Source organism: Nelumbo lutea, chromosome 5, assembly GCF_056320005.1.
Source record: "Nelumbo lutea isolate HS-2025 chromosome 5, American lotus-T2T, whole genome shotgun sequence".
NCBI classification, from domain to species: domain Eukaryota; kingdom Viridiplantae; phylum Streptophyta; class Magnoliopsida; order Proteales; family Nelumbonaceae; genus Nelumbo; species Nelumbo lutea.
Genome location: NC_142688.1, coordinates 31118024 through 31189900, shown reverse-complemented (window position 1 = coordinate 31189900; position 71877 = coordinate 31118024). Strand labels below are relative to the sequence as shown.

The 71877-nt window shown below is 36.9% G+C and overlaps 6 protein-coding genes across 9 annotated transcripts in view; 3 read left to right on the top strand and 3 right to left on the bottom strand.

Moving 5' to 3' along the window:
- Nucleotides 1-2076, top strand: part of LOC148851435 (laccase-15-like) — a 2509-nt gene extending 433 nt beyond the window's left edge. The window contains exons 3-5 of the mRNA XM_088943957.1: nucleotides 51-295; nucleotides 557-685; nucleotides 831-2076. Coding sequence (XP_088800083.1) covers nucleotides 51-295; nucleotides 557-685; nucleotides 831-1939 — 1483 coding nt within the window. The 3' untranslated portion in view covers nucleotides 1940-2076. The remainder of the gene's footprint in view (nucleotides 1-50; nucleotides 296-556; nucleotides 686-830) is intronic.
- Nucleotides 2077-8410: 6334 nt separating this feature from the next.
- Nucleotides 8411-19491, top strand: LOC148851434 (uncharacterized). 4 transcript variants are annotated; one of them, XR_016099077.1, is made up of 11 exons: nucleotides 8411-8659; nucleotides 9544-9639; nucleotides 9822-9896; nucleotides 10378-10446; nucleotides 13034-13110; nucleotides 15230-15318; nucleotides 16247-16376; nucleotides 16783-16873; nucleotides 16956-17021; nucleotides 17260-17429; nucleotides 18492-19144. XR_016099077.1 is itself a non-coding variant. In XM_088943958.1 (10 exons), exons 1-10 carry the CDS (start codon nucleotides 8498-8500, stop codon nucleotides 17377-17379), a joined length of 975 nt encoding a protein of 324 aa, XP_088800084.1. In that variant the 5' UTR covers nucleotides 8411-8497; the 3' UTR covers nucleotides 17380-17684. The 4 variants fall into 4 exon arrangements, 2 of the variants coding, with proteins under 2 accessions (XP_088800084.1, XP_088800085.1); XR_016099078.1 differs by having other exon boundaries at nucleotides 8436-8659; nucleotides 9544-9718; nucleotides 18492-19491; XM_088943958.1 differs by lacking the exon at nucleotides 18492-19144 and having other exon boundaries at nucleotides 17260-17684.
- Nucleotides 19492-23151: 3660 nt separating this feature from the next.
- Nucleotides 23152-38465, bottom strand: DPE1 (disproportionating enzyme). Its single transcript, XM_088944135.1, has 16 exons — nucleotides 37531-38465; nucleotides 37310-37372; nucleotides 35619-35707; nucleotides 34953-35013; nucleotides 33013-33091; nucleotides 31011-31147; nucleotides 30742-30900; nucleotides 30566-30642; nucleotides 29185-29324; nucleotides 29074-29105; nucleotides 28917-28991; nucleotides 28218-28290; nucleotides 28038-28126; nucleotides 24916-24960; nucleotides 24596-24748; nucleotides 23152-23523 (listed from the first exon to the last, which is right to left on the bottom strand). The coding sequence occupies exons 1-16, from the start codon at nucleotides 37933-37935 to the stop codon at nucleotides 23419-23421; spliced, it is 1782 nt and encodes a 593-aa protein (XP_088800261.1). The 5' UTR covers nucleotides 37936-38465; the 3' UTR covers nucleotides 23152-23418.
- A 2879-nt stretch (nucleotides 38466-41344) lies between these two features.
- Nucleotides 41345-47325, bottom strand: SEP2 (stress enhanced protein 2). The gene is made up of 2 exons (XM_088943956.1): nucleotides 46528-47325; nucleotides 41345-41904 (listed from the first exon to the last, which is right to left on the bottom strand). The coding sequence occupies exons 1-2, from the start codon at nucleotides 46819-46821 to the stop codon at nucleotides 41635-41637; spliced, it is 564 nt and encodes a 187-aa protein (XP_088800082.1). The 5' UTR covers nucleotides 46822-47325; the 3' UTR covers nucleotides 41345-41634.
- A 3639-nt stretch (nucleotides 47326-50964) lies between these two features.
- LOC148851431 (MIZU-KUSSEI-like protein (Protein of unknown function, DUF617)) lies at nucleotides 50965-52480 on the bottom strand. Its single transcript, XM_088943955.1, has one exon. The coding sequence runs from the start codon at nucleotides 51710-51712 to the stop codon at nucleotides 50993-50995; it is 720 nt and encodes a 239-aa protein (XP_088800081.1). The 5' UTR covers nucleotides 51713-52480; the 3' UTR covers nucleotides 50965-50992.
- Nucleotides 52481-67079: 14599 nt separating this feature from the next.
- LOC148851430 (uncharacterized) lies at nucleotides 67080-69840 on the top strand. Its single transcript, XM_088947527.1, has 2 exons — nucleotides 67080-67569; nucleotides 69431-69840. Exons 1-2 carry the CDS (start codon nucleotides 67312-67314, stop codon nucleotides 69779-69781), a joined length of 609 nt encoding a protein of 202 aa, XP_088803653.1. The 5' UTR covers nucleotides 67080-67311; the 3' UTR covers nucleotides 69782-69840.
- Nucleotides 69841-71877: the final 2037 nt, after the last annotated feature.

Sequence of the window (71877 nt, the reverse complement as noted above, 5' to 3'; positions counted from 1 at the left end):
ATCTCTGTGTATGAGAGAGAGAGAGAGAGTTAAACAATTGTATGTTGCAGGCATGGAGTGAGGCAACCGAGGAATCCATGGTCGGATGGGCCTGAATATATTACGCAGTGCCCGATTCAACCTGGAGGAATGTTTTCGTACGAGATCATATTTTCCAAAGAGGAAGGGACATTGTGGTGGCACGCTCATACCGATTGGAATCGAGCCACTGTCCACGGCGCCATCGCCATTTATCCCAAGCATGGAACTGCCTACCCTTTCCCCAAGCCTGTTGCAGAACAAGTCCTCATACTAGGCAAGTACAGAAGTACTCTTCCTCGTATATATTCACACACAAATCACTCCTTTGAAGTTCCCATCAGCCGGAGGATTTTATTAGAATTGAAATTTGCCACGTGGATAGATATGCTGACATGTTGGACACGACGTCGACTCAATTCCTCTGATGATGCCACCTAAGCTCTGACTTGAGATATAATTAGATTAACACATGCAAATATATTATGTCTCAAATTAATGTTTGATGTACATTAATTATCAATTATTAATACTGCAGGAGAGTGGTGGAAGAGAGACGTAATGCAGGTGCTACGGCAAGCCCTTAGAACGGGAGGTCAACCCAATATCTCTGATGCTTTCACCATAAACGGACAACCAGGTGATCTCTTTCCATGCTCAAAACCAGGTACCAAACTGCTCATTAATTAGCTCCATCTGTCCTAGTAGCTAGAAGTCCAACTAACTAATTAAAAAAGAATAATTAATTGCTTCTTTAATTAATTCTTCAATGATTCAGCTGATATCTAATTTCTACTCTTGTTTTGATGTAGGAACATTTAAGCTTCCTGTGGAACAAGGAAAGACCTATCTACTCCGAATAGTCAATGCTGCAATGAACGACAATCTCTTCTTCGCCATCGCTCAACATAAACTTACAGTCGTGGGAAGAGACGCTAGCTACAACAAGCCACTAACAAGAGACTACATCTTGATATCCCCAGGCCAGACCATTGATGCCTTGTTAGAGGCCAATCAACCACAAAACCAGTACTACGTCGCTGCCAGAGCTTACTCCAGTGGTCAGGGTGTCAACTTCGATAACACGACCCCCACAGCAATTCTCCAGTACTCTGGCAGTGGCAACTACGCTGCAACGTCGCCCCCATATTCTCTGCCCTTTCTCCCTTTCTACAACGACACAAATGCCGCAGTTGGCTTCACCAACGCTTTGAGGAGCTTAGCAAATGAAGAGCACCCCATCGATGTTCCATTAACTGTGGACACTCGAATCATCACCACAATTTCCGCGAACACCTTACGGTGCCCATACAATTCATGTCAAGGGACAAACGGGACACGACTGGCTGCTAGCATGAACAACATAAGCTTTGTGAACCCACCGATTGACATATTACAGGCTTATTACTATGGAATAAATGGGGATTTTGGTAGTCGTTTTCCTGATAAGCCAACTTTTGTTTTCAACTACACAGCCCAGTTCTTGCCTCAGAGTCTGCAGATGCCCAGAAGGGGTACTGAGGTGAAGTTCCTGGATTATAACTCTGCCGTAGAGATTGTGTTTCAAGGGACTAACTTGGTTGCAGGAGAAGACCATCCAATGCATCTACATGGCTACAGCTTTTATATGGTTGGATGGGGCTTCGGGAATTTTGACAAAAATAAGGACCCCTTGAGGTATAACCTCGTTGATCCTCGTGAATTGAACACCATTTTGGTTCCCAAGAATGGGTGGAGTGCCATTAGACTCCGAGCAGATAATCCTGGTATTTTAACTCTCTCTCTCTCTCTCTCTCTCTGTTCTGGAGAAAAACAAAAACAGAGACCTTGTTCTCTTTTGTTAACTCTTCAAAGACAGATTTATACTGATCAGATAGGGAACGGAGACTTCTTGAGAGCCCTGACCCGAACCGAATCCTAGACGAGGTCAGCGGTGCTTTCGGCATGGGTGTCGTTGTGTCACGTTCTGGGATGATGGCGCGCCCCCGACCCCTTCCTCGCCCCCTACCTCGACCTCGAGCTAGGTTGCTAAGGTAAGAGCAGAACTTAAGAATCTATGGAAATAGCAGCTACTAGGAAATAGCAACTGCTAACTAGTAGAAAATAGCAACTGCTAAAAGAAAATAGAAACTAAAAGAAATAGTAACTCTCTAGCTCGCTACAGCTAGTTATTTTGGACTGGGTTAATAGCTAAGGTAAATTGCTGCATATGACAATCCTTTCCCCGTGGAAACGTCCTTGTCCTCAAGGACACATAAAGTCTGGGAATTTCTCTCGAAGTTTAATCTCATCCTCCCAAGTAGCATCGATTGTTGGAAGCCCCTGCCATTGTATAAGTAATTCATGTTTATTCCCTTTGCCTCGAGAGTTTAGAACTGCTATTGGCTGAGGTTGCAAGTGACATGATGTTTCTGATACTAATGGAAGAGAAGAATCAATTTTATCAGTTGTACCCAGCTGTTTCTTTAAGAGTGACACATGGAAAAGTGGGTGAATCTTACTTCCTGGCGGAAGATCAAGCCGAGAAGCCACCGAACCAATCCATTCCAGCACCCGATATGGCTCATAAAATCGCAGGGATAGTTTATACGATCTTCTCAGTGCCAACGAAGTTTGCCGATAAGGTTGTAATCTCATATATACCCAGTCACCCACCTCAATTTCTCTCTTGACTCTTCCTTGATCATAAGCAGTCTTCATTCTAGCTTGTGCTTGTTGTAATTGGCTTCTTAGGTCTTTCTCCACTTGATCTCTTGCTTGGAGCATGTCATCTACATCCCCGACCTTTGATGTACCCGGAACATAGGAAAGCAAATTGGGGGGCTCTCTTCCATACACCACTTCAAAGGGAGTTTTGCGAGTAGAAGCATGTAGGCTAGTGTTGTAATAGAACTTGGCCCAAGGAACCCATTGGGCCCACTCCTTGGGTCTTGAACTAGTAAAGCAACGCAAGTACATCTCAAGAGTTCGATTTACTGCCTGTTTGGCCATCTGTTTGGGCCACTTTTGGTGCAGTGTATGGGTGAGACATTGGAATAAAGTGTGCGTATTTGGACAGACGATCTACCACGACAAAGAGGACTGCCTTCCCCTTAGATGGGGGAAGGCCATCAATAAAATCCATAGAGATGTCTGCCCATACCTATGTAGGGATAAGCAATGGTTGGAGAAGTCCGGCTAGTTTCTGATGATCTATCTTATGGCGTTGGCATACATCACATTGCTTGATGTAATCCAATACAACTTTCCTCATCTGCCCCCAATAGAATATCGCTTTTACGCGTTGAAGAGTTTTGTAAAGTCCTTCATGTCCGACACCATGGATTTCCTGGAGAATGATTGGGATGAGTTCTGAGTTTGATGGAAGATAGATACGTCCCTTAAAGAACATTATGCCATATCGATTTTCCCATGGCTCAATAGCTTCTCCTTGCTCATATAAGTGATGAATTCGTTGCAGCTCCGGGTGTGACTGGTTCTCGCCCTTGATGGACTCCAGCCATTGAGGAAGAGGGCTAGGGACTGCATTGAACTCCCCATGTGTTTCTCTTCTTGATAGAGCATCTGTTGCCATATTATACTTGCCCTTTTTGTATTCGATGGAGAAGTCATAACCCATTAATTTGAACAATCATTTTTGTTGTGGTTCTGTCATTATTCATTGTTCCCAAAGGAATTTGAGGCTACATTGATCAGTTCGAACCACAAAGTGACATCCAAGCAAGTAAGGTCACCATTTTTTTACTGCGAGAACCAGTGCCATAAGTTCCTTTTCATAAGTGGACAGCAACAGGTGTTTTCCTTTCAAGGCGGTGCTGAAATAAGCAAGAGGCTTTTGTTCTTGCATTAGGACAGCCCCTAATCCATTCCCTGATGGGTCACATTCCACCACAAATGAGAACTTGAAATTCGGCAAGGCTAAAACTAGATCTTGCGTCATGGTTTGCTTCAGTAATTCAAACGCCTCTTCTGCCTTTTGGGACCAAGAAAAGGCATTTTTTTGCAACATGTTGGTCAAGGGGGCTGCAATTCTGCCATAGCCTGCAACAAACTTTCGATAATAGCCCGTTAGTCCTAAAAAACCCCTCAAGGCTTTAATGGTTATTGGTTTTGGCCATTCCACCATTGCCTTTATTTTTTCTAGATCCACCTTCACACCGTCTTGACATACAATATGCCCCAAATATTTGATTTGGGTTTGTCGGAACTGACACTTTTCTTTCTTGACTGCAAGATGATGGGCTCGTAAAATAGAAAAGGTAATTCTAATATGTTACAAATGTTCAACCCATGCGTTGCTATAAATTAGAATATCATCAAAGAATACCAAGATCAATTTCCTTAGGTGAGCCTTAAAAATTTCATTCATGAGTGATTGAAATGTAGATGGGGCATTAGAGAGGCTGAAAGGCATTACCAGAAATTCGAAGTGCCCATGGTGAGTTCGGAAGGCCGTCTTATGCACATCAAGATGATTCATCCGTATTTGGAAGTACCCGGATCTGAGATCCAGTTTGGTGAAGAATTTGGCGCCGTGTAGCTCATCCAATAATTCATCTATAATAGGAATTGGAAACTTATCTTTGACCGTCACCCAGTTTAGTGCTCGGTAGTCTACACAAAACCTCCAACTCCCATCGTGTTTCCGTACTAAAAGTACTGGAGAGGAGAATGGGCTTTGAGTAGGACGAATTATACATTGTGATAGCATCTCCTCCACCAAGCACTCAATCTCTTGTTTCTAAAAGTGCGGGTATCGATACGGACGTACACAAGTTGGTCTTGCTCCTGACTAGAGAGGAATCCTATGATCATGAGAGCGCGGAGGTGGTAGACCGATAGGTGCTTCGAACAGGTCGCTGAACTCAATGAGTAAAGGCCCCATTATTTCAGGCAGTAAATCCTCGCGATCTGTATGCTCTTGCTGGATTGCCCACAGCTGTAAGATAATTCCCCTACCATCACTTTGCCTTAATGTTCTAGGAACAGTTTCACCTTCGAGAGCTCAAAGTTCTGATGATGTTGAACCTTATAGCAGCACCTTTTTCCCAGTTAGAGTGAACTGCATCTACATCCTTCCAAAATCCCATAAAATCGGGCCAAGAGTACCCAGCCACTGTACTCCTAGAACAGCATCACAACCTTCTAAAGGAAGCAAGAAAAAATCTACCTCAATTGGAATGCCTTGCAGGGATAGTTTTACTCCATTACAACGTCCCGGACTTGACAATCTTTCCCCATTAGCAACCACCACGTTAAACAAGCAGCCTCTTTCCGGCTTGAGTCTGCTGATTTTGGCAAATTTATGATGCAAAAAATTGTGAGTGGAACCAGAATCAATTAAAATTGTTAATGGTGTCTTACCAATTTGTGAGTGGACACGCATGGTTTGTGGTGATTGGACCCCGCCAAGGCATGTAAAGAGATAGCCGGTGTCTCTTCTACATATTCTTCTCTTGTGGTTTCTTCATCATCTTCTTCTAATTCAATGAAGAATAGTTTCTTACATTTATGACCCAATGTGTACTTTTCATCACAATTGTAGCACAAACCTTGTTCTTGCCGCTTTTGGAGTTCAGTTGGGGATAATTTATGGATGGGTAAAATCCTTTTTGGAGTGGTGTTTTTATAACCACTCAGGTTTGAATGGTTCCGTTGGTTGTTGGAGTTGCGAACTGAAGAATGAAAGGTTGTATTAGTGGAGCGCCTTACCTCCTGGGCCTTGAGTTCATAGGTACGTGCTAGCCCAATTGCAGCGGATAGACTTTGGGGGTTTTGGACTCTCACATCAGCCCTTAGCCCATCTTGTAGTCCACTAATAAAACACTCAGCTTCTTGTTTGTCTGTCAAGGTACCGGCTTGAGCTAGAAGTCTCTCAAACCGAGTATGGTAATCTGAAACAGTCCCTGTCTGCTTAAGCTTGTATAGGTCTCCAAAGAAATCTTCATATTCGGTTACAGCAAACCTCTTTAGTAATCCCGCCTTCATTCCTTCCCAAGTAACCAAGTGTCCTTGGTTTTTGCATCGCTGGTACCACAACTGAGCATCTTTCTCTAAGTGATATGCTGCTAGTTTAACTTGATCTTCCAATGATGTCCCTTGAAATTTAAAGAACTGTTCTGCACTAATACAAGCTTTGCAAGCTTAGGAGCCACCATTCCACCTGCATTCCTGATACCACCTTGTCCATGTGGTTCCCGATTCCTATTGACGGACCCTTCTTCCGACAATTCTAATCGGGAGTTCACTGTCCCCATTAGTTCTTCCATCTGCTTAAGGAACCTCTCTTGACCTGAGCTCAGGTTCTCCACCTGAATCTCAAGCCGTTGGAGTCGCTGATTGTTAGCCATAACCGGCTCTAATACCAACCTGTCATGTTCTGGGTTGATGGCACTCCCCCGACCCCTTCCTTGCCCCCTACCTCGACCTCGAGCTATGTTGCTAAGATAAGAGTAGAACTTAAGAATCTATGGAACAGAATTCAAGACAAGTCTTTTGAAAGTTTTCATCCCCCATCTTTACTTGAGAACATTGATATTTATAGCTTCCAGGCCCAACAAACTTAGCAACTACAAAAAATAGTAACTACTAAAAGAAAACAGCAACTTGTGGAAAATAGAAAGTAAAAGAAATAGCAATTCTAGAAAATAGCAGCTATGAGAAAATAGTAACTGGTAACTAGTAGAAAATAGCAACTCCTAAAAGAAAATAAAAACTAAAAGAAATAGTAACTCTCTAGCTCGCTACAGCTAGTTATTTTGGGCTGGGTTAATAGCTAAGTTAAATTGCTGCACACGACACGTTGGCAGATCATTCTTCCACATATTCAAAGACATCTACAACTCCCCCAAAAGGCGGGCATCTAACCGGCGGTTCTCAATCCGGTCACATGAACGCTCCCCGCATCGGTGGCAGCTTCACCTACTGGGGCGGTTTTTCTCCATCTTCAGTTGCACCATGGTCTATGTCCAACAAAAGGAAGACCCTTGGAACTCTGTCATCACTGGTGCCACCACCAGCGAGTTCCTCCAGATGTGTCAAGGTTTTGTAAAGCAACGAGGTCTGCGTTGTTTGGTGGGGTGTTGCCTGCTTTGATCTGTGCTGCTCAGAATTTTCCTCCACTGGAGGGAGCCATTACCTAGTGTGTCCCTGTGTATCCTAGTGGAAAGTTTTCGAATCAAAAACCGACACCGACTCCTATTCTTGAAGCTTCAACAGAGGGAGAAAGAGAAAGAAAGAAAAAAAAAGAAAGGGGAGAAAGTTTCAATTTATATACCATACGGTGTCCTCATTTTTCTTGAAACAGATCGAGGGAAAGAAAGGTCAGAGAGTGAGGAAGAGATTGTTTTGAATGAGAAGGGTAATTTTGTCTTAATAGATAAGAATACAATTTATATACCAACGGTAAAGAAACCTCGTATGTCACTGCTCCTAAATGATATTATTCGAAAAAAGTTGCCTTAACGTTGTAATTCTTCCAAAAGTGTTACAGGGCGGCCCAAACACACCTTATATCTAAAGTCTAAGCAACTAATTGATCTGGTCTATGAAAGGCTAAGAAACAATTATTTTGTCTATACAACCCCAATATTATAAATACAAAAATGAAAAAAAGAAACAATATTATCAAGTGGGTAAGACATTAATTCTCCGGGAATGACTCCTACATTATATTGTAGTCAACTGAACTCAACAAAGCCTATGCCCATTTGTCAAGCTTGGGCTATCCACTTGATAGTCATATTGTTATTGTGGTTGGATAATTTTGACCATACAAGTGTCAAGCATCCAGTCTACCCTTCAAGCATCCCTTCCCTTTAATTAGGTCACACACTGAATGTTGAGCTTATCACTTTTCTAACTTTATACATACTTGCACTTGGGAATTCCTAGGAGTTCAAAACTTAGGGGATCTTCTCAATAAAAAATAGAATTGGAGGAATGAAATGGAAAGCCTTTTCATTCACAGCCAATGTTGTCAAAACCAGACTAGGCCCCGAATTAAACAGCTGACCTTTCAAAAGAGTAAAACATTAGGCTGTGTTTGGTTTGAAGGAAAAGGTAGCCTTCAAAACAAACACAGCCTTAAATTAAACATCAGACTAGGCCAGCTTAATGCTTTAGTTCTATCGATTCCTCACTTCAAATATGGTTTGGTGCGTCCTAGGATTAGGAATATTGCTCGGAGGCCCATAATGGGCTGGTGAGAGAGAAATCGGGAAACACTTTACACTTGGGCATATTGGGCTCTACTGGGCTTCAAGTGGGCCGTCCCTCTGAATTCACCTGCTCACGTAAATTACAATTGCATTCCCGCCACGGCAACCGGAACTCACCAACCAACTTACCCAACCGCTCCATGCGTAGGTTAAGAAATCCGTGCACATAAGACTCGCCCAATTCGGCGCCATAAGTCCAGAGAACGACCCAAACGTTATCCTCGATTCTGAGATCAAGTGGCTTGTGAGAAAGCGCAGCGATGTCTATCTCTGCGACCTCGCTTGCCTCTCTATCAAGGCTACGTTCCTTCTCCTTCGAATATAATCACAAGAGCTTCAATACCCAGAAAAGATGGACAATCAGAGCTTCTTCTGCTGCTCCCGGTGTTGATTTGAAGACCCTTGAAGCTGCACTTGCTAAGGTTCTGGCTTCGGTTCCCCAACTTCTTTCTTTACCATTCCAAGTCTGCTTTTCCAGGAAATGCGATTTGTTTCTGATGAGACGTTACCGCAATTTACTTGATTCATTCTTGAACTTTCGCAGTTATGCTGATCTTTTCTACTGCTTTACTTCCCTACTTGGTTCAAAGTTACTTAGGAAGCTTTTTGGACATTCTCTTCTGGGTTATGCTTTGTCAAAGTTCATCACCTGAAGGCTACTCTAAAGTTCTTCACGATTTTTTTTTTTCTGTTTGTTATCCCATCTTAACAGAATTCGTTTTCTCTCCTCTCTACTTATTGGTCAAGTGCTCTGTTTAAGATGTGAAAAGAAACTCTCAGTGATGAGAATGCCGTTTATTCTTTCAAGTTCGTATTGTTATCTACTCCAGATTGAACAGTTCCTTTTGGTCTGTTGAGTTCCCTTTCAGCAAGGATGGTAACTCATGCCTTAAGGAATATGTACCAGTACCGTAAATTGTTTTTTTAGCTTGCGCTGCCTAATGTCAAGGACCTTCACTTCCCAACGCATGGGTTCTAAATTCTAATTTAGAGTCCTAAATTCTTGCGTTGGGTACTTAATTTCGTATAGATTTTCTTTTCTTCACTATTTCCCTATCATTATTTAGTTTGTAACTCAATCCAAACTTGATAATAATGTCTTCTCTTCTCTTTATTATTTCCTGTTCCCGCATGAAACATGTTAACGATTTCACGTTCCACCTATTTCTAATTTAGTCTTGAGGGTTCACAATTTATGAGCATATAGCATGTTGGTGGGTGTTCTACTGTTCTACCCTGTCTTTGTCTAGTGTTTCTTTTCTGCAACTGCTGCTAAAATGATTATCTAAAAAGTATCTTCTTGCAGAAAGATACTGATGCTGTTAAAGAAGCACTTGACCAACTGAGTGAAGTTGGCTGGGCCAAGAAATGGAATTCTCAACCATATGTATCACGCCGTTCGGTCAGTCCTCCATTTCAAGTGTGAAGTTCTGGGAAAGTGCTACTCAAATATTAGCCACATCACAAACTCACTCATACATGTACATGAATCACAAAAATCTGTCTGCTGCAGTCCATATTTATTCAAGTGCCCAGTTAATCAATTATCAAATTAATATCCTAACAGTGGCACCATCTGCACAGACATCTCTTCGGGAGCTGACAACTCTTGGAATTAAAAATGCAGAGAACTTAGCAATCCCAAGTGTGAGAAATGATGTAAGTTCTATTACACTTAAACACTTTGGGCACTTCACAAGACGAGAATTTAAATGCACAAACCAGTCCTGGATTTGGAGTGGAACTCCCCAGCTTTTTTTTTCCCAGTTCAGTTTCTACCTGTAGAATTTCAATAAAAAATTCAAAAGGAAAGGGAAAATGCATGCTTTGGGTGTGTAAACTGTGATATGATGGAAAACTCTCATTTGACCCTTTTACCCCTACGCCTTTGAACCAGATTCCTAGATGCATGATGGTATTTGAATATCAGTATCATAATCTTTCACTTTTGTTTTTGTATTTTCAACTATTCTTGGTCTTTTCTTATTTTTGTATTGCTCTAGACTTCTAGTTGCATTTCTGCTAACCTATGAAGCTCTTTATTGTGTCAGTTTCTTTGTCCTCAAGTTTTGTTGTTTTTATATTATGGGGTTGGCATTAGACCTACTGTTCACAAATTTGATATATTTCAGTGGTGCAGGCAGCTTTTCTTTTCACAGTAGTGGGGACAACAGGATTCCTTGGTGTACTTGCAGGCCAGCTTCCTGGGGTAACTTCCATGATTTTCACTTATTACTGCAATACTGTATAAACAATTAAATATTAGCCATTCTTGTGAGTATGATTCATTACTTGTAGAGGCTTAGCTTGTATTCTGTAATTTCTGTTAACTCTCTTTTTAACTTTTTCCTGGATAGAGAAAAATGTAATTTTAATAATTCAACCAAATCAACATGAGCTTGATTTGGAGAAAATATTCTCTTGATTCTTGAAGAAAATTATTGAGCTGCTCTACTTTACCTGTTCAAATGTTCTCATGTTTAGCAGATAGAATCCTTGTAGGAGAAAGACCATACAACTGGACAGAACCATCTTTAAGGCAAGGCCACTACCCAATAATGACCCCTAATTGACAAAATGATATATTGTATGTATTTATAATTTCATCAAATATACAAGGGTTCAAATCTTGGTGCAACTGGTTGGGTTGATCCATTGCAACCTGGGTGACTAGGGTCTAAATCTTGGAAACAGCCTCTCTGTATGTGCAGGGGTAAGGCTATGTACATCTGTTCCTCGCCAGACCTCACATTGGCAGGAGCCTTGTGCACTGGGTTGCCCTCTTTTATACAAGGCCACTACCCAATAATGTCAGTCCCTGCTATCCACGGTTGGAAGGGGTTGACTAGAATGGACCTAACCTTTAGCACTTTCTTGCACAAAGTGGCCTCTCCCAGACTAAAACCATTGTCCTCATGCTTGTTAGCCCAAGCTTTTACCATTTCACCAAGCAATGACCCTAATTGACAAAATGATATATTGTGCATTTAATACCCGACATATTGGAAACAGCCTCTCTGTATGAAAGTGCATGAAATTACGTTGCATCCGCCCTACTCAAATTTGTCATTCTGTTTCTTCCAAATGTAAGTTTACTCATCACTTCCACTCAATGAAAAATGAGAGTATTCTGCCTTAGATACTTCTCAAGTTATCTGGATACAAAAGCAAGCATTAATATTTTGGAAAAGATGGTTAAAATCTATGGATTATTATATGTAGAAAAAGCAAGTTTATCTGGATGTAATCATATAATGTTGATGTCTGCCGGGTCTTCTCTCTAGTGTTTTTTCAGATCTACTCTGATATCTCCAGGACTAGAATGACTTATGGGACTAAGTTGACTAGATGAATGTATGATACTGACTACTGAGTGATTCCCAACTCCCCTTAAAATAGTTTTTTTATTAGCTGCTAGATGTGATAAAATGTCCTTTACATGACCTTATTTAGTTATTATTCTCCAACTGGGAGATCAGTTAGTTTGAAGACTGCAATTCAAATGGTATTAGTGGATTCTCCATTAGACCTTCCTGAACTCAAATTTAAAAAGGCGCCTAACTCAATTCCATAAGAAATTTCATTGTGCCAAAAAAAGTACCTAGTGCTTATTTTGGAATGACATGAAAATTTTCAATCTGAGGAAAATGCGAGGTAAATTAAAGAATTTTATAGTTTGACCAAGGTGCTAGACACATATTTTCCCCTGCTATTTGTCCTAAGAGATAATGAGTGAATTGCTGATTAGTGAATTGTAAGATGTCAAGTGTACAAACATTTTTTCAGTATATATTGGCTTGTCCATATTATATACTTGAATGTGTTATGGATCTGCTTTATGTCCTCTTTTAGCATTAACGATGTGGTTCTGCAAAGAGGTTGGGTACAAGCAGCATTATGCTGCATATGCGAGTCTTGTGTTAGTTAGAGGGGACATTTGAAGATAGGTTTCAGTTCATGCAGATCCTTTTTGACGAAAACTAAAATCATGGATGACTCTCTAGATCGTGAATGTGAGAATTTCAAAGTCAAATATATTCAGTTGATATGATCATTAGAGATTGCTTTCAATTCTTTTCTCGTTGCTAGCATCTTACCAACATCATTTTAGAGTGGCATCACCCACATCAAGAAGTTATAACCTATAAAGATAAATTTTGACAATACTCAGTAGGGAACCCACTCTTTGTCCTGAATGGATGGAAAAATTAACCAGCCCATTCCATCCTTGAAATCACTGAAAATTCCAGTTCATTTTGATCCGTTGCTAGTTGCAGTTCTACCATGTAGTGTGTGCAGTGTTCCTTGACAAAGAGACTGGAGGTAGTCACATCATGTTCAATGGCAAAGCAGAGAGGTTAACCAGATCGTTTCTTAACTTGAAATGAAACAAATCTGAAGCACATTTATATTTAAAGGTCAGCAAAATATTTTACCTACTTTTGTAATAATGGTGCAGAACCCAAATAAGGAATGAATAAGGAATTTGAGCCTATCAAGGATAATGATAGTGAATTAAACTGTTTTCTTATTTTATACCCATAATAGTGCAACAAGAATCCAAAGGCCAATGGCTGAAAAAGCAACAACTGTTTCAGTGGGTAATTTGATTTGATCTTCTCCTTGGATTTATTTTTCTCTAGTCCATCTAGTTTATGAAATTCCCACAGGGTAAAATTTTCAATTTAAGTTATATGCTATGATAGAACCGCTTTTATATGTTCTGTTTGAGCTGTGAGAATGATTCATTTTGAACACTTGCTGATATTTTATGTTTCCTATTTGCATCACTGCAGGATTGGGGGTTTTTTGTGCCATATTTGATTGGGAGCATCTCTTTGATAGTTTTGGCAATTGGAAGCATTAGCCCAGGGTAAGGCTATGGGGAACAACATTTTTCAATATTCTTTCTGGATTAATAATATGAAATTTCTAGGAGCAATGTGCCAACCAGCTGGTTGGTAAGGTCTCCTGCTGGTCATAGCAGAGACTTGGGATCGAATCCCACCTGCACCTCCTGGGTTGGGGGATGGGCTACCCCCCGGTCGTGTAGCCCTTTAAAAAGATATAAATAAATAAATATATATATATATATATGAAATGGCTAGGAAGAAGAAATAATGTCTGGAAAAGCAAGGAATGCATGTACCTCAATAGAAAATCAAGTGCTTTTTACAACTGCCTTACTATCATCCAATTAAGAAACAAACTCTCCATTATACAATGTAAAACAATTCATAAAATTATTCGATGTAAAAGGGTAGATCCAACTCCAACTCCCCTCATTGCTCAATGCCTCTATCCGGACCTAGAGAAACCAGAAGCTGATGGAGGTGGCCCCAGATGAGAGGACAAAAGATGCACAACTAGGTGATATGGAAAGTTAACACAACCCAAAGGTGATACTTTTTCAACTTTTTTTTTTTGAGGTCCTTATTTGGCTTATAGTTGTATAGCATCTCATTGTACAGAGGACCATATACTTTTTGGTTTTAATACAACGTAGTTTACCTTTCTTCAAAAAAGAATAAAAAAAAAAAAATCTGTTTGATCTAGGGAGTGCAGGAGTCTTATAGGCCAAAGGCATTGGCTTCTTTCAGCTTCTGGTTACACTATAGAAGGGCCATTACCCAATGTTGGTCCTGGCTATCTGAAGTAACCCAATAAATTTGAATTTTATTTGATTTCTTACTGTCACTCCACTAAAATAAATGCATTCTAATTTTAGACTAGAAAGTTTCCAAATTAATGTTTGTCCTTTTGGAGGATTTGATTATTTATAAGTGTGGACTTTAGAGGTTGAGATCTTAAGAAGGTATCTTCATCCCATCAGTTGATAAACAACAGTGAAGCCATCTGATATGCTGAGCAACTCAAGCTTCAAGGTTGAGAATGGGAGACATATATCAGAATTGACATTAGAAATAATGGAATTGATTGGTTGATTTTATCCACTAAAATAAATGCATTCTAATTTTAGACTTACTAGAAAGTTTCCAAATTCACATTTGTCATTTTGGAGTACTTGATTACTCACAAATATGGCTTTTAGAGGTTGAGATCTTAAAAAGGTACTTCATCCCATCAGTTGATAAAGAACTACGAAGCCATGTAATATGCTGAGCACCTCAAGCTTGAAGGCTGAGACTGGAAGACATATTATCAGAATTGGCATTAGAAATAATGGAATTGATTGGTTGATTTTATCCAAGGAATCATGATTTATCAAAATGTCTTGACAAGATGTCATCTGAAATCTTGTGGATCTCATTTGACCTATTGGTGCATAATGTGCAGATAAAGGGAATAAAATGTGAATAAGCTATTTATTGATTGTGATTTGCAAAGGGTAACCAAATTTTGGATATTCTCCCTTGCACTATTCATGGTAATGTGCTTGAACTATTTTGGGATGTCACAATATATGTGTCATGATCTTGTTTTTCCTCTAGGTTGCAGGATCAAATCCTCTTGAACATGATCTCGTTTGTACTCTGTTGGAAGCTTTGGAAGGATTGAAATAGTCTTCTTCATTGTATAGGGTCATCCCTTTTCCAGAATTTTCACAAACATTAAATCTTTCTTTCTAATTTCTTTTTTCTGGGGAAGAGGATCAGTGGTCAGTTTTAGAAGGTCAATCTTGGTTTGAACAAGCTTTATAATACACCAACCACATCCTTTAAAGGCTTTAAAAATATAATCAATTGCCTTTCAAGAGGGCTTTTTTGTCAATTGCAGGAGATAGGCATCTTGCGTATTAAGATCCATGAGGATGCTCCATTTACAGTTTTATAATTGACTTAAATTCCTGAATGGTTCGTGAATAGGATCTTCTTCAAATTTTATTTTTAGAAAGAAAAAGGGTTTTCAAGTTTCCATGTTAGAAAGAAAAATCCCTCAAGTATTGAAGGTTTTGAAGCTTTAAGAAATTCATATGCTGCAATGGCAGTCATACAAATCACCTCAAACCATTATTCTACTTACTTTTGTAGGCTTCTTCAGGCTGCTATTGGTGGATTTTCATCTTTTTTTCCTGATTATCAGGAAAGAGTTGCAAGACATGAAGCAGCCCATTTTTTAGGTAATCTTTATTAAGAAGAATTTATATAGAAAGCATCTCATCCTGATATAAAACAATCAGTAGTCAAAGATGTCTTATTATAAAATGATGCAAGTGAAATAAATATATCTTGTGGTAAAACTGTTAACTTGAGGCTTAAGAGACATTGTAAGGGGTACATATACTGTTATGCTAACAAAATATGATATAAAGAGTGTTTTGCACAAGTGAAGACACAGAAAACCATGAATCTGCATGCCTGCATGCATGCTTATTTGTCTCTGTGTGCACTAAGTACATTATGTGCATGAGGTTGGTGCATTTCCCTGCTCCTAGGAACATCTATACAATTGTGTTTTTTATAAGAACGGGAATTTTATGACTGGAAAAGGTCCCATTCTACTTCCAATCTTGTCATCCCCCTAAAGCACAAAGCAAGGTGGAAAAAACATTTTAACTCCCTGTTATACATTTCCCTTGGGCTCTTTCCTATAGCCCTCAAAATAACACAAAAGAGATTTTTTTTTTTTCTCTGAGAGATTTCAGTTATATTTCTTCCCATTTTACACCAAGACCTCGTTTTTCTGCCTCTTCTACCTAAAATAAAAATGTCTTATTGAAACATTAAACACCATGAAAATTTAATCCAGTAAGGTTACCATCCATTCAACTAATAGCTTTCTATCTCACTATGATGTTTTTTGGCATTCAAAACTTAGTGATATATTAGATTGTTGGCATCATCAAATTGGTCATTACAATTTGTGTCTTTTCTTGGTCAGTATTCTACATCCACCAGCATCTGATATTAGTTACGAATGATGCTCTACCATTGATGTGGCTTGGATTTTCCAATTAGTATTTATTGATATCTTTTTTCATTTCGCAGTTACATTTCTTCCTCTGTAAGACAGAAATCTGATGAAATCAAATTTCTTTTGAGTCTCAGTTGCTTACTTGATTGGCCTTCCTATTCTGGGGTATTCACTGGATATTGGAAAAGAGCATGTCAATCTGGTTGATGAAAGGCTGCAGAAGCTGATATACAGTGGGCAGCTTGATGCGAAGGAACTAGACAGGTATCAGTTTGATTAGGTATAACTATTGGAAATCCAAATTTAATTAATATCTTCTATTTCTATAAATTGAACTAAAGAGATTGTGTAAATAGTTGCAACAATCCTCCACTAACTTTCAGTTCAAGATGTAGGGATCTGACAAAATCCATTTGTGTTCTTCTCTCTTTCTAAGTTGAAAAATTACAAGTCATGCAAAAGCCCTCTCTGATGAACCTCCTACTTTTATTTTCTTAATTGTTATGAGCTTTATCCCCTAATACACATGTATGTTTCTTCCTGCCTTTTGTTTTAACAAAGTTCAAGTGTTCAACTGATTATTTAGAACAGGAAAGAAGAGTATGGAAAAAGATGTAATTGAGGGACTCTAAAAGGAAAAATTAACTTTGGAAACTGACTATCTCATCAGGCTGGCAGTGGTATCAATGGCTGGGCTGGCAGCAGAAGGCTTAAAATATGATAAAGTGGTTGGTCAATCTGCTGATCTATTCACTCTTCAGGTTTGTTAAATTCCATTCCATTTCCATGCTTCCTAGAGCTCTTAAAACTTCATCTAACCAATTCCATTTATGCTCTCCATAGAGATTTATAAACAGGAGCAAGCCACAGATAAGCAAAGAACAGCAACAGAATCTTACCAGATGGGCTGTGAGTTCTTCACTCCTTATATGCATGTCTTCTCAAATTTCGTAGCCAAAATTTTGAAACGGGATAGCAAAAATTGACTCCTACTATCTACAACTTCATCCGGATTGTCTCATTTGTGCATAAAGTTGTTAGAGGTTCAGTTATGTCAGCATTGCTTTTGCATATTGTTGTCAGCGCACATGGAGCATGCTTCTTATGATGTGCTGATCATTCTAAGGAAAAACAAAAAACCATGCAGGTTTTGTTTTCTGGATCCCTCTTGAAAAACAACAAGGTTGCTCATGAAGCATTAATGTCAGCAATGTCAAACAAGGCAACAGTGTTGGAATGCATCGAAGCAATTGAGAAAGCCGCATAATTCCACTTCTACCACTAAAGGCTTCATGGATCACAAATTCGGTTCATCTGGTTAACCATATTTAGATGTTGATTAAATGTTGAACCAGTTTTATTTTTATGTTCCTTGTTTTTATTTTACCAAAATAGCCACATGAAGCAGGACCACTCAAGACTCAAAGAGATAATTGAAATTAGATGTGCAACTCCGTACTGTTACCAGATGTATGGCAACTGTCTGTGTTTATTTGTGACTTGGGGGTGTGTTAGCCCATATTACCCATCTTGTTTCTAGCAAAGATAAAGGATGCTATTCAATGTGGCTAATTGGACAGATTAGGATCTTGAGATTGACATATTAGACCAGTAGATGACTAGATGCTAAACATGATGCCATGCATGCCATTCAAATAAGAGGTTTGCAACCTGTTGGTGCATATTTTGACAGAAGCAAGCTCAAAATGGTCCACATCTGGAGTGACCCTGCTTCATGTGGCAATTTTTTTCTCAAACAGTTTCTCCCTCCCTCGTGCCATAAAATTCTTTTCCCTTTCGTTGGAGGGAACTTTGGGCAACCGTTCACAAGGTAAAAAACTGCAAAGTCTGCAATGCAATGTGATGCAAATACAATTGAATGCAGACATCAACGCCTGGTCCTAGCAACGATTTAATGAGCGCCCTCTTATTTCAGTCATTAGCCTTTATTACGAAATCAAGAAGACGTGCCAATTGGCTTTTCCAGCTGGTGCCCTCTTGATCTTGATTTTGATTTCTTGTCTCTTTTTTTTTTCGCTTCATGGGGCTACACAAACAGGGGGTAGCCCATCCCCTTTCCCTTAACACCCCCCCCCTCCCCCCTCCCCAACCCCTAGTGGCAACGGGATTTGATCACAGGTGTCTCTACTCCGATGAGTCAGAGAACCTACCAACCGAGCCACCATCGGTTGGCTGATTTTTTGTCTCTTGCTCGGCAAGTTGTTGGGCATCAAATTGTATTTATAAGTACATTGTGTACCACTAACAAATAATAAGAAAGTTTCATTTTCTCATTTCACCTTTTGTTTTCTCATCGCAAGTTGCCCTGAGCCTGCATCTTTGCTCATCATAACTTTGCATTTTTTGTCATGGTATCAGAGCTTACAGTTTGATCGACCACTGCATCTTGATCTCCGCAGCAACGTCAGCGACTCTATTCTTCATCAGAACACGAGAAAATGGTAGCTAGTAGTAATGGGTGACAAGAAAACGTTGGCGACTCTATTCTTCATCAGATCATGAGAAAACGCCGGCTACTATAATTCTGTATCTCCATACTATCTTGGCACTCTACTAAACGGTGACAACTATCTGACTTGGAAAGAGCAATGATGTATACTCTTTGGGCAAAGAACAAGATTGGTTTTGTTGATGGAACAATTTTGAAACTGGATTAGACAAAACCAGCAGAGCTCTTTGCTTGGAAGAAATGTAATTTGATAGTCATTTCCTGGATTTACAATGCATTGACCAGAGATTTACATGATAGTGTTGCTTACATGGATGATTCTCAAGCAATCTAGTTGGATCTTGAAGAAAGATTTTCACAAGGAAATGCTACCCACGTCTTCCACTTGAAACAGGAATTAGTTTTACTCAGACAAGGCAACCTCTCTATTTTAATGTATTACACGAAGATGAAGGCAATATGGGATGAACTCTCAACTTATATTCCAGCGCCAGTCTGTACTTGTACAAGTAGTGTGATGAAAGATCTAGTAGCAGAACACGAAAAATATCGCATTTACCAATTTCTCATGGATCTTAATGACCGCTTCAGTACTATTCACTCCAACATTCTTGGAATGGATCAACTTCCATCTATGAGCAAGGCATATGCCTTAATTACACAAGAGGATAAACTTCAGTTAATTGCTAGACAATGGAGTCCTATGATTGAAGCAACAACCTTCTATATAACTGATCAGGCCAAAGGTGGTTTCAAGAATGCCAAAGATCGACCAAAGCTCCGCTGTGATCACTATAAGATCGCTTCTACGAACTCATTGGTTATCCTTCTAGTTGGGATGTAAAGGAAAAATCTGGCATGAAAAAACCCATTATCAAGAAAAGAATAATACTAGCAGCTTTTGAATCTTCTCAAGTCTGATAACCCAGTGATTTCCTCAAATTTTGTTGGTAAGGCTTCTAGTTTACATTGGTTATTTGATTTAGGACCTTGGTTACTGGATAGTGGTGCATCAGACCACATGGCACCCTCAACCATGAGTCCATATAATCACATTATCTCTGCACCCAACAAGCCAATCCACTTGCCAAACAGATCTGTAATGCCAGTACAATCACAGGCCAATTTGGCACTTTCCCCAGATTTGTTACTATGGGATGTTTTATTCGTGCCAGAGTTCAAATGCAAGTTATTATCCATCAACAAATTAATATCACAGTTTAATTGTGTCGTCTTGTTTTTTTCCAAATTTTTGTGTGATACAAGACCTGATCTCCAAAAAGGTGATTGGATTCGGTCTAATGCATGATGGTCTGTATTATCTTCTGCCTAGTCCTCCATCCATGGCTCTTCATGTTGTTCATGATGCTGACTCGAGACTGTGGCATTCAAGATTTGGACATGCTTCTTATCAAAATAGTGCTTTGATTTCTGATTTACATATCATTGTACCTAATAATATTTGTTGCGACATTTGTATGAAGGCAAAGCAGGCTCGACATTGTTTTCCCATTAGTAAGACCCATGCTACAAAATGCTTTGATTTGATGCATATAGATATCTGTGGTGGATACCGTACACCTTCACTTACAGGGGCTAAATATTTCCTTACTATTGTGGATGATTATTCAAAAGCTACATGGGTTTCTTTTATGCAATGCAAATCTAATGCTTATTGTTACTTGCTTATGTTCTTTGCTATGGTTCAAACTCAATTTGGCACACGGGTAAAATGTGTCAAATCCGATAATGAGTTGGAATTTCTGTCTGGTCCTATGCAGACATACTTCATTGAGAATGGCATACTACATCAACATACGTGTGTTGAAACTCCACAACAAAATAAAGTGGTGGAATGGAAACACCATCACATTCTTGAGATGGCTAGAGCCCTACAATTCCAAGTAGGTATGCTAATTCAGTTTTGGGGGGAGTGTGTTCTTACAGCTACATATCTAATCAACTATTTACCCACTCCTAACCTATTTGGTAAAACCCCATATGAAATGTTGTTTCAAAGATCACATGCCTATGATAATCTTCGCACATTTGGGTGTCTCTACTATGCCATAACACCTCATAAACGTGGTATGGATAAATTCAGCCCACATTCACAACAATGCATATTCATTGGGTATCCTCATGGCTAGAAAGGTTACCTTGATTTTAATCTTGAAATGAAGCAAATATTAGTCTCTTTGGATGTGATATTTTGTGAAGATCAATTTCCATTCAAGATTGTCAATCTCAACAATGTTGATGCATCCACTATTGTAGTGGTCCCTATTCCAATCATAGATGATGTCATCTCCCCATTGGAAATGATTAATGATGATGCCCACCCAATAGCTAATGATGTCAGTGTGGATTCATCTCAAAGCCCACTTCATCAAGATGATGATACGAGCCCGATCCCATCACAAGAACTGTGTGCAACTTCCAATCCAACTCTAGGCCCATCAGAATGCGTCAAGCACCCATCAAACTGAAGGATTTCATTTGCCCCACCATCAAACGTGGACCACAAGCTACCAATTCAGCATGTAGCACAAGTCACCCAATTTGCAACTTTCTCACCAGCCTCGATTCGAGCTCCACTCCATCTGGCTTGCCCTTGAACCCACCACCTATCAACAAGCCAACCAACACTAGTTTTGGTGTAATGCCATGGTAGATTAACTTAAAGCTCTTGAAACTACCAAAACTTGGTCTCTAACAAATCTTCCTCTTAAAAAAAGTCCATTGACTATAAATGGGTCTACAAAATTAAGACCAATCTTGATGGTGGTATAGAGCACTATAAAGCGCGTCTTGTAGCCAAGGGCTACACCCAAATTGAAAGCATGGACTACACAGAAACCTATGCACCATATGTTAAATTTGTCACTATTCATTGTCTAATAGCTTTAGCGGCTGTATGGGATTGGCATTTACATCAGATGGATGTGAACAATGCTTTCTTTCATGGTACTCTACATGAAAAAGTATATATGCAGCCCCCTTCGTGCCTCCTTCCTCCAGGTGACAACCGTGCTTATTAACTGAACAAGTCAATTTATGGGCTGAAGCAAGTATCTAGAAACTGGTTTGAAACTCTAACCCATGCACTCAAGCAAAGAGGGTTCTCCCAATCTTCTGTAGATTACATTCTATTCATTCTTTACAAAATTGTAGGGACTTTGATTGTGCTAGCTTATGTGGATGATTTAATTATTGTCGGGGATGATCCAATTAGCATTAACTCACTCAAAAAATACCTCAGTCACTGCTTTCCCATCAAAGACTTGGGTCCACTCCGATCTTTTCTGGGCATTGAGATCTCTCAGTCTCCTTCTAGCATCTTCCTAAACCAGCGAAAATACACACTCAACATTCTCAAAGAAACGGGAATGCTTGAATGTCATTCAAGTCCTTTTTCCTATGGAGCAACAACACCATCTTGGCCCATATTTTGGTCCTCCCATATCACACCCAAATCAATATAGACGTTTAATTGGGTGTCTAATATACCTCACCATCACTAGACCAAAAATCACCTATGCAGTACATATCCTCAATCAATTCATGAGCGATCCACGGCAACACACTTAGATGTTGCTATGCATGTCCTACGGTATTTCAAGTCTTCACTGAGCATAGGGTGTTTTTTTTTTCTTCTAAATCTGATCTCCTCATACAAGGATATTGTGATTCAGATCGGGCAAGTTGGCCATCAATAAGACGGTTAACAACTAGTTACCTTACTACTTTGGGATCCTCCCCTTTCTCATGGAAATCCAAGAAACAACCAACTGTCTCTCACTCTTCTGCCAAAGCCAAATGCAGATCAATGGCGGAAACTACAAGTGAATTGCTCTGGTTTCAACACTTGTTTGTTGATCTTGGACTGCAACATCCACAGCCCATGCAGCTCTTCTATCATAACCAAGATGCTTTACACATTGCCGTCAATCCAGTTTTTCATGAATGAACAAAACACATACAGATTGATTGTCATTTTGTCCGCTCTCATCTTCAAGCCCACACCATTGCGACAAGTCACATTCCCTCTAAGTCACAACCAACTGATTTGTTTCCCAAAGCCTTGAGGCGTAATCAATTTAGTTTTCTCTTATCCAAGTTAAGCGTTCAATCTCCTACTCCAATTTGAAGGGGAGTATTACAACATCAAGAACATGTGCCAATTGATTTCTCCAACTGGCACTCCAATTGGCGCCTTCTTGATCTTGATTTCTTGGCACTTGCTCGGCAAGCTGTTGGGCATCAAATTGTATTTATAAATACATTGTGTACCACTAACAAATAATAAGAAAGTTTCGTTTTCTCATTTCAAGTTGCGCTAAACCTTCTGTTTTCTCATCGCAGGTTGGGCTGAGCGTGCATCTTTGCTCATCGCAACCCTTCTCTCATCAACTTGTCAGCCTTAAATTTTAGAGAACCAAAATATTGAAAATTTGCATTTTCGAGCCAACGTGTGATACAAACGTAGGTTGTAACCGACAAAGGTACCCGACTTAGTGAGTCCTTACGAGGCATTTACAGATTTACTTACGTATTGAAATTGAAATGTTTAAAAAGAAAGGAGAAAAACCAATACTTCCAAAATTTCCCCACTGCTAAAAGTACATTCAAATCGTTAATATTTGTGCACTTACAAAATTTTTAAATACAGTTCAGCCTTTTGCGATGAAAGCCAACGAGCTCCAATTCTTATTCAACATGCATGTGTATAGAGAGTCGAGGGCTGCATGGGATTTTCAACCGGCCTAGGATCAAGGTGGTATTCATGGTCTCATGGAGGATGGGTGATAGTGAACATCTTACTTCTACCCCATATCACAGCCTCCCATACATTGAGAGAATACTCTTCAGTTTCTTCGCTTCTGGCTTCAAGGCATCGAAACTCACCGAGCTTGGTATCCTCCAACTCCAATTTCCAAACTACGTTGAAGAGAAAGGGGCAAAGAAAAAGAGGTACTGTCAGAGAAGCTTATTATTAAGCAAATCTAAAGGAAAATTAGTTGCATGTGTCAGTTGACAGTGAAAAACCAAAGGCCACTGTCAGTATCTCATGTTGTATTTGCACCTGTACCTGTGGAAGTGGAAATGCAGGGTAGAAGTAGAACTGAAGAATCAGTAGAAAATAAAATTAGTCAACCCCCCCCCCGGCAAAAAAAAAAAAAAAATCCAAAACCCGATCCAACATCCAATCCAGTTATTTCAAATTTTAATAATCCATTTATACGATTGGATTAGATTCAATTTAACCCCATCCAATCTGATTAAAACCCAAATTTGATTAGTATTGTATTATATTAAGTATTTTATATCTAAATAAATTTATGGGTTCAACTATTATACTGAAAAAAAAAACTGTAACCAATGAAACGATATCATAAAAGTGGTAACCAATCAGTTAGTATTTATCAAAATTCACGCCGGGGGTATTCATTGGTCAAAGCCATTCCAGTATCACGTCTTTCTTTTTCTTTGGTCCAGCATGGTGTCGTTCTAGCAGCATAAGTTTAAAAGTGGTTAACATTTTCTAAATAATTTTTTAGTTTTTGGTTTTAAAAACATAAAGCAAACTTGGATCAAATAATCTGGATCCAATCCAAATTCAATAGGCTCCAAATCCAATCTGAGATCCCTAGATCCAATCATATTTGGATGTTGCTGGATCTGATCCAAATCCAACCAATTACAGCCCCACTAGCCAACACTTTCCCGTTTCCACCAGGCTCTTTTTTGGAACCAAGTGGCAAAATATTGAAAGTGGTGGATTAGCAAATCCTTCATCCCACTTTTCCTTCCAAATCTAAACACAGCACAAGAGTATTCCTAGTTCAGTACTACATATCAATAAATTTGTCAATAAAGCAGAACGCGACATTATGGGTCCAACAAGCAAGGGTAAATGGGTAATTATGTGGTTCTGGTTTAGTTGGAAATTGGAATGAACAGGAAATTTGAAGTGTAATCTGTAACTTGTCACACAGCATCTGTGACTTACCTGTGTTGCTGGAATGTTCATCCTAGCAGAATTTCCCAAACCAAGAACATCTTGCATGGGTATGATGGCAATACGGGCCACTGAAGACATTACAGCTTGAATCAAAGTCCATGAAATATCATCTTCTTCACTAATTGAAAGGTATTTCATGACCTGCCACAGAAGTTGCAATTATTTGATAAATGATAAGTTGCAATTAAATTGAATATACAGCTAGATGTAAAATCAAATTGAACCTGCTAACTAGTGAAATTCTAAGATGATAACATGATCCAGAAAACATGTTTGTTATACTTCATACTCTTACACAAGATACTCACATTGGACTTCTCTTCCTGCTTCAAGTTTTCCCACCAACCTCGAACCTGAAAACCATGCAAATATGTGTTAGAAGTTATTCCTATAAATAAAATAACCCTAACATCATTACTTCAGGACAGAAACAAACTGTACGTGTACTTCCTACATTAAGCATTCTTGTGGGATATGGAAAGCAATGACAGCATGCAGATTTTGATGATCCTGCCTAGATCCCCTGGACCACAAGTTAATCCAATTCTGTCATTCTAGATCTCCATGTACTGTCATCTCTTTTCTGATCATCCAGAGGATCTAGTGGATAAAATAAGCTTCCACCTAAAAGATCTTCTATGTGACCCACTGAACTACCATCTGGATCCTTGTAGGTGTCACATGTACCATAGGGAGTATAGTTCTTTTCACTTGCATGTTCTACTAAAGTGGAAATGATATACGTAAGAGCAGTCTATTTGAACAATAGTCACCCAAAGAATTAGAGCAGGTTGGGAAAAATGGAGGGGTGCACCTGAACTTTTGTGTGATAGATGAATACCACTTAGATTAAGGCCCCATTCGTTTTTCAGGAAGATACTTATCCATGTTCTTTTATTTCCCAAGTAAATAAGATGATGACTGTTTTAGCCATAAAAATCCATTATTAAAAGGGGCAATTTTGTCCCATCCATGTGTTGGCAATATTCCCCCCAGGTGGGAAAGTTACTTACCCACCGAGGGGATAAGTATCACTTGCCCAGGTAAGTGATACCCAGAGAAAATGAATTTTCCATGGACCCCACATAAATCTGAAAAAAGAATGGGCATCTTGGTCAATGGAAACCAAAATCCCATTGACCGACTTTCCCCCCTCCTAAAATCTGAAAAACAAATGGGCCCTAAAAGGAAAATTCTATTAAACAGTTGTACACCAGCTGTGTTGTATGGAGCAGACTGTTGGGCAGTTAAGAAACAACATATCCAGGATAAGTGGAAAAACTAGAAATGATAGGATCAAGAATGAAGTCATCCACAGGAACCTAGGAGTAGCTCCAATAGGTGATAAAATGAGAGAGAGAGAGAGAGAGAGAGATATATATATACTTGTGATGAGCTCAAAAAGCCACCCAGGACTTGCGATGAGCATGAAATGCCTCCGGAGACCTGCGATGAGCAATGAGTATTGCCTGAGACTCATGCCAGACAAAAAATTATATCGCCAACCTAAGCTGAGATAAACCCAATACATTACTAGCACCCTGCGATGGACACAAAATGGTAGCCCATACTGTAACGAACAGTAAATACACCCCAACACCAGCAACACCCGTATGCGGGTGATTGACACCCTTTCCAGTCACAACGAGCTGTGACGAGCATAGTTGTCAAGGCAACACCTAGGCGACTAGGCGATTTTTAGAAGTCACCTCGCCCAACGCTGTGTTTTTTGTATTAGTCGCTCACATATACGCATTATTTCATTCTTGAATGCCTTTATATATATTGTATCATTTTATTGGTTGTTTTTATTTTATTAGAATACATCCTATTGTATGTTACAACTTTTTTTATAAAGATAAATCATCTTTTACTAAAGCTACGAAAGTTTCTTTGGGTTTGCATTTTGAACCGAGACTGAGAAGAGAAGCCAAAGACTCGGTCCAAGTCATCCAAGACCTCCTGGTAAGTTTCTTCTTTGCCTCTTCAATCTCCTCCTCCCTCCTTCCTCAAATTAACCTGGTACTCCAGTAATTTATTTTCTATTTAAAAAAAAAAACTTTTGGAAACAAAACAGGAGCTCCACCCCCTTCTTCTTCTTCTTAAACAGGGGCTGCGCCCCAACTTTCTAAAACTTTCCTGTATTTTTTTTGCATTATTTTTTAATAATGCTTTTTTTGGACCAAACAGGGGCTCTGTCCCTTCATTTTTCTCTCCTTTTTTAGCAGCATTCTCCCTTTTTTGCTCTATGTCCTCTAACTCCTATGTTTCTTTTTTCTTTTTTAAGAAATATTTTTTGGGAACAAAACAGGGTCTCTGTCCCCTTATTTTTCTCTTTTTTTTTTTGCTACATTCCTTCTTTTTTGTTGGCCTGAAACAGGTATGATGTATATGATGGAATTTTACGTTTTATTTGAATGAATTTACTGTTAATAACCAGTATACGGTATATTGGTCAGTATAAAAATCAAACAGTAGCTTAGAACATTTAGGGATCTTTATTTTATACTTTCAAATTCCATTGCCTAGGTACCTAGGCACCTGGGCAACTGGGCACCCAGTGGTCGCCTGGGCGCGTCGACAACTATGGTGATGAGGCACCTCAGAAATAACCAAGCAGAACCTGAGCGCGCTAGATAGACCCAAAACCTCATCCCCTGCCACGTGGCCATGAGGAAACCCATAATGGGATGTAGCTTGCACGTGCTAGGCAAGAATCCTCAAGGTAAAGGGAACTTTGTTCTCAGAGAATCTCATTGCACACATGGTGAAACCCCAGTGGCGTTCCCTTGATAACCGACATAAAGACGAGGATCCCCTTTCCTAATAGAAATCAAACCCTTTTTGGAATCCTTCTCCTTAAAGTATCGGGATCTCCCTTATAAAAAGAGGTTGTACTTCACGACCAGGGGACATTCTCTCTGACCACCTTACTACCCAACTCTACTAAGATTTTCCAGAAGCAAAAGCCTATCCATTATTTCCCCCATGGCCTTCGACCCTAATCCTTCTTCATCCTTCAAAGAGACCACCCTATCTAGCCTCACCACCATACTTACACCACCAACAGCTCCAATTAGAAGAAGCGATTTGTTACAAGTGGAAGGGGCTAGAAGATTTAGGGGTAGACCAAAAAGGACACGGTAAAAGTCGTAAGAAATTATTTAAGCACTAATGATTATACAATGAATATGGCTTTAAATAGATTGGTTTGGCAAAACAGAATTCGTGTAGCTGACCTCATATAGTTAGGATTCATAATGATGATGATGATGATGACACAAATAAATCTCAAACAAAAATTTTTGAAGATGTCAGGAATTACTCCATGTCAAGTAATGTGACATTCCAATAACTTCTTGATAAATAAATAGTCAATTTTTCAAGTTCATAGGAAGGAGGAATAAAATTAAAAATAGGGGACACTTACCGTATCGTTATCATGAGTTCCAGTATACACTACTTGATTAGGCTCATGATTATGAGGCAGATGAGGATTATCTGAGCCACTTCCAAATGCTGTACCAAGAAAATATCACCAAAAGCAAGTTCAAAAGAATTTCTGAGGATAAATATTTGGAAAACACTAGCACCTGTGGAAACTAATTACCAAACTGGAGAACAGCCATTCCAGGTGCTCCAATTGCTTTCCTTAGCTGAACTACATCCTCCGTGATTACTCCCTTTATGATAAATAGTGAAAAGAAGAGAAATGACAATATTAGAGGCATATCATTTATCAAAAAGCCACAGGCCCACAGATTTTTGGAAGTAGAAACAGACAAATACAAATACAATAATAATTTGATACATATTGATATATCATCCAATAAATGCTGCCAATTGGTCCTAAATTCATGTAATTTTCTAAAGTCTGTGGAGATTCACAATTGCATCAAAGTGTTATTAAAGTCTTAAAAGTTTCCTTTATTACATTGTTATTAGATAGGCAACTGCATACTAGACAAGAACCACTACAAATCTCACAATGACACCTTGGATGGTTGGGAATAGACTTATATTTTCCATGTGCATTGGGCACATGGAAAGGAGAATTGGACAAAAGAAAGATCATGGAAGAAAATTTGGTAGGCTGCTGGTATTTATTAGTGTCCCATCCCACCGGCTTCAGAACCAGTGGTAAGGGGCCACAAGAATGCCAGTCATATGTGTAGAGGTTCTTACCCTAAGATTATATAAGCAGTAATCATACCATCCTAATATAATACCACCAGGCTTTGACAATCAACATCACAAACTGAAATCAAATAAAAATATGGTTGGAAGGCTGGTATACAACAAACCATACCAAGTCTTCTGCTATTATGTTGATCTTTCCAACAGCTTTGAATATGGCATCAAATAATGCCTTCCTTGGTCCAGCCTACAGTCAACGAGGGGAAAAGGCATTTAGTTTCGATTGTTAGGTTAAAAAGAAACAAGAAATAAATGCTCATAGGTCTGACCTTCCATTGGCCAACCATTGCAATCTTTGCTTCTGCAAAATCATGCAATTAGGATTACTATAATATACATAGCAAACAGAAATTCAAGCTATATAACACAAATGGTCTCACCAGAAGGAACAGCCCAAAATCCAGCAAATCCTCGAAAATGGTCTATCCTGAACTCATCATACAGATTATATGCACGCTTTATTCTCTGTATCCACCAAGCAAATCCATCATCTTCCATTGCTTTCCAATCATATAGAGGACTTCAAGTACAAAAGGCAACATTGAAGTGATTAGAAAGGCCAAGTTAGGTAATATTACCTACTACGGATAAGTGAAAACTTTAATACTGCAGTAATATCATTCAATAAGAATGGAAAAGGATTAGAAAATTTTAGTGCTAAACAAATAAACTTTTCTTAATAGATGTCATATGTTAGCTGAACAAGTTTTTACGGTTTAGGTCTCATATAAACTTTCTGAACAGGACATAAAGACAAATTATAGCATCGTTTTTAATAAACAGTTTTAGCTTTAAGATATTACTATGAAGTCCTGGGGTCCAGCTGAGAGAATGAGTATACTGGTATGTCTACTTGTTCTGTTCCATCAGCTCTGAGTCAGCTGTATGCTGTTTACATATCCCCTCCCTGGAGACATCCTCAAGTTTGGGCAGTTTCTTTTTAATATTTTACATCATTAATAAAGCTTATCTGACTGTGCTTCTAATCCAAATTTAACATATTATACATAAGATATATCTCAAATACCAATCCCTCTCTTTCTATTTACCTTTTGTAGCCCTTTCTGTTTTTTGGTTCTTACTCTTTAATCCTACCTTCAATCTACATGTCCAGCCCCTCTAATAAATACCTAGGGTCATCCAGTCATGTCAGTTTATGGCAAAGCATATCTACCAAGTGGAACCAATAATTAGTGGTACAGCTTCTGAACATGACCAACATCAGGTAGACTAGGAAAATTACATAAGAATCAAATATAAGTATACAGAAATTCTGTCAGACTTGGACAGAACAGAAAATAAGAATGCTCACCGGTCAAAGTTTTACCAGTTAACCAGCCAGTTAGCCCACGCAATCCATGAAAACCATCATTTAACTGGGAATCTAACTGGATCACTGGTCATGGTTCAACCATCCAGTCCAAGTCTGACATCACTGATATATAAGAATTGTGAAATAAATTGTATGCAATCAAGATAAATTGATTTTACTTAGGTCCATCTAACCAAGTCAATTTCCAAAGCAGCACATCTATGAGTGGAACAAATTTAATAGTGGGTTCCCTACACATGCATTGATGCACCAAATCCACATCAACCAGTATTGTGTTAGTCTTCTTATAGTAATCTGTATGGGGATCACAGACAAAGTCTTCATTACGCAATGCTCTATTTGACTAAAAACTTGTAAGATTTTCACTATCAAAGTGTCTAAAAACTAAAAAGTTAAATATACTTGGTGATATCCAGTATAATAGCAACCTGCCCCAAAGCTGGCCAGTTTCACTGAAGGCATCTGGGGGAACACCACTGACTAGGGAAGGAAAACCACTCCTGCTCTGCAGAGAAAGAGAGAGAGAGAGAGAGAGCATTAGGCTTAGAAGTTCATGAAAATAAGGTGATTTATATCTGTCACAACCCTATCAAGAAATACTAACCAAAAGAAATCGTTTCCTATTTGCCCAGACATCTGCACTGTGATACCCAACATATATGGGCATATCTCCCATTATGTTGATTCCTTTCATATATGCATAGTTGCGAACTTTCTTCCATTGCCTTTGGAATAAGAACTGTTGCGCAATAAATATGTTTATCTGCATTCATAAAAGAATGAACAAGTCTCCTTAAGGAATAGAAATATCAAGTAGAATATCCAGGACACCACTGTCTCACAGATGTATTCAGATTGTAAACCAGCACTCACAAAGTCCTTTTGGCTTTGGTATATTTCCTCCAAGGCCACAAGATGGCGGTTTTTTAAAGGTGCAGGCCACTCATTCCAAGTGAAAGTATTTAGAGCATTGTCAATAGCTGCAAAATAAGCTGCATCTTCTAGCCATCCTAAAAAGAAAGTAAACAGAATTTGCAATATCATATGAGAAAAAGACAACTTAGAAATTGAGTAGTACAAGGCCATAAAGAGAAAAAAAAAATGGTATCAAAAGATTATGATATCCATGTATTTTTGTTTGAAATTTTAACACGCTATATGCAAATCTTAAATACAAAGTGCATAACTAGACTCATCATCATCTAACCTTTATCCCAACTATAGGGGGTCGGCTACATGAATTCTGTTCACCATTCCTTGTTTAATGTCATATCCATTGTTAAATTCATCATCATCATCATGCAACCCTTATCCCAACTATAATGGGATCGGCTACATGAATCCTGTTTCTCCAGTCTGGTTCTGTTTAATGACATATCCAATGTTAAATTATTGGCACGTAAATCATTTCTTACTACTTCTACCCATGTCCTTTCTGGTATACCCCTTGCCCTTCTAGCCCCTTTCAACTTGTAACAAACCAATTCTTACTATGGGCACTGTTGATAGTCTTCTATGCAGTATGCACATGACCAAACCATCTTAGGCTATTTTCATTTTTATCACCTATTGGAGCTACTCCTAAGGTCCTACCAATGACTTCATTCTGCCACACCCATTTTCTGGACATGTTTCCTTTTAATCTAAGTGGTATTCACCTATCACTTACAACTCCAGATGCACCCCTCCATTTTGCCCTCCTACTCTAATTCTATGGGCAACATCCTCCTCAGTCTCTCCATTATTATAAATTGCCGAACCAAAGCACTAAAAAAGGTCACATTGATTTATCTCTTGGTCTCCAATCCTAAGTGTACCCTGATTTGCACTCCCATCGTCATTAAATTTACATGCCATATATTCTGTTTTAGAGCTACTTACTTTTAAACCTCTTGTTTCTAACGAATTTATCCATAACCTTAATTTTGCATTTAATCCTCCATTAGTTTCATCAATTTAAATGATGTCACCAGCAAACAACATGCACCATGTGAACTCCTCTTGAAAATGTTTAGTCAGTTCATCCATGATCAGTGCAAACAAATAGAGATAGGATTAGCTGAACACTTTAGCTGTTCAGCAGGCTGTGGAACCAATGACAAGACTCCACACCAGTCTTAAAAGTACATGAGGCCCACAATCATTCAACCTCTCAGTGTGGGCCCCATGTATTTTAAGACTGGTGTCAGGGTGTGGAGTCTTATCATTGATTCCACAGCCTGCTGAACAGCTAAATCGTTCAGCTAATCCAAATTCAAATAAATAAGAATAAAGTGTTGAACCTTGGAGAAGGTCCATTGTAACTGTAAAAATCTGATGTCTCTCCCACAAGTGACAATTGTTCTAACATTGGTTGTTGCACCACCATACATATCCTTAATTAGGTCTATATACAAAACAAAGATAGCTTCCATGGTTGATCTCCCTAGATGATGAAAATATAAAAGCTAACTATTATTTATTAATATAAAATGTAACACCACATAAACATAGCTTGTAAAGACTTAAATTGTGACATGACTTCTAAAGTCAACTACATAACTCCCAAGTCAGAAAGCTATAACTTCCTATGGAAAAGGTTCTTGTGTTCTTATTATCCAACCCTTCTTATGAGAATAGAGCTCACGTCAAATTCGATGACTGTTTCTTATATCAATTTAAGGGAAAAACAATATCGAGGAGAATATCAATAATAGGAAAACAAATGCTGCTCAATATTTCATTTCCTCAACTATTTCCAAATCAAACATTTATTTCTTTTGGTAGAATGTTTGTACTAGAACATTTCACTACAATAAGCCATGAAAGATCCATGAGTAAACAAGTCTAAAAGCTTTTTTTTTTCATCAATAATAAGTCTAAAAGCTTTAATTACCTAATATTTGAGGGTCTCTATGAAATTGTTCAAACTGACTTTTCAGCTCCCCTTCACTTAAAAGGACCCTCTCTGCAGCCTAAAGATGAAGTAGATATTATAAACATATTAATATGATAACATCAAAAAGGAGAAACATAGATTTGAAGTTGAGCAAAAACATTTCCATGCTACACAAAACCCATATTAAGTAGTAAGAAGGTGATGCAGATGCAAAAGCAAGGAAAGAATTTATGGGGAAACAAACCAATTCTCCAATTACTATACCAATTTCAGAATTTTTGGGTTATAGGATATTGGTACTTCTTTAGTTTTTTTTTTTTTTCAAGTTGTTGGTGTCTTAATAACTATTTTTTAGAATTTTGTTGTTGTTTTGAAATTACTAGTTGTGGTAACTCTTGGACTTACTATTTATAGTAATTCTCGTAATTTCCATTTTTAGTAAATCTTTGGTTAACTATTTTAGTGATTTTTCTGATGTATTTAAATTAAAATACTATTTTAGGAATTCAACAAGACCCCCCCCCCTTCAGATAGTGTCATGCATTTTCATTCTTCTTAATACAAGAAACCTTTTTTTATCAATAATTCTTAATACAAGACATCTTTCATAAAACATTGCAGTAAAACTTTATGTTACTGATAAAAAAGGTTCTGAACTACACCTCACGCCTCCTGGCAATGGAACGCCTCGTGTCATGTCTCCACATTTTAAAACATTGCAGTAAAACTTTATGTTACTGATAAAAAAGGTTTGGATCTGCTCTACCTAACAATATTGGCTCCAAATATCATGGAAGTGTTTAAATATTAACAATAATCAAAATACACCTTAAAGGTTAGGCATGGCACAGATTTAGGTAATCTGTTGTGGTTAAAAAGTGGTAAAATACAAAAGAGAGGTACACACTCTTGTGTACCTCTCCTTTCTTCAATAAAATTGTTAACTTTTCTCAAAAAAAAAAGTGGTAAAATAAATTTGGTGATTTCATGATTATTTGACTTGCTTGACTTCAAATTTTTTTAGGGCAGCTAGATCCACATGCTACTTAAATTGTCCAAGGATAATTTATCAAAAAAAATGTCCAAGGGATGATACTGGATACCCATAAATTGACATATATGAATGTCTCAGACTAATTCCAACTTAAGCAACCTACTTCTTGAAAGTTCATTAAGAATGAAGTTGCTTGGGGTTCATTTAAATGAGAGCCTGCAAAAATAGATTTATTCCCTTGCTGTTCCCAAGTTTTGCTTGTAAAAGCACCAAGAGATGAAAGATGGATTCTCCAGGAAAAAAAGGAAAGAAAAATTTACTGTGGTTAGAATGGAAAACACCTAGATATCTCCTATTTTTCCATTTCCTGGTGTTATGCACTTAGGCTGATGGGTGTAACTAACTCCAAGAAAGGTTATGTTAGAATCAAGTTGTTATCTTAGAATGTAGCTATTCATCAAGTTCCTAGCTTGTGGTGTAACTACTTAAAGAAGAGAACAATGTTTATAATCAACAGAAAAAGTACAAATATTTCTGAAGATGCCCTAACATGTTAAAAAGAACAAAAATCATAAACAAGGTGTGATAATGTAGCAACGCCCTGAGCATTCTATAAGGTTCCTATTTTAGTTTTTAGAGTGTATGTGTGTTTGTGCCTCTGACAATCAGTTATACATGCATACATATATATTATGCATAGTAGGACAAAATCAGGCATGCTTTTTGAGGAAGCTATTATAGTTAGCATTTACACATTAAAATCATTTAAGGAGCACAACTGCACAAGTAATAACATATAAAGAATGCAGCATTGCCACTGAAGCAAATATGGAACAAGTGACGCCATCTTCAGTAAGGCAGTCACTTCATACATTATATCATATATAACCTATACTAGAAAGTGCAAGAAGAGTTAAATATGATGCTTCTCCACATATTTTACCTTTGCTATCAAAGGGTCTTTTATGCTAGCAACAGTTGTGAAATTCACACGATCAGCAATCCTAAACACATAACGCAGCATAATATTAATAAGAAAAACACATACGTGAAAAGTGAAAACAAAAAATTAAGGGTGTGTTTAGTTTATGGTTGTTTTCATGTTTCATGACATGACAGAAATGAGTAATTTGTATGAAGTTGCAGGTTCTGGTTCTGGAACCAGCGTTACATGGTTCCAGGGCCAGCATAATAAGCATTTTTTAAACACAACTCTTAATAGCCTTCTCAACCAAGCAACGTGGTTCACTGATTTAAGCATGACTTAGCAGTTATATAGTGCGTCTCACACACCAATATAACTCATATCATAATGTTTCTGCTCAATAATGACCATACGATCAAAAGTAATCAAAGGTAATAATGAAAGTACACATACACATGAGTCACACAATCAATACTAACATATCATGGTTCAATAATTGAACCACAAATAGAACAGCCTCTTATATTGTCTGGTTCAAAAAAAAAAAGCAGCCATTTTCCAAAAAAAAATGGTATGGTTCTAGAATCATACCATCATTTTTCAGAACACCATGTAAGTTTGTCAAACACATACATCAAGCAATTATTTAAAAAAAAAAAAGATAAAGGATAAAAAAAAACTTACATTGGTTTTGGAAGTTCATGCTTCATCAACAAACCATCCTTAACTAACTCATCAAGAGAAATCAAAAGGGTGTTACCACAATTTGCATCCTGCAGATGATCATCAAAATATCTTTAAATTCCTTGATATACATGGGTAAGAGTTGGGCAAAATTCCAAAACAGTTTTCCCACAAACTGCGCATGAGATGAGACACATAAAGAAGGGTTGGTACCAACTGCAGGAAGATGCCAAGAAGATTAATTGTGTTATAGTCAATGAAACTGAATCTGAATTTGGACAAATTAGCATCTTTTTCTTCTTTCCAAAATGTCAACAGCAAGGAGTACATCAAATGGTTAGCATCACTTAATCATATAATTTCCAATGTAGCACCCATCGTGTAGATTATGATGTGATTTTATACCTAGGAAATCTAGGTAGCACTTATTAAATGGTATGTTCTAAACCCACCTCGTACAAAATGGATACTATAAAATAATTATAGTAACCACAGGATCATGTGCGAATCGCTTGTCTACAACCATGAGCTCTTTTGTCTTCACAGAAATTTCCTTTTATGGTGAAAAGCTAACCATGCAGTTGATTTTTTGCCTCCTAAAGTACTCCTTACAATGAAATATCCTTTATCCTCCTGATTTCCAACTTCCAAAATTTAGTACACAATGATTTGAGAAAAATGCTATGGAGATGCCTTTGCCTCTAGCATGCAGTCATTTGTTTTATGCCTTGTAGAGGGAACCATATCAACATAAACAAAGCCATTATCGATTCTAGTCCCTGCAATCTGGGATTTTGGAACTGGCACATTGGATACAGACCTAACCACTGGCATTTTTTGCAGAAGCAATGGCCTCCTGGAAACTAGAAAAGACATGGCAGATGCAAAGAACTTAACGAGCAAGAAATATGGATTCTGCTTTATATGCAACATAATCCAAAAAATGGACCCACCATTTACAAAAAACAAACAAAAAAATAGAACAATATACCACGCAAACCACCTGACCCCCTTTAAGCCTGTCAAAACACCAGTGAGAAAAGAAATCAAGCAAGAAGATTGACCTTATCATATAAACCTGGAAACGTTAATTACAAACCATAGTGGTTCCTGGACGTACTAACACATTATGTGGGAGGTTTAGAACTTGGCATAGAAGCTGAATACAAACTTCTTTTGGTTTCCCAGGGAGCAAATATGAGGGGTGTGAGGCATGCATAGAGGGGAGGCAAGCAGGGGCTAAGGCAATATGAGGGGTGTGAGGCATGCATATTTTAGTATATCATTCTTTCTATTCATAATTAATAACAGTGATCTTCGTTACCAATCAAAGAACCATTCATTACAAAATACAAACCACACAAACATCAAAAACAAAAGTAAAACCCCAGAAAACATCACCACCGCCAATGTATAGGAGCCCTGGAATATAAAACTCCTCTAGATGTTTAAGTGATCAGAGTTCCTACTCGACCCCTCTTCTTCCTCTGATGTCTGGACTCTGGTATCTTTTCCCCTGCTCCCTTCAAGCTTTCATTTTTACAGTTTCCCTTTCCAAAAAAAATGCATATCCTGACCACGCACCCCCCATAATGATCGCCACTCTTCACAAATTTATCTAAGTAAAGCATTCTAGTGCAACAATGTTTAAGTTACTAGTGAAACGGTCTAGTAAAGAAGATAAAGTTCACCTGGCCAGAGTAAGGGGATCCTTCTTCATTAGCCTTCCTCCCAGGAGGGACAAGAGGGAGAACCTGCAGGTATGCAGCCACTCTGAATTAAATCCAACTTCCTATAAGTGATGTAAGATATCCTCATAAAATCCAGGAAAAATCATATTATTAAAATCGAAAAGAGAAAAGAATAAAGCATTACAGAATTTAAAATGTAATAACCAAAAGTAGAAGCGGACCTGCCAAATGGAGCAACCAGCTTCGTGAAGCCAATCCAAGAAGCGAAAGGCCTCTTCACCAAAATCTCCAATACCATATGGTCCTGGCAATGATGTCGGATGAAGCAGAACACCAGCTCTTCTCCGATCTTTCGGATCCACCTTAGGGAACCATTCTCCATAGTCATCCGGCAAATCCTCTCCGACGCTGACGAGATCAGCAGTAACAGTCTCGCTCGAAAATCGTCGCTCAAACACTCTTCTCTTGGTTTCGGGCTTCAAACCATTGAAACAGCAAGCATTGTTCCTTATGGCGCTGGCAGTGAACGAAGGAGATGAAAAATTGCAAAATTTGAGAGGGAAGAGCTGGCTTGAAGAATAATATACAGAGGAAGGACGAATAGAAATAGAAGTGCAAATCTCCATTAAAAGGAAACTAGAAAAGTTCTCTAGAACCCAACCACCAAAACGTAGAGAGTAAGGAATGGCACGAGGAGCGAAAAGAGAATGAGAATTTCAGGGCGCTAATTTGGACAGCAGTTGCAGCCATTCGTTTGGATCCACCATCGTCGATAAAATATCGAGAGAGCAAAGAACGCGAGCGAAACAGAGAGAAATCGACAAATGGACACTTGTCTGGGTATCTGAATCCTGACCCATTGTCCCCCTCCACTTGAGGAGAGAGGGTTTCAACTCCCAAAGTGCAAACTTCGAGGTTCGAGCCAACGGTTCAGGCTGCTTACACTTCACCCGCTGAGGGGCCAGGGGAATGATTTCTATTCAACGAAGAGAGTAATGCTCTCTACAACTCTTGGATTCTTCGCCCAAGATACAACGAAGAAAGCCAAGAGTAGCATAAATTCCTTTGCTAGCGAGGTGATTGATGTAAAAGTTTACCATCATTATGTCTTCAAATTTATTAAGCACAAGAGCTTTATTTGTAAACGTAGAAGAGTGCAGTGTTACTCTATTTTAGCTTATACTTATTAGCATTGGCATGGTTTTGTCTATCAAATGATCAAAGAATTGATTTAAAGAAATTGATTGTTGTCTTATTTTTTCAAAAAGAGGGATTGAATAACTGTACCAGACAGGATTCATAATTCTCAGAATTCATTCTTTTCTGAAAGGATTCTGAGAATTAATGCCAAACGAGGCCTTAACATCCCCATTTGGTATCAAAATATCTCAACGATTCTTCTCAGTTGCTTTTGTCCTTATATCTTAATATCCATACATACATAACCTTTCCCTTATAATAATTATATAAAGTTGTAAGAGGTGTTGTCTATATTCATCCAAACATTTATCAATAAAAACATCAAACATCAATCAAATATCTATTCTAGTGAAATAACAATGCCGCCTCCTTTTTAAAGACTTAATAAAAGGTTGTTTCCCTTTTTATTAATTCAATATGACTGTGCTCTTTTAATATCTTATGAAGAGGTCACTCTGCCTGCTTGGAAAAAAACAGCTGTTTTAGGAGCCTTGGTGTAAATACTATTTTACCCGCACTCATTCACAATAGTTTTTCAAAACAATCCAAACTGCTTTTTACAAACAGCCAAGGTCTTTTCAATTTTGAATGGAATTTATGTTTTTTTTAATAAATAGTTATTTTACTCTTATCATCACCCAACAGAACCTTTTAGGGTCTGTTTGGTTCACAATCTGAACCGGAATTGAAATCCTTTGAAATCGGAATCGGAATAGTCTATTCCCATAGTATGTTTGGTTCAGAAAGGAATGGAAATGAAAATTGGAATCATCAAGGAATGAAATTTCATTCCCAAGGGAGGGGCAGGGAATTGCTATTCCCTCAAATGGGGGTAGGGTGGCCACAAGCCGAACTTCTCACAAGCTATTCAAGCTCGGCTTGTGAAAAGCTCAGGTCAATTTAAATTGAGCATCGAGCCAAACTCGAGCTTGATATATAGGCTTGTTTGCTAATCAAGCCGAGCTCAAGCCCAATGAAGATTGGCTCGTAAGGCTTGCGAGCCTAGTATAATAAATAAATATTTTTTTATTACATACATGCAAACATATACATATATAAATATATATAATAAATAATTTTTATTATATAATAATATTTTATATATAATATATATATTTTTTTATGTACAATGGTAAATAATTTTTATAATTCTTATTTTTTTGTATGTAAAATAAAACCATTATTTATATGTATATTTTTTATTTTTATATGTATAACAATAAATGATTTTTATAATTGTTAATTTTTTATATGTAAAATAAGAAAAATATTTTTATATGTATACTTTTTATTTTTTAGAAAAAGAAAAAACTTGACTTGCAATCGAGATTGAACCTAACACAATTTCAACGAATCGAACTCGAATAGCCAAATATTTGGCTTAGCTCGAATCCATCCCTAAATGGGAAAATGTCATTCCAGCAGGAATGAGAATAAGATTCCGATTCTTCCCAACCAAACAGTTGAAACCAGAATAGCCCATTCCGATTCCAATTCCATATCCCTATTCCTACAAACCAAACGAGGCCTTAATTTTTTTTAATGGTTATAAGTGGGAGAATGTTTGATACTGTGGTGTGGGATTTTTCACATTTCAGTGCCCATTCAGAATAACCTTTAGAAATGCTCATTTACCCATAGAAAAATGTATTTGATCATTAGCTTTGGTTTGAAATGGGAAATACTATACAGATTATCTTTTGGTACATGTTATGCGACTTTGGTGAGACAGGATTCATGCATGTAGCCGATCTCATCTAGTTAGGATAAAGCTTCGATGATAATGCTTTGGTCCTTACAGGGGGAGTTCGGATTTTCTCTAACAGGTACATCCACTTCACACTACAGTCACATATCATAAATATCTATTTATAAAAAAATTCTAAATGCACGATTGCAATTGCTGTGAGGTGGATGTGATAACCAAAGGAAATCCGGATTCCTCGTAGGGCAAGTCTTAAAGGCTATACTCAGAAATTAGCTAGCTGGATTAGGACTGTGGGTTGATAATTAGAGATGACAACAGGTCGATCGGGTCTCTCATAGGGTGTAATTGGTCCCAACCCAATTATATGAGGACACAAAACCCAAAACCAGGATGGAAACCAATTATATATTAATCAGGATAATTGGCTCCCAAATTATACTTAATATCTATAATATGAAAACTACAGACATCATGTTTGATGATGATATATATGACCTTAATAAAGTTGCAAATAAATAATAAACTATTTATGTGTTGACAAACAAGCGTTTTTAACTAAAAGTATCTTATTTATCGTATGAATTTTCCTATTTAGACATAAACTATAACAAAAACAGTATTACAAGAAAGCCATAAGACCTTTATATATTAATATAAAACTCAGAACAGTATTACAAGAAACCGAATTATTATAAGCAGGATACAAAACTCAGAACCAGAAACCAGTATAATCAATTCAGTTCACTTCTACTGAAAAGACCTGACCCATTGACAATTCTGTCTATGCCATGTTTGGTTTGAAAGAAAATTAGGCTGTGTTTGGTTTAAAGAAAAAAATAAGGAAAGGTAGAAAAATTTTTACAAACCTTTGATATATATATATCCCTATCTTTCCCTTCCTTTCCATACTTTCTCTTTCAAACCAAACATAACCTTAGGGAAAGGAGGAAAGAGGCATGCTAAAACCTATACAAGGTGCCTTAATGATGACAGAGAAGCATACATGGGCCCATTGGCATTCACAACACTAATATAATTGATCGTATTAGTGTTTTACACATCGATGTGTTTATGTTAACCAAAAGAATTTATCAAAAAAACATGGAAGGTACGAAAGTTGCAAGATATGTTCTAAATTTACATCTATTAATAGTGACAACTTATTTACAGAATTTATGTTTAACCACGGGCGATGGTCATTCCCAAGAAATTTACCTAGAATATTAGCAATTTAATTCTTCCAGCACCTAGGCTCTTAGTATCATCTGCTGATATACAGGAGTTTTCTTGAATATATACACAGTAACACAAATATATATATATATAACTATCAAACTCTGCAGATTGAAACACTCTAACTATCCGAATATAGTGCCCTCTCTCCCAGCAGAGAAATGGGTGATCAGTAGTAATTGGTTTAAATGTCATCAGACCAGTCACTGAGCTCGGTTTCATAGAACAAACCATCGACGAGATTGTCAATCAGTGAATCGATGAATGTGTTACAACTAACAGTGAAAATTCGGCCGACTCTGGTTCGAGCACTCGAAAACCAAGCAAAAATAGCAGCACAAACTACAGCACCCAAACAAACCCCTGCGGCTTCCTCAATGCCTTGTAGATCCATCTTTTGAAACAACGAGTTTCCTGTTATTACTTCCTTTGTTACCGTAGCAGCAAACACCATCTACCAAAAGAAATTTGAAGGAAGTTATGACTATATACACCAGTGTTAAAAATTAAAAAAAAAAAAAAAGCGTAATGAAACAAATAATTGTGGCATGGCATGGAAATTAAGGTAGGCTATGCTTTAAAAGGCCGCTTTTGCTTTTAATCCATCGTTTTACTATTCTATACTTTTGGTATGGGAATGGATCTAGAGTATTTTTGGACTTTTACTAAACTGAAGCATCCCTACTTCTAAATTTGACCTCTCTCTAGTCTATATTTTGAGGGCAGAAGATATAATTTGAATTATTATTTTTGGGTTCATCTATTCTCTCTCACCGGTTCCTAACATAAAAAACTCTCATTCTCTTTCACTAATTCCTATGTTTAATTCGTTATTATTTCTTACATTAAATTCCACTAATTATTTATGTACCCCACAATGTGAATGGTATAAAAACCAATATTTTTGTTTTCCACCATTTTAAAATCAATCCACTTCACTAAAAAAGAAAGCTAAAAGTTAAACTATTTTCCCATATGAGCGGTGAGTTATTGGTTTAACCATCCAAGTAAAATTGATCAACTTTATGATATCATTATCAAATAATAACAATTTAAAAGTAGATGGAATATAAAAAATATGTAGAAAATTTTGGAAACATCTTTAATATTATAATCAATATATTAAACAAAAATACATGTTGCAACAAAAATTATTTTATTAATAGTAGAAATAGAATACAAAAATTAGAAGAAAAAGAAAATTAAGATTTAACCAAAGGGCCCTACTAACTAGGTCTAGTCATTAGAAGAGTTTTGACCAATCAACTCTCCAAGTAAATTTTGATGCATACCACCTTATTGGTTTGGTACTTTGGTTACTACTATGATAGTTTTTATTTTATTTTTTTTGAAAGCCCTAGGGAAAATTCCATTCAACAAACATCTATTACATTGTTTAGTCCCAATAGACAAATAATTGATGATAGGAACAATTATCCACATAAAGACATGAGATCTAAGAGAACTCTATTTAGCCAACTTCTGTGCAACAGTGTTGCATGGTCGTAGACAAAAAAGATACTGAGGAATGTTCTAAAGTTTCCAATGGAACTTGTGCAATCTAATGAACCAGTACCTAGGGGTGTTAATGGACCAGCTTTGGGTTGGACTTCGTCCAAATCAAAATCCATTTGGATGGACTAATAAGACATATTGAATTTGGATGGATTGGACAGACCAATATGACATATTGGATTGAACCTAGTCTATCCATAATGAATTTATATTGGATTAAGCCAGTATCCAGTCCATTGATAGAAGATAAGAACATAGGTGTCAATGGACCAGGTTTGAGTTGAAACCAATCTAAATTAACAGGAATTTGAACAGATTGGACAGTTTCTGAACCAGTCCAAAATGGTCCAAAATATTCATTGGATTGGACCTTATTGGACCAAATCCAATCCAATTAACACCCCTACCAGTATCTACTTCTATCATAGTTGATTGGTTACAAGGTTTTTCAATACCATGTATTTTGATATCATAGTTGGACCCTCAAGTTTTACATTTTTAATAAAAAAAGTTGTAAGTTTAGAGCCATTTTTAGTTATAGCCTTTGCACTTTGGACATGATTCGAGTCCTATTCAGATTCAATAGTTCAGACTAGGTCTCAAACATCTAAGCGTCATATTAATGTACTAACCGGAATGAATTCAGATCTAGATGCATCAATCCGGATTGAACTCAGATCTAGATGCATCAATCCAAACCGTGGCATCCAACCCGAAAAAAGTCGGGTTATGCTGGGACAGGTTAGAGTTAGGGTTGAAAAGTATGAAGTCTTAATTTTGGGTTGGGTTAAGATTGAAGTCTTCGCCAACCTGAACCAGATATAACTATTTACAAATATTATATTATATTATATATATATATATATATATATTTGTGTACATACAACTCTAGATTATATATTTATGTATTTATATACATATGCAATATATATATATATATATATATATATATATGTTAGAATTTTAAATTTAAAGGCAATATAATCAATAATATAATATTATAACTGAACAATTCCATCACCAGAAAATATAAAAACTTCAATACTTAAATAAAAAAAGATTTGACGGAAAGCAAAGAAATTGGGCCAACCTGATTGCAACCCAACCAAACCCAAAAACCTCGGTTGCCATAGGGAGTGTTGAGGGTTCAACAGCTCAGATTGAGTTATCGCTGAACTAAACCTGACTGAATCTGGGTCTAATTTGCACATTTCGTGTGATGCAACAACTTTTGAGTCTGTAGTCCGTAGAGTTTCAGTGGGACGTGCGGGGTAAGATGGTGGTGGGCCTCACATGCATCCTGCTCTCTAGTCCGTATCACTCAGTCCATTCGTACATTAAAAAGGAAAAGTTATAGATCAGTACATTTTCCTTTGGCAATTTGGTCTCAAACTTTAAAAATGCAACAATTTACTTTTAAATGTGACAATCTAATACCTATTGTTAATCAATCATTAAGTAATATGTGAAAAGACACAAATGCCTTTCAAATATCATCTAGTTTTCTTTATTGAAAATGATCTGTTAAGAGAGAGGGAGGGTAGAGAGAGAGTATAGACTGAAACAGTATAATTGCCTAGAAAATAATTCCCATTGTTAGGAAATAAGGGATATAAAGAGAAGAAAACGATGGAGAGAGAGAGAGAAGTTAGGTGAAAGGGAGAGGGTGGTATGAAGCTCACAGCTAGCCTGACTACTTGGTGGTAGCCTTCTTTATGTTAGTGGTTACCAATCTTCCCAGCTCTGTGGCTCTACCCAAAACTCACAGGTACTAGATTAACATTCCATTAACAGTAGGTACTAAAGTCTAAGTATTGAATTGTTGCATTTTAAAGTTTGGAGACCAAATTGTCACTTGAACCAAAGTATAGGATACCAATAAAAAATTTTCCCTCAAAAAATAACTTAAAAAAATACTATTATTGGGGTGATCACGACCATCCATATCCTTTTTTTAGCCCCTTGACTTGGAAGCCTAAACAACTCTATATCGGATTGGGTTTTGGGTGGAGACAAAATCACATGTGGCGGTATTGACAACCTATCACGACTTAACACACTAGTGTGGGTACAATGCACTATTGACAAGATACAATGTCCATAGGCTCATCATAGACTTATGAACATCCCGCTCCTATGAAATTGGGGCAAGCAATCATGCGTCATTTAGTTCCTAAACTTCAAAACATGTCTATGCAGAATCCTGAACTTTTAAAATGTGTCTAACAAGTCCTTGCTTTAATTTTGAAAATATCAAAAATACTCGTAATGTGTCATCTAATTTTCTTTATCTTCGCTCAGTTCTCATTTCGCCATTTTTTATTTCCCTATCAAATAGGAGAACCCCTGATATCTCAACCAAAAAGTCTTAGTTCAGGTATCACCATACCATTGTCCCGAAAAATCACTATTTTTTTCTTAAAACCCGAATTGATTTTTCCATTTTCTCATCCACATATCAAGCATCAAACAACAAGCCGAAAGTCGAAAGAAGCAAGAAACTTCTACTTTCCAACTAAATGGGAGATAAAGACCCAGATCAAGGATGTTGTTGATTTCGTCGGTGATCTTTCCAACAGGATTACACGGATTAAAGAGGTTAGCTATGAATAATTTAATAATAAAATTAAATATCTAAGGTTAGCTATGACGTCCAACACTGAATACACATTATTTGGAGCTTCTTCCATGGCCAGGCACTATTGTGTACCAATATGTTCTGTCAGTAGCATCCCGAAAAATGTGACAAATAAAGAGAGAGAGGATAGTTTTTTGAGTGATCGTTGCTCTTATTTAACTTAAATGAACAGTATTTTTTTTAAAGGTAAAAGATAATAAATAATGTCATTCTTTCGAAAGATAGTTTTGACATTTTAAAGGAAGAATGGCGATTCAGCCAAGGTTAAAATTCATAGGTTGAGTAAGTGCCAAATCGGGATTGATGCCAATTCACGGGGCGGGTATAAATGTATAGAGTATAATTTTTTTAAATTTTTGAATGTTTATAAATTTGCAACCAAAATCAGCCTATCATGACGTAATACAAATAAGTGACGAAGTTAACGAATATATCAAACACATTCTGAAAATTCGGGTCACTGTTAGACACGTTTTGAAATTGGGGGATTGACAGAACACAACCCTTACTGCATAGACACAGACACATTTTGAAGTTGAAGAATTGACAGGAGACAACAGGGTTATAATAAGGTATTTTCCCTTATTTGTAAGGAGTCAGGATCCCCGTTACGTGGATCCTACCCACCGCCGGTACCTCAAAGCAGAACGCAAGGGCGATTGCAGCAAGTTCACAAACACCCCGCGGTCGGGACTCATACTCCGTCTATGTGGAAGGTGCGTTAATTTTTCAAACCCGTATTTCTCTTAACTTAAGGTTTTGAGGGAAAATGTAGGAAAAAGAAGGGAAAGGGAGAGAACCTTTAGAACCCTTGTATTGGTTTCTTTGTCTTTCCCTTCTTCCTTTTGTTATCTTTTCCTTCAAATCAAACATAGCTTAAATGTACAAAAAGGATAAATATAGAAAAAATAAAGAATGTATTACCATAGCGACTCTGCCGGAGATGATCTCGAAGTCCTGGCTTTTCTTTGAATTTTCTATGTACTCCGAGAGCGAAGCAAAGAAAGGAGACAGTTGGGCATCTTCCCGTGTTTTAATCACTCCGGTGCGATCTGAACCATAAGACCTCAGAGTGCAAACACGAGGCTGAAGAACGATTTTCGCATTATCGGGCGACGAATCGCCGAGCTTCAGCTTCGGAATCGCCACTTCTCTCTTCGGTACGATCGATTTCTGAGTCTGCAACTCGCAGAAGATCGGCCGGGCGGCCGCAGCCATGGGGACGAGAATCAGAAATGCCCGATACTACACGACACGAGAAGGAAAATGGGGCGATACTGGAATCTGGATTTCCGTTTTATTGGGAGAGTTCGCGGTGTCTCAGGGTTCCACGTCTTCGGAAAATTTGTGAGGTCAGTCGATGATGACCGAATGTCTTCGTGGCGTCTAATCCTTCGCTGACATACCCTTTTCCAATTACATGTGTGAGCTGGTGACGCGTGTGCACCTTATTCTTTTGTGGGAAAAAGATGTCGATGTCACGACTCACGAGATGATATGCACTAACTTCTAGAGGAAAGTCATCTGACCGACTGAGTATGGGCCAATACCAATAGCAGCCTTAGCCTTTTAAGGACGATTAGAATCAAGAGATTGGGCCCATAGCCATCTGAGTTCCATAATGTTTTGTTCACAAAGAGCAAATTATCTAAGGCCCATTACTTTCTACATTTCAGAAGACCTGTTATTCGTGGTCGTGGACCATGGTCACAAATCACATTTTCTTTTCTTTGGGTTCAAAGTTCAAACTCTGTCCTACAAAGGAAATTCGAATTAGCATTAGGCGTAGGCCCCTATTTCTTTGCAAGTTATGGGCCCAAACAAGGTTTTAAATTTCGGAAAATTAACACATCGAAATTTTCTGGGTTTCGTTTTGGCTACCATAATTACCAAAAGAATTTCCCAAAACTTCACGGATATTAAAAATCCCACTCTTGACTCTTTTTTTTTTTTTTTATAGATAAGGCATCGACCCAATCTTGACTCTTGATATCTCTTTTCAGCCACCGGGCCTATTTCACCGGTACTAAAAAATCCCAATCTTTGCTCTTGACATCACTTTTCAGCCACCAGGTCTATCGTGATCCGGATCGAAATCACATACTCTCTATTCTTGGTATAGAAAATTTTCTGTGGAAAATCGCTATTGATGTGCTCTCGACCGGATCTGCTACCCAAAAAAGCCTACAGCCACACATCTAGATCATCTCTCATACTTGAGTGTTGTCATTTATGGGAAGATGTTGCAGATTTGCGATTGTAGTGTCTTGTGGTGGCAGAAACAGATGTGCTTAGCACCTAAGCGAGGTCAACATCTAACTGACTAGCAGAGAGAAGGGGGAGGGGGAGGGTTATGAGAGCTTTTGTGTATAAGAGATTAATTGTTTAGCTCAAGAACTGTTCCTAATAATATTTGCTTGTAGTGCAGAACCGACGAAGAGAATTTTACCAAAAGAACAAGAGAAAATTCATTATTTGTTTCCAATTTGTTCATTTTTATATTTTTGCTTCTAGTCGGGGTATGTGAGTAAGGCTTAGTTTGTTTGCCATGCAAATCCAAACCAAATATAAATTTTGCATCTAGTTCAGTTTTGCATTTGCATCTATAATTTGCACTGTTAGCTGATATAAAATTTGAACTTGTTTTCCATCATTTCAACTCACTAGAAATGCAAGTTTTGCATTCCAATACTGAAGCAATATTTGCACCACCTTCCTCCTATGTCAATTCCCTCTCATCTAAAATAGGGGTGTATCATCTTGCTTAATTGTAATAGATGCTAATTTGGTAATATCAAATTTATGGTACTAGAAGAGCTTTGTTCAATCAAACCCCACTGAATTTTGATGAATATCATCTAAATTGGTTGTCATTTTTATGATACCAGTTGCGATTTTTTTCGGTATCACAATTGAACCCTTACATATTTTAAAAATATCATATTTGGTTTTATTAATTGGCTGAAGAAGAGTGTTGATGAACTGGACCAACAAATGAATTCTGCTTAATATGACTAGTTTTTTTTTTTTTTTGCTAAAGTCTAGTAAATTATCTGTTATATTGTGCTGATTGATTAGAAACTGCTATATAACCATGAATTTCCTTTACTTTGATATTTTGCATATTAGATGAGAGAGAGATACTGTATGTTCAACTAAACATCCGATCCAAAATCCAATAGAAATCTCAAATTGGATTTGGATCTTACGATTTTTTCAGATTTAATACAAATTAAATTCACTATTTTTAAAATAAAGAAATGTCTAAAAATTATAAATAAATTAATGGCTCTTTGACTTATACACAAGAAGGCTATCGTGACCGGATCTTCTCCTCACACCTGGCGCCTCACATGCACATCCTACCATGCATTAAGAATATCTCATATACTTATTAGTTATTGTTCACGGGAGATATTCCCAATGCACAGTGGATGTGCCTGTGAGGTGCCCATTTGTGAGGAGCAGATCCTGCTTCCAAGGCTATCACCCAGTTGGGTCTAGGGAGGTGTAAACTGGATGTAGTTCTATCTAGGCTTCTAGCGTTTGGCATTTCTTCTTCAAAGTGGTTAAGTGGCTACTTTCGAACTAAAACCTGCATTACAATGCTGGCCAAAAACTGAAACAAAATTTGCACTACCTTCTTATTGCATCAAATTTTCTCTCACGTATAAAGTGGGGACTGGGGATAAGATCATTTTGCTTATTACCTTACTCTCAAACCAATAACCCTCCTAGCCTACCTCCTTTATCTTTGGTACAAGGTGGATACCACAATTTTACTTTTCATAGACAAATAAGACAAAGTCAAATATAAGAAAAAGTAAAATAGCAATTACGTTCAGCTTCAGCTTATTGCAGGCCAATATATTACATTGCATTACAAACTAAGACTTACAGTTTCAACCTTGCTAGTGAAAATACGTAGCATTCTCTCCAGACAAACTAGAGGTGTAAAGTGGGCTGTGCTGGCTCTGCATTGTAGCTGGCTGTGCCTGTCAGGCCCGGAACCCCTCAAAGGATAGGCCCAGCAAGACTTGTAGCATGAGACCAAGTGGGCCCATGCCGAGTTGGGGCAGCGCATATTTTTAGAAAAAAATAAAAATATATATATAATGAAAAGTTAAAATAAATTAACAGTATAAATAGATAGACAATAAGTTGAAAAAAAATCTTAAAATTTTATTCTATATAAATTTTGATGTATACAATTTATTTATATATGAAATAATAAAATGAAAACAAAAACAAATTACAATGAAATTAGAATAAAATAATATAATAAAACTAAAAATAAAAATTTATATTCATATAAATATATCTGGGCCATGCCAGTACGGCCCACGTTATCATGCCGTGCCAACTCATGGGCCTCAAAACCCAAGCCCAGTGTGAAGGGCCTTGCCTGGCACGGCCCATATCGTGCATCCCACATTACAGCAATAAGAAAAACATACAGAGCGCAATCAGACATTCAATTTACAACAACAAATTTATGTCATTCCACAAGGCAGAAGTATGAGCTCAACAGATTAGTTTGTGGTATAATCAGTCTTCAGTCATTACATATGTAATTGTTTCGAAATATTCTATTTAATTTTTGACATTTTTTTAGAAGTTACCTTACTTCAAACTTCAAGCCTATTTGGGATTTGTTGGTGTGTAAACTTAATTGAAGTCCAAGCTTATGAGCATTCGATTAATGGATTTTGGATACAGATCTCAGGAATTGTGTTGGATACAATTCTTGGGAATCATCTTGGACGCTCTCATTGAGTGGGTGACTGTGGCAATGAATATGATGTAACTATGATAAGAAAACTGATATTGAGGGACAAGATACATGATGACATGTGGAGATTATTGATTAAATACAAAGTGTAACAGAAATAAGAGAGTCCTTTCTTTCTAATAAGTTTGCAATCTGTTAATTTGCAGAGAAACTAGGGTTAATACAGTCTGAATAGAACTTATCTTGATTGAATTTGTGCTGGTTATGCAGATGTATGGTCTGGTCTGTAATGGGATCTTCCTTTTATTATGGGTATGATCAAGGGTTCTCTACTCGTCTACTGATAAATGCATCAAACCTATTACTGCTAAAAGGTTGGCCATGTTGGTATCTCTAACCTAATACCCAGAAACCCTGAGCTGTGAAAGGAAGAATCACTGATCGATCGATGTCTACTCTATGTGCTACTGTTTTAGATTAGTAAACCTGATTGGATGTCCTAAGCCTAAGCCATTAGCTAGACTGATTAATTCCTATATATTTTCCTCTTCCTTCAATTCTACATATATCCGTCGCAAACTCTACTTACCTTTGGCTCGATTATCTCCTACATTGGAGACAAGAAATCGTTTGCAAACGATAATCAATCTCTTATTATCAAATCCTTACAAAAAACATACTGAGCTCGGGCCCATTATTACCTTCTGGGCTTATCATGTACAGGGTCTCAGAATCTTTAGAACCTACAACACGCTCAAAATGGGCCCGCATGTAGGCCAGTTCGCCGTCCGGTCCCTCTGCTTCTGAACTTCCGGGGAGGACCCCTGCACCCATCGACACGTGGTGGAGGAGCTCCATGACGTGCAGATCCTCCTTCGACGCATCCCTCTTTGTGCTGAAGCCGGTCTTCTTTCCATTGCAGAACATTGACCAGATGGGTTCCTCGAGCAGCTTGGTCTTGTCTTTCTCTGGTCTCTTCTCGCACTCGAGTGCAATTCGGACCATGCCGGAGCTCATCTCCCTCTGCAACACGTTGGTTTGCATGGCTAGCTCCAGCACAACCGTCGGGAGACACCGGGGGTTCTCTTGCAGGGACAACGTCACCTTTCCTTTACGGTATCCGAACAACGTGCCCGTTACACGAGTACCTCCATGGCCATGGCCATCCGGTATTAATCCACCTGGGAGAGATTGAAGCTTGCAGGCAGGCGTTAAGATTGGAAAAGTTCGGAAAACAGCTCGGACGCGGCGAAATACAGACTTCTTCTTCTTATGGGTGGGTTCGACAAGCGACAGAGGCGGGCGGGGCGGTGCTGGGGGTGGTGGTGCCGGCTCTTCCGAGGAGGAGGCCGTGGCATGTTCCGTTGGCTCCCCCATGACTGGTCCCTCAGTACCAACACTGGGAAGAAGCCATGACAGAGGAGGAAGGAGAGAACGAGATGGTTAAGTTAGGCAATGTTTTGGGGTCACGGATGGGTCTCCAGACCCTGAAGTCTAGAACCAATTTTTGTCATTCGTCCTAAACCACGAGCCTTTCCGATTGACTCTCTCGTCTGTATCCTATATGAAAAGATGTGATTATTTTGGGTAAAGGCTTCTACTTCTAGACCCAACTCACTTAAGCAATCGGTTCAATTTGCTCTTCTCTCCTCTCTCTCTCTCTCTCTCTCTCTCTCTCTCTCTCTCTCTCTCTCTCTCTCTCTCGATCTATTGGACCTTCTGTATTTCGCTGTTGCAATCACAGACACGTTAACTCTCATGCATATGAACGTGACAAGATTTAAGATGTGAGGTTGATTGGAAGAGGGAAAATTTTTCGCTCCTTCAATGAATGATGCAAGTCGGAAGGAAGCTTGCGTCCTTCATTGAAGGAGCGAAGGCAAGTTCGAAGAATAGAAAGGTGTGAAGGGATGGAGGGGTCTGGGTGGTGGAAATTCAAGCAGGAGAGAGAATCATGACAGAGACTGCTAAATAGCTGTGTCCCTGAATGATCAAACTGAACAAATATAAGGATAGTTTGAGCAAGAACCTTGGATCTCAAAACCCATTTATTTCTCTTCTTTTCCTCGTGCCCAAAACCAATGGAATGCCGCCAATGATCAGGTCGTTCAACTCTTTAGGTCCGAAACAGCTTACTTCCTATGGGTTTTTTTCCTAAATTTTGCATGTTAGAAATAGAAATAGTAATGTAGGATAGAGCTAAGCTAGGTTTGTCTGTTTTGAAATTTTCTTTTTTAAAATTTGTCTGTTAAATTTAGGATTTTCAACCATGATTACTTGAATTGGGTATTTCTTATTTTGGTGAATTATTGTTTTGTTGGGCAGAGCAGATTGGCTAAAAGAGGATTTGTTAGCCAACCCAAAATATAACAATTTGTTGAGAGTTGAGAGCTTCCTTTTCGTTTTGGGCTTTGTACATCACTACTTCTCCAAGTTTTTTATTTCTGATCCTGATAATTCTAACCTAAAGATGTCTTCTCTATGAATAGAGCTTATATCCTTCAACTTTTTGTTTTTCTGTTCGATTTGGGATTTAAATTCATGATTCTTAAATTTTCAAAATGTATTATAAAAATTACAATTGAAAGGGTGCAAGTGAGGTTGAACCCTGTAATGTCAATCGGGTTGGGTTAAAGAATTGCATCCTACCGAGACAAATTGGATCAGGGTCAGAGAGCAACATGAGAGTGTAGGGTTTGTGTTGAAGCAAACCAATGCCGAACCTGACCCGTTGACATAAGAAAAGTAAATTGAGAAATTTGGAAAAATTAGGGTTTTATAGGCAACACTGCTGATGCATGGCTACAGCTACATACCTAGATAATTGTAATCCAAGAGGAAGGCCGAAAATTGTCTTTTGCAATTTGAACAATAAACCATATGCTCTTAGAAATTGTGCTATAAGAGTTTTCTCCTATAAAATAAACTCTGAAAGAATTCGAACTGCTGGCTAGGTAACCATCAAAAAAAAGGAAGAAAGAAAATAAGAACTGCTGGCCAAGTGGCTGCTACCCATTTATTTGATGTGTTGATATAATTAATTTTGACATTTAGGAATGGGTTTGTATCCATTAGAGAAATAATAAAAACATATTTAGGGGTCTCACTTAATAGCTTAATCTTTTAGATTAATTAGTATGTGTGTGTTGCATGTGATAATTTCAATAATAGTTCATTGTCTAAAACCATTCTAAAAAGAAAAATTAAGTAATCAAAGCATACTGATTTATGGATTTAAATTATGTATTTTCATTTTCTTTGTTAATAAAAACACTACTTATTTAAGAAGTCTATCTTCATTTAATATGATAAATGTATGATATTAGATGTTTACATAAATTTTGACAATTTTTTGCATTTTTTATATTTTTTTGTTTTTATCAATTTTTAGTGTTTTTATTACATAACTATGACACAATTTGTTGACCATTTAACTTGAAAAAAAATATGATATAACTATTGGGTAGCTTTAAGTTTTCTCTTCCATTTTCATAATTTATTTACAAAAATAACTATTTTTATCAAACTAATCTTTGCTTAATATGATAAATTTATGATACTTGAGATATATTAACTTTTTCTATGTTTCTTATTTTTATTTTTTAATTCTATATTTTAGTAGTTATTATTTAATTATGACATCTTTGGTTTATCCATTTTATCCAAGTAGTTGAATCATTAGGGTTGCAAGTTGTAGGGGTGCAAAATGAATCAAATCATGATTCGATTTGAATTTGAATATGCATGATAAAATAAAAAATGGGATCTGTTAAAAATAGGACTGAGTTTGAATCTCTCTCTCTCTCTCTCTCATGCACACACACAACACATGTATTGCATTTTTGTAATTTGATTTTTTATATTTTTTATGTTATTTATAGAAAGACATGTATATATAATAAAAATGGTTGAAATAAATATTTGTGTTTTTTTTTCTTTTTTTTGTATAGACTGTTTCATTTCTTTTCTTTCCTGTTAATATTTTGTCAAATCTAACAGACCTATGAATAATCTAATCAAATCAAATTGAATAAGGTTCAAATATTCAACATCCTTAGCAAGTTGGGCAGGTTAGGCTTAATTTAAGCTTAACCCAAGCCCAACCCTAGGAATTGGGTCTAAGACTCAATCCCAAGCCTAATATGTCCATTCCAAGTCTAACCACATTGGAAATTGGTGCATTTGGATTGGGCTCAAGCTAGAAGTCAGGGGTTATGTTGCTAAATCAGTCTAGACCAAGGTTCAAAGTATCTACAATGGGTGTATTGGGGTTCTAACCGGTACCGATATTGCCTGAGACACCCCTATCAGCATATTGATATTTAGAACCTTGGTCTAGAAAAAATTTTAATGCACTTGAACCTAAGGGCTAGGTTCAAGCCAAACCAAAAAAAATATATATATAGAAAAGGCCAAACTTTTGGGCCCACCCAACCCAAGGATTGAAAATCCAACCCTAGGTTGTCTTAAATCACAATTTAAGTTAATCCAGGCTTGAGTTGGGCTCTCCCAAGTAGACCCCTATGAACCATTGACCACTATTTAGATAGAATGTAGTTTTCCTTAATTTATTCAAAATTCATATATTTTTTAGTAATTCTATGCCTTTATATCTTTTAAATTTTGTATTTTATCCGTTTGACATAAAAGGTTGAACAATTAATCCACCACTTGAATAGGAAAATGGTTTTGTTTTTTGGGCAGTTTTTAAATTTTGCATTTCATTTCGATCATTAATAAATAATTCTTCTTATTTCACTTCTTTGTATATTTTATAATTTTATTTGTTTTTAATTTTTTATTAGCTATGACAACATGGGTTGGCCCATTTAATCCAATGATTTAACTATTACATGCCATATATATTGAAGGATGGTTTTGTTTTCATGTCAATTTTGAATATATAGGTTTTGTATTTTTAAAATGATTAGTATAATTTAATAGTGAGAAATCAAAGTGCCTCAAATAAAGGATATGATCTTTGAGAATGAGAGTTAACACCTTGAACATAGGACTTAATGAGAGAGAATTGAATGAAGTTAAAAGTAGTAGTTAAAATTACATTTATTGTCTTCATAGTTGAAGAGTGACTAAATTCAAAAGTAGGGGTGTTTTAGTGAGGAGAAAGTCAATAAAGCTTTTTTTTTTTTTTGTTTAGAATGAATTAATAAAAGTAGTAGTTCAAATTATATCTTTACCCTCATAATAAGGAATGGCCAATTTAAATAGAACTGACTGGCAAAAGAGGATTGCCGAACGGATTGACTATGATGCTGTAAAGACATGATAGTGGAACATCATAAAAAGTGGTAACCAACCAATTGGGTTTTATCAAAATTCACATCATAGATTTTTCCTTCCCACTTTTAAAAGTAGTGTAGATAGAAGGTGAAAAGAGTTGGTTAACAAAAACTTTGTTTTTGATAATTAAAAAACCAATTAATATAAATAACAAAAACAAAAACTTTGTCTTTGTTTGGCTAATATCGGACCTTCTCTATGTGTCACAAATTCAAATGGACTGGGAAAATCCCTTATGAATTCCAATTGCATTGGACCGAAACTACTTTTTAATAGCACTTATATTTCAATTCAACAGAGACAATTTAAAAAGGGGTGGCATGTTTCAGTAAACTTTCTCAAAAAAAATAAATGCTATAATGATGTGTAACTGATCAGATTGAGATTTGATTCCTTTGGTCATTAATTCATATCATATATTTATAATTATTTTTTTCTGTTTGCAAACTTTGCTCCCTTTGATTTGGTGATGAATTTTAATGAAGGATGAGATAGCGTCTACTCACATGCATGATTTTTACAGTTTAACAATGATTCTTACGGTATAGACTATTTCAAATAATATTAAAACTTGTTTGACTTAATAAGCTAATGTTCCATTCTCGTCACCTATTATAATTAATTATATTTCGATACAAAATATACTTGCCCGTAGTTATTATTTAATAAGAAACCTCATCTAACAGCTTAAACTTTGTGAAAGTCTCTAAATTTCGAAGTATAACATTTTATTTCTCTTTTTCTTATTTTGGCGGTTGATTTTTTTTTTTTCTGGTACAACTCAGTTGAGTCTCGAACTTTTAACTCCTGGGTCACCAAGACTTTGTCCTGATATTCATAATTTTATTAATTATTTTGGCAGTGTGTCATTATATTGATCAAGGTTTTTAAAACTAGACCGGACAGAGAATCATTTTGGGTCCGGTTTCTGGGTCGAACATTGCGATCGTCCAATCGGAATGGATAGTCCGCTCTGATAGAAAAATACAAAAAATTAAAAACCCCTAAAATGGCCAAAAATCGTTTCCGGGTTGAATGATTTGATAGCCCAACCACCCAGGTCAACGATTCACTAACCAAATCAGCGTTTTTGGCCAAAAAGCAGTTTTGGGGTTAAACAGAACCTGGTTTTTCCGGTCCAATTTTGAAAACATCTAATATATATATAAGGAATGATTTCAAGCTAAAGCCCTCTACAGTTAGACATGTGGTCCATCTACATTCAGACATCATTCATTCCAAAGATTTAAACAAAATAGATACGTTATTAGTGATAGTTCAAGAACAGAGCCCACTAGACATGTGTCAAATTCTGATTAGTGTTAGTTCGAGAAAAGAGCCCACTAATATGCAGTGGAGCCCACCACCATGTAAAGTTGTGAGAAGTGGGAAGCTCCCACTTTCAATCATTTCCTAAAAAAAGGAAGTCGTGCTATTAATTACTGTTAATTACTAAACTAATTAATTAATTTCAGCTATTGATTACTAATAATAATTATTGTTAACTACTTCTAATTAATTAAATACAGCTTAATTATTAATAATAATTATTGTTAACTACTTGTAATTAATTAATTCTAGCTATTAATTACTAATAATAATTACTTACAAATAATAATTAATTTCTTATAATAATTACTGCTATTACTTAATTGCTGATAATAATTAATTAGTGATAATATTGCTCATAATTAATTCGGAAAATAATTTCTTATAATAATTACTGCTAATACTTAATTACTGATAATTTATTACTGACAATATTGCTCATTATTAATTCGAAATGACAATTAATAAATATTTTTAAAATGGTAATTAATAAATCAGAAATAATCATTTTGTATTTATATTAAATCATATTAATCATTTTGAAAATAAATATTTAATGTTAATTATTTATATTATAATTATTATCAAAAATTATAATTCATACAATTATATGAAATAATTAATTATATTATTATAATTAATTATAATTAATAATATTATATTAATTAATATAATTATATTATTATTATCAATAATTATAATTAATTATTACTAATACTAATGATGATAATTATTACTTCGGAATGTTAATTAATTAATGATAATTAATAAGCAGTTTAATAATGTTAATTATTAATTGGGATATAATCATTTTATATTAATATTATTTCATAGTAAATATTTTATAAATATATAATTAGTGTTACTTATTTACATTATTATTATTACAAGTAATTATATACTATTATTATTCTCCAATAAATACTTCATTTAGTGAAAGTTAAATTATAAAACTTTCAATTATTGTTAAACTTAAAGAATTATAAAAGCAAATATTATTTTATGAATTAACTAAAAATCGTAATTATAACAATTTAATTACTTAAAAAATAAAATTAAAATAATAACAATAATAATAATAATAATAACATACTTATTATTATTACTGATTTCATAATTATTAATCTATTAATAATAATGATTATTATTAAAAAATATTAATAGAAAATTTTAATTACTTCAAATTATTTGCTGAAATTGCCTGTTTTAATTCAGATAGATAATTAATTATTCATTTTAATTTCTTAAAATTATGATTTACTGAATCATTTTAATTACTCTTTGATTTAACGAACTTATTTTTGAATAATTGGTTTTTTATAGATAAATAATTATTAATTTTAATTTCTTAAAATTATGATTTACTGAATAATTTTAATTACTCTTTGATTTAACGACTTATTTTTGAATAATTGCTTTTTTATGTTCAATAATTTTTTTGAAAAATTCTAAATAATTTTTCATTTGCAATGCTAACAATTTTATTTTTCTCTTATTCAGTTTTCTAAAAGATAAAAAAATAAATTAATGATATTTACCCATTTTTATCAAAATATGTATTTATCAAGTTGTTGTCATTGATGATGACAATGATGATGAGTCAACTTTTTCAAAAAGAGGGGTACTAATAATAATTACTAACTTCTAATTAATTAATTTCAGCTATTGATTACTAATAATAATAACTCATTGATAATAATTTCTTATAATAATTACTATTAATACTTAATTACTAATATTAACTAATTACTGATAATTTTTCTCATTATTAATTCGGAATGATAATTAATAATGATTTTCATAATGGTAATTAATAATTCAGAAATAATCATTTTATATTTATATTAACTCATGTTAATTATTTTGAAAATAAATATTGAATGTTAATTATTTATATTAAAATTATTATAAGAAATTATAATTCATACATTTATATGAAATCATTAATTATATTATTTTTATAAATAGTTATAATTAATACTTATATTAATTAATATAATTATATTATTATTATCAATAATTATAATTAATTATTATTAAAACAATGATTTCTGATAAAAATTAATTACTCATTATAATTACTTACTGATCATTAATTCCTTAATTATAACAATGATAATTATTACTTTGGAATGTTAATTAATTAATGATAATTAATAAGTATTTTAATAATGTTAATTATTAATTGGGATATAATCATTTTATGTTTACATTAATTCATATTATTTATTTTATAAATATATAATTAGTGTTACTTATTTATATTATTATTATTATTATTATTATTATTATTATTATTATTATTATTATTATTATTATTATTATTATTATTATTATTATTATTATTATTATTATTCTCCAATAAATATTTCATTTAGTGAAAGTTAAATTATAAACTTTCAATTATTCATTATTGTTAAACTAAAAGAACTGTAAAAGCAATTACTATTTCAAGAATTAACAAAAGATCATAATTATAACAAATTAATTACTTCTTAATAAAAATAATAAATAATAATAATAATAATTTAATATTACTTATTTCGAAACCAATACACACAAAATAAGAATATAATATTAGTAAATAATAGTAATAATAATATACTTATTATTATTACTGATTTTATAATTATTAATATATTATTAATCTATATTACTCAATAAAGACATGGAATAAAAAAATTTTCAAATTACCACTAATGAATGAACTAAAAATCTATGAGTATTCTAATTGACTTGAATTTGACACATCAACATGCCCAAAATTATAATTGCAACCTACATTTCCTATTTCTATTTCCCAATTCTCATAATTCAAACGTACCATTAGGTTATGTACATGTTTCCCTACCTTTTTCCTAAAGATAAATTCTAGCCAGTATACGTGCACCGTGGGGAGCATAGACTTAAAATCCATAACCATGATTGACCAAAATAAGTGTTGCCACCTAAAGATAAATTCCGCCTTCCCTTTGTCAAAAGAAGGCCTTCTTCAACCCAAAACCGCCTAGTCTTCCCTTCACGAGCAGCTATCAATAGGCTTTGAGCAATGGGGTCCATCTGGAGTCCTTCCTTGATGTGCTTAATGAGGTCCAGTTTGATTTGGCTTTTAGAGGGACTTTCACTTGTGGATAGTGTTGTAAACTCAGCCTTCCTGCTAAGTGCATCAACAACCCTGTTCATCGGCCCTGGCTTGTACTCTAGAGTCATGTCAAACTCCGCTAAGAAATCTTGCCATCGAGCTTGCTTAGGGCTCAACTTCTTCTGTGACTAAAAGTAACTAGTAGCTATGTTGTCAGTCTTGACCACGAACTTGGAGCCAAGCAGGTAGTGTCGCCATATGTGGAGGCAGTGGACGATGGTTGTCATCTCCCTCTCTTGCACAGTGTACCTCCTCTCTGTATCATTCAATTTATGGCTTTCAAAGGCGATGGGATGTCCTTCTTGCATCAAGACCCCACCAATGGCAAAGTCAAAAGCATCTGTGTGTAGCTCATACGGCTTGCTTGGATCAGGCAAGTTGAGAACAGGTTCTGCTGAGACAGCTCTCTTCAAATCATCAAAAGTTGTTTGGCAACAATCACTCCAGGTTCACATACTAGTCTTCTTCAGTAAGTTGGTGAGGGCAGTGGCTCGTGCTGAGAATCCAAAAATGAATCTTCAATAGTAGTTCACGAGGCCAAGGAAGGAGCGAAGTTCGGTGACCCTGGTGGGAGGTGCCCAATCTTGAATAGCCTTGACTTTAGCTAGATCCATGCTAATTGTGTCTACTCGAATTACATGGCCGAGAAATGCCACCTCTTTTATGGCAAAAGAACATTTCTCCGTCTTAACAAACAGGTTGTTGTCCCGCGAGACCTGAAAAACAGTATGGAAGTGATTAACATGTTCCTCCAAGGTTCTACTGTAAATTACAATATCATCAATATACACAACAACAAATTGGTCTAGGTAGGGATGAAATATTTTATTCATCAATGTACAAAAGGTGTCTAGAGCATTGGTGAGCCCAAAAGGCATGACAAGAAATTCAAAGGACCCATATCAGGTAACATAAGCTGTTTTGTGTTCATCTCCTTCGGCTATACGCACTTGATAATACCCCGACCTCAGGTCTAGCTTGGTGAAGTACTTGGCCCTGTTGAGCTGGTCAAAGAGGTCGGCCACCAAAGGTATGGGATAGTTGTTCTTGATGGTGAGACTGTTGAGAGCTCGGTAGTCAATACAGAGCCGAAGAGATCCATCATGCTTCTTTTGAAACAGGACTGGTGCTCCAAAAGGGACCTTAGAAGGCTGAATCAATCCAGCATCCAACAACTCATTCAATTGCTTTCGTAGCTCGGCCAGCTCAGGAGGAGACAAACTGTAAGGCGGGCATGCTGGTGGTTTGATTCCAGGCTCCAACTCAATCTTGTGATCAACTTCTCTCCTTGGGGGAAGCTTCTTCGGCAATGTGGGAGGCATGACATCCTGGAATTCTTCTAGTACCATTGTAATCGCTAGTGGGATATCCCTGGTTGGTGGGTCAGGCAGGTCGGAGTCCACCAATGTGGCTAGGTAAGTAGTCTCTCCTTTCCACACTCCATCCTTGAGTTGCAATGCTGAGAGCATCTTGGGGGTGGACGTGGTCTCTGGCACAACTGGAACCATGCAAGGAGTTTGATCTTCGAATATGCACACTGAGTTGAGGAAGGGCATGGGCACCGCCTTTACTTGAGTTAAGAAGTCCATACTGAGAACAACCTGAAAATCATCCATGGGCACGACTGAGAGGTCTATCATCCCTTCCCAGTCACCAAGTTGCAAGACCACCCCATGTGCTACACCTTGTATGGGTTTGGCATTAGAGTTTACAGCCTTCAACCATCCGACTTCCTTGGTAGGTGCAAGTTCTACTTGGGATGCCTCCTCCATAGAGATAAAATTGTGGGTAGCACCTGTATCCACCATGGCTCTTGTGGGCTTACCATTCAAGCGAATGTCTACATACATCAGTCCCTTCGGCTTGAACTTCGGTGCTCCTTGCGGGCTCACTTTCTTCTTCATTGCATTGAGTCTTTGTAGAGCCCCCATTATTGTCTCCTCTGGTTCCTTCTCCTCCTCGCTATGCTCATCATCACTAAGCTTTGCAAGCAAGGCATTGAGCTTCCCCCAATTAGGACAATCCTTAGTCCAATGTTTTCCCTCACAAATGAAGCATGGTGTCGGAGGTGTTCTCTTCACAAACTGGCCACCCATGTATCTAGAGTCCCCTTCAGGTCACCTGTAGAACTTAAAAGTGTTGGGTTTACTTGGCCCGGAGTCTCCCTTGGGCGTGTAGTAAGGTTTCCTATCACCTCCTGATCTTCCCCATGCCCTGATATGAGTTGGGTTTGGGGCCGTCTTTGCTTGGTCGCCTATTGTCTACCAGTTGTTCAGCAACAACCATGGCTGTGGCAAGGTCCTTCACACCTCGTCTCTGGAGTTCAAGCTCGGCCCATTGTTGTAAGCCGTCCATAAAGTTGAAGAACATGTCCTTGTCTGACATGTCTGTGATCTCGAGCAATAGTGCGGAGAACTCCTTCACGTACTCATGCAATGAGCCCGTGTGTTCTAGGTTCTTGAGCTTCCGACGGGCTTGGTACTCCACGTTCTCTGGATAGAACTGGCGCTTTATCTTGCTCTTGAACACGGACCAGGTATTAATGGAGCATAATCCTCGCTCCGCATCGGCACATCTCCTGCACCACCATAACATAGCAACATCAGTAAGATACATAACAACAATACACACCTTGGCTGCCTCCTCAACGAGCTCGGCGACGATGAATTATTGTTCCATTTTCCATAGGAAGTTGTCAAGCTCCTGGGCATCGTAGGCCCCTGCATATGAGGTAGGCTCGCGGACTTTGATCTTTGGAGGGGTTGAAGTAGCAGGTATGCTGGCTATACTGGCCATCAGCCTCTTCAGAAGGGTCACTTCGCCCTTCAAGTCTTCGAGCTGGATCTGTAGGCACTTCACCAGGTCTTCTAGTGGGTTGTCTGGCCTGTTGGAGCTGTCACCGGACTGGTCCTCCAATCTTTCCACGATCGTTGCTACGATCTCAAGGTTGAGTTGAATCTTGTCCACACGGTCACGAGTTTCACCAACCACTACTTCACAGCGCATGATGCGCTTGTCCATGGTCGCAAGCTTGTCAACTGACTTGTCACGCTTGTTATGCTTTGAGCTGACGCCTTTATCTTTGGGAGAGCTATCTCTAGGCTCATCCTCATCATAAACCCGTGAGATCCCTTCCTGGATCTCCTCTCGCATGTCACAATTCTTCATCGGGCTGGTGTTGTTGCGGGGCACGACAGGGACTCGTTGGGCTTGACAACCGCTAGTGTCAACGAGGCTCTGATACCAACTGTCACGGGGATAATCGACGGGGGCCCCGTGCAGCGCTCGATGGGATTGAGAAAGCCTACAAATGCAAGCAACAACACACAAAATGAAACAAGAGTGCACACAAATTAGACAAAAGGCAACTTGTATTGCATTAATCAGTAGTAAGCACAAGCACACAGTACAGTGTCGAGGGGATCTCGTGCTTAACCTTTACATGCTTATGAGTTCACTTGACTACCTACCTCCCCTCAAAGAGTACGTTAAGCTTTTGGGAGAGTGACAAAATGATACATCAAAATACTGAACATTCATACTACTATTTACATAATTTCCATTGGCATACCTCCATACAAAAAGAGTACAAAGACCCAACCCACGACACTTAGATGGCGTGCTGATGGCGCTGATGGAGGCTGAACCATCACAATGGGGCGTTATTCCCAACCCAAGAGGCAAGAGCAAGAGCTATCAAGCCTCGAACACATATATCATGTTATTCCTCGCCATCTCAGAAATGTGTTAAGGGAAGGTTTGGATGCAAATTCCTCTTTTTTGAGATGCATCTCATTTTGCTTTTTTATAGTCTTCGGGAATGTACTGAAATGGTATGGAGATGTGATTTTTTGTTGGGTTCAAACAAAGTGGGCTACGACTTTTTCTTATAATTTGCAGTAAAATTTTAAGGTGGGTGTTCCTCTATTTGGAATAAAATTTGGGGTTAAAAAATTCAGAGGTTCATCAAAAGAAGAACTTCTTCGTTGATCACTCATCATATTGTCTAATTCTTGTTAGGGATCCAATTCTGGTGCTCCATTTGAAGAATTTTGAAGTTTTTAACTACAACAAGTTGGGTCTCTCTAAAAAGTAGACAAATTTCTAACCCAATTTTGAAGTTTTTAACTACAGGCATACTATGGGGTGCAAGTTGGTCGGGCTGAATCAGGTTTAAGCTCAACATAGTCCCAACCCTAATAATTGGGCCTAAGACCAGATCCTAAGGTTAATCCTGATTTGTCTAACTCACACTGAAATCTGATGCACTTAGGTTAAGTTCGGGCTGGATTTAGACTGCTTAAGGGTTATGCTTAGGCTCAACCGGAAAATAAACAAGTCTGAACTTTTGGGCCAAGACCTAGCTGAAAAACCAAAAATTGAAGCCCATCCAATATAAAATTGCGGCTCGCCCAAATTGCACCGCTGAACCATACACTAGGAATATCTCCCCTTGTAAATTATCATTCATGATACTATAATGTTGCATAGAAGTTTTTTTTTTTATTATTATTTTTTTATTTTGGTCTTTTAGTATTATATAACACACATACACATACTTTTTAGGGAGCCTTGTTCTCCTACAAGTAGAAACACTAAGGATATGTAATCCAGCCGCACATCAGGAATATATCTCCTTTACATGTGTTAAATTCACATATGATCCCAACGTTACAATTGGATGCTCCTGCTTTCATAGTATTTGCAAAGCTTGAGCCCCCCTTGTAAAGATGATTGTATCTCTTGCAACTAAAATCTCTCCACACATTCTGCAAACATAGGCATCCAATCACACATTAGGAACAAATTTGATGTGTTGGCATGGGAGATATTCCCAATCTGTGGTTGGATGCCATGTTCAAAGAGCTTATTCATGGATGAGGACAAAGGAGGGTGGTGCACTGTAAGGCATCGACTAGGAATAATGAATGTTGTAGCGGATATGATAACAAATGCTCTTCTTTGTTTGCATTCTTTTCTTTTATTTTAGACATCTACTAAATAATATTGTGCTTAAACAATTAAAATTAAGGTAAATGTCTTGAACTACCCCCTAAGTTTTAGGAAATTGATCAACTCTACCCCTATTGTTTAGAATTTGCCTTAAAGTATCCCTAAGTTTTTTGACAATGATTAAATCCTCCCTTGTTGTTAGCGTTCCATCACAATCTGTTCACATATGATACCACGTGATATAAAGAATTCTTTTAAAACTCAGTGTTACCCTTTTACGGTCAATTTTATTATCCTCCATTATTCTTCAAATTTTTAAAATAAAACTCAACATCGACCTTATGGATAAAAACATGGCCTTCAACCTTTACTCGGTTGAAGGTCAAGAACACAAAAGGGAACTTTTCCATCGTTTCATGTGATATTGAAGTATATGGGCATGGAACTAGTAACAGCTAAGATGGCATCCTTAAAATCTAGTTTTTGAGTGGGAGGCGATCTATTCACCTGTTCATATTAAGGTATTTGTAGCAATAGAAAAAGGAAAACTTTGCCAATGGACAAGGTGTTATTGTCAAATCAAGACCAACAAGGTATTATTCAAATGTTTCATTTAAAAAATTAAAGAAGAATGATGGGTAATATAATCTTTTTCATCTTTTTGTTACCAAATGCTATGGTAGGGGAAGATTTACTCAATTATCAAAAATCTTGGCGGTACTTCAAGGCAATTTCTAAATAATAAGAATGAATAAATCAATTTCCTAAAACTTAGGAATAGTTTAAGAGATTTACCTTTAAAAATTACTAAAATAGGATCTTCCACCAACAAAAATGGTCCAACACCTTACCAACATGATCTGCTACTACACATGTCACCACAAGATTGGAATCCATCATAAAAGTGAGACTTGTCATATATGAGATCTGACTCAAAATGACCAACATGAACTAGCTAGGTAGAGATTGATCTCATAGAGTAGTCAGATTAGAAAAGAGATTTGGACAATTTGGGCAGGCAGAACTATACTTTATGGTTCCTTAGGCACCTCCTATATGGTTAGGAAGCAGTTTTCAGTCCAAAGGCACTACCAAATTTGAGTGTTTCTTTAATTAATCATTTAATCTATAGCCAAACTTAGAAGAAAAACAACTTAAAATGCTTTCACTGGCCAAACATGTCCACTACAAACAAATACTAATGCTTCTAACCGTAAACAGAAAATATGATATTCCCTGCCGTGCTTATTACTCATTCTCTTGAGATTTAAGAGAAGGTATATTAAGTTCTCTCCAGACTCCAATTGACAGCTGGCCAATTTATAAACAGATACTCAACAGGCAATCCCACCTGTATATAGGGGTGTCAATTGGACTGGATTTGGTCCAATCCAATGTGAGTCTATTACAAATGGACCTGGTCCAATCCAGTCCAATGAATATTTTGGACCATTTTGGACTGGTCCAGAGACTGTTCAATCTGTTTAAATTCTTGTTAATTTAGATCGGTTTCAACTCAAACCTGGTCCATTGACACCTATGTTCTAACCTTTTATCAATGGATTAGATATTGGCTCAATCCAATATAAATTTATTATGGATGGACCAGGTCCAATCCAATATGTCATACTGGTCCGTCCAAATTCAATGTCTTATTGGTCCATCCAATCCGTCCATATGGATTTTAATTTGGACAGAGTCCAACCCAAAACCGGTCCATTAACACCCCTACCTGTATCTACCACGTGGCAAATCCTATAGCTGATCCATACCGTCAATCAGATAGGACCTTAACCTTCTAAACCTTACCTCCATAAATGTATTATCCGTCCAGATTCCATGATTAAAACATAATTATTATTTGATCTATTTCCTTGCCTTGCATTCGCGTCATACGTGTCCTGCAAATGGGTGACTTTTTTATTTATTTCATCTTTTTATTTTATCAATTATTTATATCTCATCAAAAGTTGGACGGTGACAAGATATATAATACTCTGTCTTCCGTAACTCCAAGCCGTTAGATGTGGGATCAACGGTTCCAGGCATCGTTCATGTTAGGTCATTATTCCTCATAATAGTCGGCTGTCGTTATTACTTCATTTGACCTTTCTGAGTTTCGAGTACCCATCTACTTTTCTCTCCCAAATTCCGTTCTCTCCAGTCTTCTTCTTCTTCTTCTTCTTCTTCTTCTTCTTCTGTGAGTTGCTCCGATATGTTTGATTGTCTTCCTCTCTGCGAGTAGGCCGACATGTTCCGTCTAAGCGACAATCTCGTCCTGGAATCTAATGGCTTCCCCTGGCTAGTCTGGCTACATCTCTTGGTAATGTTTCTCCTCATCGTTTTGCTTTCTTATTTGGGCGTCCTTGCTTTCGATGTTCCGGCCAACGGGGCGGCGCCGAGGCTGGTGCCGGTGAGCGACCTATTCACAAGTAAAGATTATCAGACGGAGGAGCCAGTCAAGAACAATATTAGCTGTGCCGCGACGAATCGCTTTGATGATAACAAGGTGCGCTTGCTTATTTTCTTCATCTTTCTTTCCTTGAACCTTGCCAGGAAATAATTCACCAGTAACCATTAACCAATGCATGTAATTGGGGGGAATTTTTTCCAACTATTTAGATCTTTTCTCAGCACCAGTATCCATTCAAAGAGATGGTTTTTTTTTTTTGTTTTTTTTTATTCATGAGATGAGGCTGTACACAACGGGAGTAGTTCATCCCCATCCCCTTAACCCCCAACCCTGGTGGCAGCGGGATTTGATCTCAGGTCTCTGTTACAGCCTACAACGAGCCAGATATTCTACCAACTAAGCCACCCTCAGTTGGCAGGAAAAATGTTGGTGGCCAACCCAGCCGTCCATGAAACGCGTAAATTGACTGCCTTGTTAATTAATTGCTTCAGGTTAAGCAAAGCTTCCAAACGATAACGTGGAAAAAATTTGCCACGTGGCAAGCTTCGTTAGAAAAAGAGGTTTGTAGGCCACCACATACGAGTTGCCACTCACGGGGCTGGCTGGCTCTGGTGGAAGCCTTCAAGCAAGCTTTGAAATGCCTTCAACTTGAAGCATACTCATAATCAAATTAAAACCCTTCATTAGCTTAACAATCAATTTTAATGGCAAACCCGTCTGCAATTCTGCAGCCGGAAACTTCTATGAAGATAGAGCGGGTTGATTCCATGTGAAAATATTCGGTCAGATTTGTTTTATAAATTAACAAATTCACTATTTCAGGGTTAGTGGACAAGCAACTTTTCTGCAATTACACAGACAAGATAAAAATGGTGTGGGAGACGGTTAATTAATTGGATCCGAGACTAATCATCCTTGATGGGTTACAGTCGCAGATGTCTATTATTCAAGGAGTCGTGTATATTTTCGTAGTAGAACCCTGAAACTCAATGAGAATCCAAGCTGTTAATGAGTAAAGCAAGGGGATTTCATATCCAGGTGTTGGGCTGGCTCTGGCTGGGACATTCTAAGCCATACATACAATGAGGTTTGTTTGTGTATTAACCAGGGGAAAGCATGTTCTGAGTTACAAGTTGAAAATTGAAAGCGATGTTGAGATATAAAGTGGTGGTCCTGGTGGAGCTGGGATTCTGGGATTCATGGAAGCATAGATTAGAGAGAGAGAGAGAGATATAACTTCATAGGATTCCTACCCTAGACTCTATTAGTCCTTCAACCATCGGCTTCACTTCAGAAGTTCAGATGTTCATGCGACTATAATGAGTTCCACTCGTGAGTCGTGACTCGTCTATACTTCAACTCGTGAGTCGTGACACTGGACCAATCACAATATATGGGTCCCATCACATCAGGCTGATTAGGCCCAAGCCCGGATCCACCGCTTCCTTGGCTGTGTATCGAATGGCCCTGATGGGGCCCATATTGGCATGTCTGATTGGCATAGACCGTTCGACCTTTACGATCAAAGAAACAATAAGGAATGCAAACGTGCAGCTCGTCATCTTTTGTGTGCAACAGCCTTTTTCTCAGGAGTCACAGGTTATTGGACCAAAATAGATAAAAAAAGAAACCCCATGAATCGTATAAAGTTTTGTTTGCACAGAAACTTTTAGTTGTCTCTATTCTGACCGATATCTGTATCAACCGACAAAGCTACAATCAACCTTTCTTTCTCCCTACTTTTGTCCTTTTAGCGAATGGGAAAAGCATTTTAAATACAAGGTACAAGGCTTGGTCTTGGTGAAAATGTAAAATCTTTTTCTTTGCATGGTTTTGTGGCAAATCAGTCCTCTCTAAGGTTGTGTCTGGTTTGATGATTTGATTGCTATCTAATGTTCTGCCTTCCTTTAATTTTGTTGATGTATGACAAATAATGTTATGAGTTCTACCACTGCAGTTGAGGGAAGACCAAACAAGTACTAAAGGCGGAATCGTAAGCACAAGAAGTATAAGAACAGAAAGACAAGAAGCAGAGATACAGGAAGCGGAGGATAGTTTAACCAAGAAAGTAGCACAGAGGACAATAGCTCAATGTTCTTATGGCCCATGCTATTACCTACAACAAGCAGCAAAGGTTTTCCTCAAGTGCCTCGGTCTTGACTCTACCTCTCAGGGTTCTTCATCAGCAGAGCTAGAGTCAAAACATGATGTTAGACATGAAGATACTGTACCCAACTCCATTGGGCCAATGCCAGAAGCCAAACCCAGTAAGCCTGCAGAAGGCGCCCATGTTCCAATATCAAGATAGTAGCTAACCTTGTAATTTGTTAATTTTCTCAAATGAGTTATTGTGTGTTTATTAATAAATTTTTCTACCTTATCTATACGTATAATATCGTTAAAACCGAGGTCCGAGGAAGGATGAGAGAAATGTGGAAGAATAGTCAGTTACCTTTCTCCCTTCTTTATATGGGTCCCACTATGTATGTAGGGCCAGGCGTGTTGGTTCTGGGCAATGCAAAGACATGTGGAGGCCTAATCCACGGGTGACCTCAGGCCCAACCTTGGCCCAACTTGCAATCTCAGACACATGGTGTTTCATCTTTCATGTCCAAGTTCAATGAGCACACCAAACATATAATTATGAAGGTTTCTTTCCTCTTCATCGGAACTTTCAAAAGGAGAAGTTGATGTTGACGACGCCTTTAGTGCACCTAATTAACCGATTTTCCTTTTGGGACACTTCTGGTCGTGGTTAAGCTCATCAAAAAAGAAGGTTTTATAGTTTTATGGACGATAACAAAGCCACGATAGACGCTAAAGATAATGGCTCAGTTTGGAAAGAGTACAAATGCAAATTTGTACTGCGCAAATACATATAAAATAATACAAAATATAAGGTTTTGCATTCTACAAATTTGTATTTGTACTCCTTCCAAACTAGGCTCAGTTTGGAAAAAGTGCAAATAGAAATATAAATATGTCCAAAGCTTTTGCACCAACTAAATTTGTATTTTCACTTTTCCCAAAAACAGCATTAATTTATGTATTCACTAAAAATATAATCCTTTAATTTTCATAATAATTTGGCTTTAAAAAATCATAATAATTTTGTACAATTTGATGTGATTCAAATTAGGGAGAATGACTGATCAGCCCAGCTCGGAATTCTTAAACCCACTGTACAGGGGGGATGAATCCTGATCGTGGATTGATGCCAAATCCACAGGCAGGATGCATTTTATAGGGAGGGGGCTACTAGTAGACTATGGGGGGCTGTAATTTCAGAATTCTGCATTGGGCTGCAGTGTACTTCTCCCTTCAAATTAAGTTAGATTCAGAATTACATTTCACGTATCTGTTGAATATAAAATCAAATTTGGATATCCAGAATTTTTATCAGATTGTATTCGGATATACTCGCCTCTAATTCAATATGATCCATTTGTAGCCCTAATTTCTATGTACCCAAACCCCAGTCTCCACTCTCAAGGATCCAACTTATAAATAAATGATTATGCTTTGCTTTTGCCTTAACCATGGTTTAAAACATAGAGAGTTGTTTGTTTTGTTTTAATGGGTGAGTGCTACACAGAAGGGTCCCATACAACTAGTCATTGACTTTCCTGTTGGCACTTTGGTACTCTCGAGAGTTTCTATTTGATCAAAACTCAGTTTTATTATTACTAGTAAGTGTGTACATGCTTTGCATGTAATAATTGTAGATGATAATGATAATGTTAGTAATAATATATCCAATTTTTTTTTATAAATTTTATGTATTTTTTATTTTTTTTATTATTAATTAGATGTAGATATCAAAATTCAAGTATGATTACATAAACATCTCATCCAAAAGAATTGAATGAGCCAATGACGTGAACAATAGTAATTCAATTTATAATTTAAACATTATAATTAAATAGGAGCTATATTAAAAAATGATTATTTTAACCAAAATAGAGTTTCACAATCTTATTCATATTTATAATAGTAGTGTAAATATAGAATTATAGATGTATTTAATTTTTTCTTTAATTTGTTTTTCTATTTTTGTGTGTAAAAATAATTATGATATGTCACACTTACCTTTTGTTTAATATGATAAATATATGATATTTTAAATGTGCCTTAATGTTTTTTTTGCAAAATTTATATATATATATATATATATATATATATATATATATATATATATATATATATATTATTTATTTATGACATTAAAGGATAACACAATTAACCCAAAAGTTGAACTATTTATTATTAATTTTTATATTTTATTTTTGGTTAGTTCTAAATTATGTATTTTATTTTCATTATCAATAAAAATAATTCTTGTTTATCACACTTATTTTTTTTAATTTGATTAATAAAAATATCATAAATGTGTTTTTTCTCTAT

Excerpts from the sequence above, each read along its gene's own strand:
- LOC148851434 (XM_088943958.1), top strand. The coding sequence starts at position 8,498 with ATGTCTATCTCTGCGACCTCGCTTGCCTCTCTATCAAGGCTACGTTCC. Across the intron at positions 8,660-9,543 it reads TTGAAGCTGCACTTGCTAAG|AAAGATACTGATGCTGTTAA; the intron begins GTTCTGGCTTCG and ends ATCTTCTTGCAG. Across the intron at positions 13,111-15,229 it reads ATTGGAAGCATTAGCCCAGG|GCTTCTTCAGGCTGCTATTG; the intron begins GTAAGGCTATGG and ends TTACTTTTGTAG.
- LOC148851430 (XM_088947527.1), top strand. The coding sequence starts at position 67,312 with ATGTTCCGTCTAAGCGACAATCTCGTCCTGGAATCTAATGGCTTCCCC. Across the intron at positions 67,570-69,430 it reads ATCGCTTTGATGATAACAAG|TTGAGGGAAGACCAAACAAG; the intron begins GTGCGCTTGCTT and ends CTACCACTGCAG.
- LOC148851431 (XM_088943955.1), bottom strand. The coding sequence starts at position 51,712 with ATGGGGGAGCCAACGGAACATGCCACGGCCTCCTCCTCGGAAGAGCCG.
- DPE1 (XM_088944135.1), bottom strand. The coding sequence starts at position 37,935 with ATGGAGATTTGCACTTCTATTTCTATTCGTCCTTCCTCTGTATATTAT. Across the intron at positions 31,148-33,012 it reads TAGAGACCCTCAAATATTAG|GATGGCTAGAAGATGCAGCT; the intron begins GTAATTAAAGCT and ends CTTTCTTTTTAG. Across the intron at positions 29,325-30,565 it reads ACTGGCCAGCTTTGGGGCAG|TCCTCTATATGATTGGAAAG; the intron begins GTTGCTATTATA and ends TTGTACTTGAAG.
- SEP2 (XM_088943956.1), bottom strand. The coding sequence starts at position 46,821 with ATGGCTGCGGCCGCCCGGCCGATCTTCTGCGAGTTGCAGACTCAGAAA. Across the intron at positions 41,905-46,527 it reads TCTCCGGCAGAGTCGCTATG|ATGGTGTTTGCTGCTACGGT; the intron begins GTAATACATTCT and ends TTCTTTTGGTAG.